General features: G+C 39.0%; 2 protein-coding genes across 6 annotated transcripts; both read right to left on the reverse strand.

The window, feature by feature from the left end:
• Nucleotides 1–7,480: 7,480 nt before the first annotated feature.
• MMEL1 (membrane metalloendopeptidase like 1) lies at nt 7,481–39,265 on the reverse strand. Of its 5 annotated transcripts, XM_085307166.1 has the most exons (23): nt 38,785–39,265; nt 38,484–38,647; nt 30,275–30,334; nt 29,261–29,422; nt 28,844–28,924; nt 28,248–28,343; nt 27,487–27,605; nt 26,738–26,803; nt 24,812–24,946; nt 24,105–24,194; nt 23,373–23,509; nt 22,731–22,824; nt 22,356–22,484; nt 21,297–21,395; nt 20,685–20,768; nt 20,305–20,408; nt 17,336–17,394; nt 15,546–15,665; nt 14,266–14,399; nt 12,729–12,794; nt 11,109–11,204; nt 10,075–10,151; nt 7,481–9,633 (listed from the first exon to the last, which is right to left on the reverse strand). In XM_085307166.1, exons 1-23 carry the CDS (start codon nt 38,832–38,834, stop codon nt 9,534–9,536), a joined length of 2,322 nt encoding a protein of 773 aa, XP_085163292.1. In that variant the 5' UTR covers nt 38,835–39,265; the 3' UTR covers nt 7,481–9,533. The 5 variants fall into 5 exon arrangements, with proteins under 5 accessions (XP_085163292.1, XP_085163291.1, XP_085163290.1 ...); XM_085307165.1 differs by lacking the exon at nt 7,481–9,633 and having other exon boundaries at nt 9,669–10,151; nt 38,848–39,265; XM_085307164.1 differs by lacking the exon at nt 7,481–9,633 and having other exon boundaries at nt 9,669–10,151.
• A 12,031-nt stretch (nt 39,266–51,296) lies between these two features.
• Nucleotides 51,297–71,947, reverse strand: TTC34 (tetratricopeptide repeat domain 34). Its single transcript, XM_085307171.1, has 7 exons — nt 70,369–71,947; nt 69,207–69,432; nt 65,783–65,975; nt 60,152–60,318; nt 57,669–57,936; nt 57,096–57,310; nt 51,297–52,120 (listed from the first exon to the last, which is right to left on the reverse strand). The coding sequence occupies exons 1-7, from the start codon at nt 71,898–71,900 to the stop codon at nt 51,599–51,601; spliced, it is 3,123 nt and encodes a 1,040-aa protein (XP_085163297.1). The 5' UTR covers nt 71,901–71,947; the 3' UTR covers nt 51,297–51,598.
• Nucleotides 71,948–72,089: the final 142 nt, after the last annotated feature.

Below are 72,089 nucleotides of genomic sequence, written 5' to 3' on the forward strand. Positions count from 1 at the left end.
GCAGTCCCTGTCCATTCATTACCCTCTTCACTAATGAGGTGTTTTTGCCGTCTTCCTCACTGCTTTTTATCTCATGACTGAAGTCCCACTGCTGGGATGCTGCAGGCAACTTCAGCTGATTGTTCATCAGCTGCTCCTGCTTATCTGATGTTGTCCTTCGGATATTGCWTGCGCCCCGCGTACTTGTAGCCTGCCCTAACTCCTGCAATCTGTTACCTCGCTCTGCCCGCTGCCCTCACTGGAGGGAGGCTTGCTCCTGTTTGAAGTGGCGGCTAACATTTACCTCGTACAGATGGCTAAGGAGGTGCATCCTGGTTTCTTGACTCGTGCCGGTCCCGAGAGYGCGGGTGATGGCCCTAGCAACCTCTGTGGAAATCCGGAGGGGAAAGGAAAGCGAGTGCCTTCGAGCTGGTGTGGCTGTACCTGGGCATAGCTGCTGTGGATATAGCTGAAGTGGCAACTAATAAGCTGAAGCATCAGGACCATTGGGTGAAAACAGCTGASAAGAAGGCAGGGCCCTTGGGTCTCCATTCAGTAGAGGGGCCAGGCTTCTCTCTACGGAGGTGAGCAGAGCTCTGGGACAAAAGCCCCTCTTGGAGYTGTTTTGGGGGTGTTATTGAAGCACTCACAGGTGTGACTGTTGGGCATATAGCAGCCTTCTTCAGAACAGGGTTTCTGTGATCTTTCTGCTACCTCTTCTCTATCCACAGAACAGAGCTTATCGTAGTCCACAGTGATTTTTCTGGTCCGTTGAAGTATGGGTATGTAGTGTCTTTAAGTTGTGATGTGAGAGGTGTCCTCAGCTTACTGAGTATACCTCTGGATCACCATTAGATGCCATCTTTAAAACAGCCTGGAAACATTACGGCTTCATTACTCCTGAAACTGGAGAGACAAGACTTGTAGGGAAAAGTAACCTATGATTATAGATTTCTGAGACTACCACCACAAAGAACATTTCTGCTTGTATCTTCTGCTGACTTGAGAAAATAAGTTAGTCCTGCTGACCACTAGAAAGAGCCTTTAAGAGAYACTGTCAGACAGCTGGGCCTGGGTTGGACCTCTTTGATTTCTATGACTGCAGCGGAGACAAGACAGTGCAGATAAGCAGGGAGCTTTGCACCGGTAACAGCAGAAGGGATGCAGCATCAGATGAGCATCAGCAAATAATCAAGCTACARAAAGCATGTTGGTGCCTGCCAGAGCAGCAGCGTGCGTAGTATCTGAAGCAAATGTGTGTTTGATGCACTTTGAGTCTGAAAAACTTGCTTGCGTCTTTTCACGTGTTTTAGAAGTTGCAGCCTGACATGCCAGCAGGTGGCGGCATGGGAGAAGGCAATTTCCTCTCATTTTGGGAAATCTGTTATCAGTCTGTCTTTCTCCTAAGCGTGTAGCAAAGCTTCTATAAGGCTTAAAGGTTGTCCAGGCATCTAGAATGGAATGAGATCTGTAGCCAGACATCTCTGGGTACAGAATTTTTCCCCTGGGGTAAAATACTTTCTGTGGGAGTTTGAGATTTCTGTTTAATTGCATGTATTCGTCCACCACTTCAGTTGCTTGAGGTGCTATGTTGTGGCTGGGGGTGAAGGGTTGTTAGAAAGGGCTAAAATGCAGGCTATTCCTCAAATTCTCTGACTGAGGACAGATACAAATGTATGTTAGGTGTAGCTTAGCTGGAATTAACTTCTAGGAAGAGGCTGTAAATGACCAAGAAAGTACTTTGTGTGTAACTCAGGCTTGCTGGCTGTCAGATTTTTTGGTTTGGGAAGGGCACAGAACATAGTTGGCGAACACTGTGTCTAAAAGCTCTGCAGATTATGAATATGCATCTTGWTACTTCATGGAGTGCATAAGCTCCGTTTCAGTAGTGGGAGTTCTGGATTATTGGGTATTCATTTTGAAATTATTACAGACCTTGTTTTGATGACAAATAATTGCATTTTTAGCTAAGACTACATACATTATTTCCTTTGCAAGTGGTGAAAAGACGGTCTTGTAAGGGACGCCTCAAGTGACTATGTTCCTTGGAAAACAACTATAGAAAGTCATGATAAATCTACAACAGCTGAAAAAAGCATGAAACCTCAGGTCGGAGCAGTTGTTGCTTGTAGCTGAAACTGGTGTCTGGATTTAAAATGGGGAAACCAGTTGTAGCCCAAACTTTACCTGATTACAGGATAAATGATGATTAATGTCCTATGAGCATAGCAAGTGGTCCCTGTACCACCAGAACTGCGATTCAAACGTTAGCGTTTCTCCCCCCTCACCCTTTAATCTCTCCCGGGAGCGTACGCTCCARCAAGGCTTCTGAGCCTTTCAGTTGCTCGACAGAGGCCGAAGAGGAAATCGTAGAAATCATAGAAATGCGTCAGGGACTCTGCAGGTCTTCACTGGACCTTGTACTGTCTCCTTGCTTTCTCTGACTTGTGCTCTGCCACCTGTGCTGTGTAAAAACACGTGAATGATGAGCATTCTTTTATTACAGCATCCTTACAAGCTGCCAGTCAGACACTGTCTCAGGCTTGTGTTCAGTCGTCTCTGTCCAGAATACTGCGGTATGCCAGACCGTGGACTAGAAGAAGTTGTTGCAACTGCTGAAGCAATGCTCTCCAAACTTAAGAGAGGAAAGACAGCCGCTTTTGGACTTTGTATGTAAGTTCTTTATTGCTCCTCTTAAAGAGTAAGGTATGGGTAAACAGCTCTTCATGAATCACTTGAACAACAGCTTTCTGAACTAATAAAATTATCTGCAAATGTCCTTAGCTGCTCACTTACACATGAACTGATATTAAATTAATTGCATACAGCTCTGAGACTGGGGGATGTGGGAACAGGGCAGTAGTTACTGATGTAGCCTTGTCTTTATTTGTCATTAAATTTAATGAAAGTCACTGATGTTTTGCTTATAGATTAACTAACATTCTTAACTCCAGAGGTAGAGGAGGAAAATCCATTTCTTAGTATCAGAACTAACTCTTTGCAAATGCCTGTGAGGAAATGGGGTAACTTGAAAAGAAATTCAGCGGGGAAGGGGAGGAGGCTTTTTTTTTTTTTTTTTTTTTTTTTTTTCCCTGGCTTCTTCTCTTCTCTTGCATTTAGATGTAATTTGAAATAGCAGAACTTCTGCTTAAATAATGTCTGCTTTGCCTTGTAGAATTAATAACACCTCTGCTTGACCTTGTTGACTCTGGACACTCCACACAGTGTTTAAGAGAAGAGTGTGGATGTCACAGCTTGAAATCAGTTGGACTGTTCCCCTCTGTAGACGGCGATTCTTCTCCTTGCTAAATTCTCAGATAATTACACAATTGTACCAGTTTCAATGGGGTACACTGCACAGAGGGTAGTAAGGGGTGAGACTATGCCGTGACTACTGGTGCCCCAGAGAAGTGCAAACAGAGGTGTTTTTTCAGTTGCTCMGTCTATAAGAATGGGGCTAAGCTTCTGGAAAGAAACATGAAGAGTCTCTCTCTTAYCTGTAATATCTTTTTGGTCAGTTATTTTCTGCCACAAAGAGGTACAGGAGTTTACCCTCTAGCTGTTTAAATCCTTCTGCATATAAGAATTGTATAATTGCACTGAAGGAAATGCTTTTTTTCTTCTCTTCAGCCTGTTGTGTCATTGGCTTTTTGTGCCCTTCTCAAAATTTTGGGAAACCTCAAATCATTGATCATCATCTTAAGAGTGGTAGCACCCTACCAGCTTGTGCATAATGCTGTGGGGCAGTAGGACTAGCATCAGACCCATTTCTGGGTGGTATCTAATAGCAGAGTGCACTGAGGACAGCAAGATGCCCACCTTACTGATTTCTAGACAAGTTTCTCTGTGATTCATTAAGGATCAAAATCTTATCAGGCTTTGCAAAGGCAGCCTGCTGCAATGCAGCTGATGACAGTGGATCTCTAGAGCTGTCATAGCATCAGTACCTTGCTATAGAGCTGTTTCAGTGTCAAAGATACCTGCTTGCAAGCTCAAACTGAAAGTTTCCCTCCATTTGAGCCCAAAGGGACTGCATATAGCAATACAGTGCTTGATTTCATTTAATATGTGTGTTGCAGGAGGACAAGACTGAAGGCATGAAATGTCATTAGCGTACTTGGCTTACAAGCTTGCGTAAGTCCTGTTTTGCTAGTCACTGCCTACATCTGATTATATGCCATGAAAAAGTAACACAGTTGTCAGTAGGGAGTGCCATTTCCCAGTTTATTTAAACTGACTGTGAGCTTATCTCTGTTCACGTTTCATCAAGGTCACTGGCAGCTAGTGTGATATAGGGGCTTTTACTGCGGAGGGGAGGTGTGACTGTGGAGCCAGCAATAGAGATAAAGTAGAAGGGCATGTGTAGGATGTTAAAGGGAGGTTTTAACTTACGCACTTGGGTTGTGCTGGCACAGACACAAAGTGACAGATGGAAAGATTCTTCTGCGGGCGGGAGGCTTAATAAACCTGCATAAAAAAAAAAGTAACTTCCATGTGCTGTAAAAATAACTTGGAACAAAACCTCCTAAGTACGTTTTAATTATTTCTTTAGCAGTTGCATGTGCCAGAACTTCTAATGACACATCTTCAGAGCTTAGTGATTTTGCAGTGTAATTAACTTATCAGCCATGTGAACTTCCTCCACCTGACCTCTGCATAGTTGTATGCTCTTTCCCTTGCTTGGCATATATGCAGTGTTGTCGCTTTCCTGAGTTTCCTTGCAGCAGGCAGCTACTGCCTAGCAATCTAGTATYAGAGAGTTTTATTGTCCCTCTGCTAAGACTTAAGTGAATGAATACAAAATATGTGATTCTCAAGGACAAAACTGTTCCATGAATATGGTAACAAATAACAATAGTTTCTACTTTCAGGTAAGGATTATGTGCACATCCTACTGGCCCTAGGAGCATTTCTGATAACTACATAATAAATGCTAGGTTAATATAACTGTAATAGTTATAGTATTGTTATAGCTGTTACAGTGTTGTAGTAAGTGTTAACAGTACTGTGCTATTAGTCACAACTTTGGTAGACTCTTCCTTGTAATCTCATGGTTTTGCTCTTGTGCATAACTCTGACCTGCATCATGAGCAAGAGACCCTTTCCAGCATGTTGGGGACATACTGGGCTATATTACCTGTTCTCCAAACATAATCACTTCTGTATCTCTTGCAGTGTGATGAAGAGGTCTACATCAGATGATGAAAAACAACAGCATAAAATACCTAAGCAAAAATGAAGCCACAAGGATGCTTTTTGTTCTGTTACTCTCTATTTAYGGTAAATTTGCCTTCTTGCGTTATCAGTCTTGCATCATAGCTGAACCACTGTAAATAGGAATAAGTATTATATATAACAAGATATTGTGCCAGATCCTATCCGTGAATTTTTGATACTGTTTATATTGGCAATCAACAGTACATATTGATTTTTGGGGGTTTCATTTGTATGTTGTCTCTTGGATTTTATATTAAAAAATTCCTCCTCAAATTTTGTTTACTTTTCAGATCTTCTGCTGCCAAAAGATATAGGCTACCTGATTTTTCTGCCCATAAAGAAGAATTCTAACTACAGTTTCAGGTGCTGGTGACTTACTAAACATGTTTCACTACTGACTGGTCTAGTACTTAAAATGTCACTCTTATTAATAACCTTAGACTAAAAGCCCATTGTTATGAGGGCAGGCAAACTGCTGAACCTGTTACAAAAATCTGTGTTTKTCAGGCTAATCCAGACCTGATTATTACGGTGAATCTCTAAGCAGAAACTGGCAAAAGGAGTTGCCAGTTGTTCACAGCATAGCATGACTCCCTTGAGGAAAACTGTACAGTACCTTTTGCTTCAACTAGAAATGATGCCCACAGGGTTTGTGGTTTAGACACAATCTGTTAGGGTAGATGTAATCAACATCATTTWAACTTCACATAGACTACACACTAGGGGAAACAATCCTAGGATAACTTTCCCCCTCCCCCCCAACAAGCTGAGAGCATAGATGTCTATTACTGTGATAACTAGGGGACAAAGATTAAGGACCTCTCAAAGCCAGGACGCTTCCCTGAGAGTCCTCTTGTGCTGTGAACACCTGGCTCTTAAAAGGTAAAGGCAGAGGAAAGAAAGGCACTTTGGCCWACTTTTAGTTTACTAGAAGAGCCACATGAAAATACCAGATACACAAGGGAAATGATCTTTAATTACCTGAATATGGAATTTACTTATATAGTGTGCACAAATAATACAGCATGGAAAATCTGGGTAAGTGAGAAYAGTGAAGTGAAGCAAAACTCGCGAAGTTAAACAAAATGCAGTTAAAGACACTTTATTTTGCCTGCCACCATACACAAATAATTAAATAATAAAAGCTGATTTATCAGAGCACTTCACATTCTTGTAACCAGTCATTTAATGCTGAAAAAAAATTAAACTCCTTCAAACAGGAAACAGTAGTCAAGTGATCTTTCTGTGAGCAACAGTTTCAGATATGAGGAAAAAGATGTACCTAACTTAATAGCCAGAATAAAATCTGGACAGCATTTCATTCAAACAAGGGGTTGTAGGTCACATTGAGTGTTGTAGAGACACAGAACACTTCTGAAATATAAAGTTCCTACCTTAATACATGTATAATCCAATCCAGGAGCAAATGCAAACCTAGTCTGTATGACAATCAGTTTTACAACACATGGAACACGCACAGTGGGTTAATTAAAGACTAAAAACACTTTTAAAGTGAATAAAAACRAAAATGGAATGTAATTAGACTTGCCTTGAACATCCAGGTGCTAACATTTTATAGCATAGGACTTATTCTTCATAATTCTATCCAGATCCTTGATATGTTGGTGTCTTTTCTCTAACGGTTGTACATAGACAATAACATGACTGGCATGAGGCCTTATAGCACATCAGAATCTCACCAGTGCACTGCTATAGCTGTAATCTCCTTACATGGTTCTAGTTCTGGACTGAGTCAAAAGCTGGTAGTTAGTCATAGTTTGAGTTAAACATGGATTAATATCTAAATAAGTTACTGTCCATYTGTGTTTTACAGAGCCTGTGTTATCTCCTAAACTAGCCTTTTCACTTGTATCAGTTTCCTAAAACTTTAAGTAGATGATTTACTATGGTAATGCATGAAACTGTTTCATCTCCTGTTGTGTTTTGCTAGCCTCCTTAAAGAATCTGACTTCAAATGACTTTGAAGGTCATTATTAGAGAGAACTGGAACTTAATAAAACTGACTAGTAGTAAATGTAGTGCAGCTGCTGTGAATTTCGGGGGTTTTGTATCCCAGGCTAATCTAGCACTGAGTGAAAGTACCAAGAATGCACAGTACTTATCCAACAGGAAATAAACGTTATCATCTTATGCATCTCACTAGAACCACAAGTTTTAACATATGAAACCCTTGAAACTGTACGGAGGCACGAGCAGGACACCCATGTGCCAGGTTCTGTTAAAGTCATTTAGAGTAAGCTTAATCCTAGCATAGGAAAATATGTGTTTTTTTGTTTGTTTTTTGTTTTTTAAGAAGGCTCTTGGAGCTTCTTAGTGCACTTTCCTAGTCATTTCTTTCTTGTTTTCAGTGCAGATTGCTTCTTCTAAGGTCATCAGGCACTTACAGCCATATGAAAAATTATCCTTTTCTCCCACTTATCTGCCTTGAATCTGGATCTTTGTTCAAATTAAYGTGGTCAAGTGCAATTCTCCTCAGTTAATAGACCTAGCTAAAATTAACAAAAACCCAAAGCATAATTCAGGTAGTGTTCCCCTGAGGAGGTCGATGTACATAGTCRTTTGAGGTGCACCACAGAAACAAAGTAGTTTTGAAGCAGTTTTTTTTATTAGTTAACTGAGGTGAAGGCCAAATTATGTCTATGCTTTGTGTAATTTTTTTTTGCAATAGATAGTTCTGTTGGTGGGTGCTGAACAGTCTGTTCTGAACCTTTTGGGGAGATATTAAATGAGCATTCAATAAACTTGCAAATAAACCCTATGTTACTAYGTAGTCTCTCTTCTATATATCACTCAGACTTTGAAGGGCATAGATGAGAGGTTAATCCCTGAGGTAGTGCTGATTCCTTGAGAAAATAATCCTCTAAGATTACTTTGAAAATAGAAATTAAATGTAAATGAACTATATGTTCTCACCTGCAGTAAAAACTGTAATTAATTTATATATTGATTTCACTTTAGCTGGTAAAAGTAACATTCTAGTTACTAGAATTTTGGTCTAGCCAGCTTTTATTGTCAAATGGCCAAAATGCTTCAGTAGGTTCTCTCTTATGGGCCAAGCTGTTACCATTAAATGATTTTCATTTCTTTCCATGGTATTTAGATAATCAAACATTTTGCTAGTGGTGCACTAACTAAAAACTTTAAGCAATTGAATAATRATGTGATTTGGCACTTCATAAGCTAAAAATTAGTAGGAATCATCTTGCTTTCCAGTGATGTGTGTGCTAGAAAGAAAAGCATTTGCAAGAAGAATATTTAAAATCCACTACTAAGGACTAACAGTTTAACATAATGTCATTATATTAGGTCACTTACAGAAGAAAGCCACCCAAGATCTTCTACAGTAAAATACTTGCTAAATTGGTGACTGTTATTTTTTTATTAATTAAAAATTAGTACTTGTTGCATTTTCAAGTGTAAATATTGAAAAATAGCCTATGGCCAAATGAAAAGGCACAAGTTTWAAAATAGTGTAGTTGTTTCCATGGATACATTTGCTCTTTGGCAAAAAGTATATTATATATTTCTATAAGAATAAGCATCATCTTAAATATATCTCTGAAGGGAGGGACCCTGTAATTTTAACCATAACAATAGAATTTGTACTTTTAAAAATGTGATCCTTTTAACTTCACTTCTAGGTCATGTTAGAGTTGCTCTTTGGAGCAGAAGAACTCAGTGCAGAAGAGTGCAGCTTTGTGTTAAGTCAGCAGTCGGCAGGTATTTTAACATATAGCTCACTTTGTAAAATAAAGACAAATAGCAATCTCTTAAAACAAAGCAGTAATCAAAGCGTAAGTGGACAGTGCTACACAGACAGCACAAGAATTTAAATTACCTCTAGCCTGAATTTGGGAAAAAGCACCAGAAACTGAACCAGACTACTGAAAAACAGCTTGGTGAGACACCTCAAACAGGTTTGCTGAGTCTCAGAAGGTATAGCTGAAAGACACATTAAAATTATTATTTCTTGTTGAAAAATAGATGTATAGTTATTTGTTGGTTTGTTTTTCTAAGAACTAGTCTTTGTAAACCTGATGCGGTAACTTAGTAACAGTCAGGATGTCATCTGAAACAGTCGTATTTATTCTGGAGCATACTGTGGCTTTCAGCACAGCCCATCAGTCACCGAGATACTTGCATACTTCCCAATGGAACTTCAAGAACTTCGAGCTTCAGTGCTGTAGTTTCTTTGATTCTCACTACAGTAGCTGCACCAGTAGCCTTGGCTGTGACTGAACAGGAGCACATCAGGCACGTCATTGGCATATTTTATCGACAGAGTATTTGTCATTCTTGCCAGTTTTCTCTTTTGGCTACCACACTCTACATTTCTCTGCAGGATGCATGGCTGTACCCTTTTTACAATGGAATGCCTCCGAGAAGGCCTCAAAGTTCTGCAAAGATCCCATCACCCTAAACAAAGAGAAGGAACTTATTTACACGGACGCAGTGCATAGAGACCATCGCTCTGGAAAACAGTAAGCCATATCCATGAAKTGAATTAGAATCAGACACTTCAATTACAGTCTCAAGAGTATGGGACATTCTACCTCTGTGCAAGCAGAACATAGCTAATTAATACCACTAACGAAATTCTAGAACAAACAGAGCCTATTCAGTGGATTCTGGTGCATTCTCTGTAGTCTGGCAAATTCACTAGGCCAAGTAAAGGAATGTACCCTTCAGCAGTTTCCTGGAAGGTATCGGAGAAATTCTGAAAGTTCGTCTAGTTTTGTCTTGCCTGTTAGAATATAGCTGCTAGCAGATGAGCCACTCACTTCTTTTGCAGTATTTTGGTGCAATGGGTCAAACCAAATAATGTCACCAGTTTGTAAACCAGTTGGTAAAACCCACCTGTATTTCAGAGGGCTGTGAACATCTGTCTTTATTGACTGGCTAGCATATTCTGGTCTGTAGGAACCACACCAAACCTAGACAAAGAAAATTAATATTTTGTGGGTCAGTATTAAAGGCAATTCAATTTGGGGATTGTCTCCCTGTTTTTCAAAGTTTTTTCCTAAGAGCCATCCTAATTTGTTACAAGATAGCTGGAGTTATGTTTTATAGAGGAGGCAGACAAAAATACAATTAGTTACTAGTTAGTTTAGCTTTTTGAAGTTCTTGGAYCAGGATTTGTGCTTTGGGACAGATATATTAGCTCTTGGTTAATGTCACCCATGTGCATCCTGAAAGACAGAAGCTCGGATTAGACAGTCCACAAGCTGCAACGCTAAGACCCCTGTTGATAAATACTTGCTACTCCTAAGAGTGTAAACATACAGGTGTTTCTTGTCCAGGCCAGAGGGTGAAATTCAACTCTGCAAATTCATTGTTTCTGCATTGGAATAGAATGGCATAGAGGAACATAAGCGGAAACAGTGGCAACATCTGCTAGYAGAATATGAATTCAGATCCTAGGGTTGCTGACCTGGTATTTCTCAAGCATTGTATCTACTCCAGCACATATACATAACACATATGACAATAGCAATTGCAGAGAATGAATGAAAYCCGGCCTGTGTTGAAAGCAAAAGCATTTTTTTCATCAGCATTAGTGAAACCAAGGCTTTACATGAAATGACAAGCCACTGAAAGGTGATGTCCCCCATATGTTGTTGTTTGACAGTCCTTTTGTTTGCTAGGTGCCCTATGTTCCTGTGTCCTCGCTCCAGCAGGTTTCAGTAATGGCCTCAGACAAGTTACTGAAAAATATTTCCTCTGATCGTTAAACTATCTATCACATCTGTCTTGCAGGCCTTTTGATGAGTACTGCCGATGGTGAATCCCTTACCAAGTGGAGCTCAAGATTATGATTTTTCTCCCTAATGGTTAGGATAATCTAATTTATACTCTCATGCAGCATGTGGCAGGTATCCGTGTGTTCTCACCTGGGCAAAGTTGAGGAAGAAAAGCTGTTTGTGGGATAGATTCAGTCCAGGCAACTTTGGCTCCATCCCTTCCTGTTCAAGCCATTTCAAATAGGCCTAGATATGATTAGAGAGTCAATTCAGAAGAGCAGCAGGTCTGCTGGTTTAGATAAGATGGGTTTTTGAATGTTATTTTTTGGGGTGAGAAATTCCAGTCACAAGRTATGTGAACCCAACATGTTTTCTCTTCAGTATTTTTATATTTTTTTTATCTGTAAAATATAACTGAATGGCTATTTTTTTTAAGAACTTGTCATCATAAATATTTTGTTGACTTTTCCATAAAAAAATTAAATACAGAAGTATAATTTGCATTCATCTTCTGAAGTACAGCACTCTGAACAAAAAACTGTTCAGAAATTAGCAACCCCCTCTCCTCCATAATCTAAAATGAAAGTGGAATTTCAGATTAGTAGTTGTTATTGGCCAGTGGATCCCCATTGCAAGTATCTCCTTGCATTCTTTAAGGAGTCACTTGGAGATCTATTCTGAAATTTTTTAAGAAGGTGGCATACACTGTTTTTCCAAAATATAAGATACTAGCACTCTGATKAACCACTGGTTTGCTACTGTATCTCAGCAAGCAGGCATGACAAAGCATGATAGCTATTGACAATTACTATCTTATTGAAGTATTAGATAAATACAACAATAACTGAGATTGAATGCCTGTGATTGCAGTCTGAAGTAAAATCATCAGCTTGGATATGACTTTTTCTGAAATAATTTGTAGCTGGTAATAAAGTGTTAAGTCTTCTCCACACTTTTATGATGTTCTATCTCTTCAGGTAATTGCTCATAAAATAGCTGATAATAACCTCACTCAAAGTTAAAAACCATTACCTGTTATCGTTAGACATTAATTGGCCAATTTTCTTTTTTTTCTTTCTTTCTTTCTTTCTTTTTTTTTTTTAAGGAATATTGGCAAGTTAATGTGTCCTCATGCTCGTTAATTTCAAATGTTTTATTACTTATCTTCTTAGTTGCTGAGATAGTCCCAAAGCACACGAAACATAGGAAAGGTAGAGGTAAAGGTAAAAATACATTCAACATCACAGAGCCTCAGAGGATTATGTATTCAGGCTATTTATGTCATATTACACTGCTTCTCCACATTTGTAATACATTCTAGAACCAAGCAAGTATTCACTTGAAAAAAGTAATTAATTTTAATGGTATCCATCAGAGTTGGAATTGTCATTTTAGATTTCTGAAAATTAAGGATGTTCTTCTATAAACACTCTTAGCTGTTACCACATTCAAAACACTAGAAGTAAAAAGTTTTACCATGACAACTAGCAGAATTATTCAGAGAAAAGAACATTCCATGCTCACACCTTAACTCCACATGGAAAGAACCTTCCTGCTAGGAGAATCAGGTGGTCTTCTCCTAAGTGTGAGAATGCAACAATTCTGCTCTGTGATTGGATGCATGGGTACATAAGCTTTCAGATGAGGCTATAAGTTTTCAAATATGGTAATAAAATATTAATTGTGACTTTTTTTATGATCTATGATGAACATGTAAACCCACTGCTGTATCCCAGGGAAACGTTAACTCATAATATATTGGAAAATTACCTTATAAGCCTGACGGACTCCTCCATTATCTGCAATATTTTCTCCTAATGTGCTTATTCCACTGACCTGTAACAGAATAATCATTCATTTAGTCTATAATCAGTAACTTCGGTCACCCTAAGAATCACAAGTTGAACCACAATCATAAATCACAGATAGACAGTCATATCTGGAACAGAAGGCAACAGTGACTTTCTGCTAGAACAAAGAAAACAAAGAATTTAAGTAAATAATAATTAATAGCTTTAAAGTTGTAGATTAGAATAGAAATTTGCCTAAGAATGTAGTATCAACAGACTGTGGGCTGCAAGGAAAAACATATGCTAGCAGGACTGAGGATAGTATTTCCTACTACAAAATACAAAAAGAAACACCAGTTTTTCTCCTCTGCCCTCCCCAACCTAACAGGGTCTTTCAGCAAAAGCACACATGGGCCCAATTTACCATTAACCCAACTGCATACATATATTACTGTTTTTTCTAGGCTATATTAGCATCACTGATTTAAGATGAATAACCTTTGTATTGCATTTCCAGAATGCTTATCATTTTAGTCTTTGGGGTTTTATGCTTACTGCCTGTAGAGATTGTCCATTTTCATTCCCCCCCTTTTTTTTTTTTTTTTTTTTGTATTAAATTCCAGTGGTTTGGAAGCAGTTGCTTTTAAAGGCTGCAGCCAGATGAGGCTGGAAAGGATGTTGATGCAGCAGGGCAGGGAGATGCCCTGATTCAACTTTTACTTTGTTGTCTTTTTCGGAGTCTGAAGAGGCAATATGGAGAACATTACAAAGCAAAATCCTGCTTTTAAAAACATAATTTGATGTTCTACTATTCTAGTTTGTTTTTTCAGTAAAGCATTCTGGAAAAAGTAGACCTATAAATATTTCTGCTCAAAGCCAGCTGAGGTAATTGAGGTTGAGGGTATGGTTAGGGAATGCTAGACTGATCCAATATGGGATTTTAGCATTAGGATTTGACCTCAACTTAAATTTATAGCTTCTATCTGTGAAAACCTTTGGCGTCTCTCTTCAGAAAATCTGTTTTGGCCTTGTTTTCATATCGTATCAATGAAATTTTTTCAAATCAGCCTTTTTCAAAATACATCATTTTTTCCAAAAAATGAAGCTTTTACTGTCTATTTCACTCAGCAGCTAGCACTCAGATGATTCTTTCTGGCTTCCTCTTTCATCTCTCAGTAACTTTTTCAGAAACTATTATTTTAAATCCTGGAGAAATAGGAATCTGTCCCTTACTACCAAATTGAACACTTTGTCTTTCTCTTATTTTTTTTAGACAAATCTATTTAATTGCTTTATTGAAGATTGTTTTTATAAAGGAAGTAAATGTAAAATTAGATGTTTTTACTTCAAATTATAGTGGGAACTACTGAATTACCTTCTTATCGCTAGAGATTAGTTTAAACCCCGTATTACAGAATTTGAACCAAGYGTTTGAAGCTCTGTTGTTTTCAAACCAGCAGCAGCTTCTGCCCCCTCTGAATGTTCTAAGCAGTACTGTTCCTGGGGRCTATACTTACATTTTGTCCTCCAGCCAGCTCCCATGTGTAGTTGCCATACTGATAAACCATGCAACGAGACTGCTCCTTGAAATGCATAGCTGAGAAGTTGCTCCACCAGTCAAACATATTTCCATCTTTATCAAAATTTCGACCTGTATGTAAAGCCAAGAGACATGGAAAGCTTTCAATGACAGCATCTCTCTAAATTAATCTGAGCAACCACTCTTCTACATTAGCACTCATTTCCTTTTAATGTTAGAGCTGCACATCCTCCCAAGCTCTCTTCCTTGATTTAGTTGATTTAATACACCTTATTTAATTGCCTGTGCTTCAGAGAGTTACCAGAAATGTTTCTGGCAAAGTTGATATTGCCACAGGACAAGGGAATGGACACTATCGCTTGTGATCCTTTCATTGCTACTCTCTATTTTTCTATCATTTTCTATTCAGTCAGCAGTCTTGACTTCAGTTATAGCACGAAGGCCTAGTTGTAGTTTCAGTTAGATTATGCAAATATCATATAATAATATTCACCATCTCCTTTTAAGTGTCTAAGGTGCTTATTCTGAGTGTCCATGTGAGAACACTGAGGATCATAKAGAATTAATGATGTTGCTACAAGAGGAGAAAGCTGGAAGTACAGTTCTGGTGTTGCTTGCTCAGGCATGTGGCTAAAGCATACTTCTTATTTGCTATGGATCTAGATTCCTGAGGCTATACTGTGTGCTTATATATAAGCTGCACAGGTTTACTTAACGTAAAAACATTCAACAAAACCCRTGTATAAGAAATTACTGAGTTAAGGGACCAAAAGTGAGTTTTTGCCCAAAACTATTTTAGATAGTGTTCTAGAGAAATGATGAAGTCAATTTATTTTGAAAGTTTAGGTTTAAAAAAAGTCTCTTGTGATTTTAAGACACTACTGACAGCTCTTTTATCACAAGAATGTAGTTCACACATTTCATTTTATTTTAGGAGCTAGCATATCTGCTTGCACTAACAGTATTTCTGATCTAATGATGCTGAAAAAGTAACAGGTTTTCCTAAGAAGAGTCATTAACTCAATTTATTTTAAAAATCTGGTTACTTCTTGTGTGACCTGCTAAGTTCATGAAAGATTCACTGCAAATTGTACAAAAGAATGTTAATACAGTGGGATTGCATTGTTCCCCRATAGCGACTTATTGAGCATGTATACATGTATGCATGCATACTTCCATACAGCAGTGTGTAAATTTAATTTCCTACAGAATACTGAGTGCAGCTGTAAAAAAGAATATCCTCAGATATCTTCTCACCATTGTCATCAAAGCCATGAGTAATTTCATGCCCAATAACCATCCCTATCCCCCCAAAGTTTAGTGCTTGTGGTTGATGCTTGCTGAAGAAGGGGGGCTGTAGAATCGCAGCAGGAAAAACTGCAAAAAAAGAGAGAGAGAGTGCATGAGACAGCTTTATTTTTGCATGGTGGCAGACAGGTTGGTTGTTTAGTTTAAGGGTCAGGTGATTCCTCCTTATTCCACCATCATGCATCCTTACGTGAAATTGTTTCTCTCTTGATAAACAATGACAAGTTATTAATGGTTTAGTTCAGCACATCTTGAACTACAGTATCTGCCAGTTTGAGAACCAAGCATCATTTACATTTCAGCTTTAGCCTAATTAGGTATGTAATGTATGCTGAAGAGCACAAGTAAAGAGCAAAATGTTTAGTAACTGTCCTCTGGAGGTATGTACAGTTTGTGTTTTAGAGACATTTTATAGTAGAGCTAATGGATATTTTATTGCTTTATTTTGTTTATGTTAAATAAAGCTTACGAATCATATGCAGGTTACCAGCAATATTCAGTGTGTAAAATATGCTCAGCAGTAATGTCTAAAGACTACCAACTGCACTTGGATGCCACTCTTGGSAAGGGAGAAGAGGGAAAGAAATCTTTATTACTTCAGTGTACTGAAAAAAAAGTCTCAGAGTCAATAGGATTAACACAAATAAACTTCTAGAGAAGTTAAGATGTAAACACTTCATGCTAACAGGACATTCTCTAAAAAGTGAAATAGTGAAATTATATAGCAAGCATTCCATTCAAAGACACAAAGTTTTTGACCATATAACAGATTTTATACATGCCGTTTTAGGGAGTAACATGACAGACTGCAGTAAGACGAAAGCAGGGTACTGAAAGTAGTGTGGAAAATCAGTTTCTTCAGACTGGAAATAAGAAGAAATAGGATTTAGCCCACATCTACACTACCATGGGTAGCCATACTTGGATTTTTGGCTTGTATATTCAGATCCAAGTAGCTTCAGCCACATACTTCTGTACTTCCTACTGTTTGTAGGGGCAAAGCTCTAGAGGGAACCAGTCTTCAGGGCTCGAGTTTTCCACCTGGAAAGCTGACTCACAGCTTATTACAGTCAGCACAAAAGCAGCATGGATAAAATAGGTCCAAAATGACATGTGATAGCATTAGCAAGCCACAGGAGCCTCCCCATTAAGGCTGAAGAACTGGGTGTAGCTTTTACTACTAATTCTGGCTACCTGCACCAGCTCAGAGCTCAGTGAGCATGGGGAGTATAAAGCCAGACAGGTTCATCATGTCTTACCACGTCTGAAGATCTTTTTGCACGCTAAGAACAATAGAGGTCAAGCTAGCAGTTCTGCAAAATCTCACGTATCTGACATCTTGTCTGACATCCTGCAGGTTTCTTTAGTCTGGTGTGCCTCTTACCAAAATAATTTCAGTTCTGTCTGTACAAATGGCAAACTGGAGAGCTCTCATATGACTTCCACAACTATGGAAACATGAGTATATGCAGCCCAGTGAGTGCACACTAGTCTCTGAAGCTGGCACTCATAACAGCAGTTAGCGTCACAGATTTTCAAATATAAGTGTGCCTGCCAGGTTGAAAAAAATTGAATATTCATCAACAAAGCAACAGCTCAAACAGAACAGCCTGTCTACCTTACTCAGAATTTCCATAAGGGCAGAGGATAGACTGCCTCTGGATAGCAGATTCAAGCCCTTGTGGTACAACAAATGATTAATTACTTCCATGTAGCTGTTAAAATGATTGTAAACCTACCTATCTGGTTCCGATTGGGTGAATAGAATGCATTGACCACTGCAGCTCCAATGATCCATCTAAAAGTAAATATTGAATGCAAGTTAACCATGAATTTTTATAAACATTCTTTTCGATGAGTTATTCTTATTCAAAATTGCAGGTTGTACATAAGGAAAGGATTGGGGTCAGGAAGAAGGATGCTACTGGACACAGTCATAAGGAGATACTCATACCAGGAAATAACTGATCTCTCATTTATTGGCATCTTTCATGCAAGAGAAATCCAAGTTAAAGCAAGATATATTTTTGTGCTTCAATGTTGAATAGTCACATTAGGGTGAAATGTGGTAGCTGTTTACCAGGTCATCTAAATTCTAGGGAGAAAGGAAATGAATAATATTACATTCAAAACAAAAATTGGCATTTAGAGGACATTGAGGAGCAGAAGGCAATTGCTCAAATTGGAAAATAGGATCAAACTTTTCTGTTGAAAAAATATTAATTAAAACCAAAAAATCATAATTATTGCAAATCTGCAGTCAGAAATATGCAAGTGCAAATATGCAAGTCTACATTTGGAATCTAGGTATTTCATAGATAATGAGTATTAACTCAATACATGGTTTTTGTTTGAAGTAAGCCACTTTGGGAAAATTTATTGGTTTCAAACAACTCTTTATTCTTGGTCTTTCTCTTCCATTCCTTCTCTATTTGCCTCAAACACTCACAGTCAGCCTGCTTTACGAAACAGTTCAATAAYAGTCTGAAGTCATAAACTCAGGTTACATGTTCAACAGCATTAATGCAAGATAGTCCTCTTCCCATACCTCTCGTCTTAACAGCATCTTGTGGTGCTCTGGTTGCTGTATCCACCATTAGCCTGACATGACTGCTTGTGCATTGCTCTGGAATTAAATCCTGTTCCCTGCTTAATAAATACATAACATTTCTTTCAGGATTTTTTGAAAAGCTGTTTAAAGCCTAGACTGTCTAGCAGAATAGAGAGGATGGCTTAGCACAGTCTGGGAACAGGAAAAAGTGGCAGGAATAAGTCATTCTGATACTGCCACTAACCTCTCTGACTCACGCACAGAGAGGCAGCAGGAGCAGAACCTAAGTTTGGAAGAGGCCTTTGGAAATTTTCAAGACGATTTTGATCTGAAAGCCGGTCTGTTGTCAGAATACATTCTGTCTTGGTCCATAAGCTTGCCCTTGGCATGCTTGATATGAAATGTTTGTAGCTGACTGGGTAGCTTGCAATAATTAACCCTTCCTCTTCTCCCTATGAAAGAAGGGTCTATGACTGTGAATAATGGCTTCTTTTTCTTAATTGTAATAATTAGCTAGTAGTATCAACAATATCAGTTGTATACTCTCCTTCAATTTAATTAAAAACTGATTTGGAGTGATTAATGTTTTTATGTCTCCTTGTGCAAGCCTTTCAAGCCTCTGGGTAGACATCTCGTATAATTTGCAGATTATACRAGAAATTGCAAATTACTGGTATTTGACATATCACCATACTATCAGGCAAAGAAGGCGCAATTCAGAGCTTAGAGAAATCCATTAAAAGAATCCCACAAACGTTTTCAACCACATCAGACTGTAAAAGGCAGTGCTGATACAGAACAATGTTCATGGATGAATAAAAGCAATGTTAAGGAAGAACTTTTGCCATGAAGAGCCTCAGTATTGGTTCAGTAAAGTAATGAGGAAGCATAAAAAAATACTCTTGTTTAGCTGACTGATCAGAAAACACAAAATGTGAGCACACAGTAGAGAYGCTTAAAAACTTCCAGTTAATTACTGATGAATTATTCACCAAGAGAGTTATAGCCACCATCACAGGAAGAGAAACAGAAAAGACAAACAGGCTTTGCAACCRTTAACTTGACCACTGCTTCTCAGAAGCTGGGAGCATACTAGTGAGCAACATATCTAGTTGATGTTAGCTCTCTTGCTCTGCCTCTCATCACAAGGGTCTCTGTCACTAATGCATTCAGCAATAGCTTTCCCAGATAGCTGTGTTGGAGGTATTCAAGTTGGGATACCARCTAAACTAATAAAAATTCAGACTGGCTAGCTCATGGCTCAGAAATCAGGTCAGATTGCAAGGCATTTTTTGGTTGAACACCAAGTCAGGGCTTCCTGATATATTCCTGCCATGGAGTTGGCAGGAATTCATCTACATTTGAAGGACTGGAGGGGTGGTCCTGGTGAAGCTTTGCAGTAACGTTTCTTACCCACTAGCAGTGCTTACTGCTCACTTTGGAGCCGTTTGTTATAAATTATAAACATGCTACTTTTATTTAATTGTTTTAAAACAASTGCTAGTCTCAGGCTCTCTCAAAGAGTAGTGAACTGTGAGGCAAGAGCCAGGCACATACAGGCACAAGACCTAAGCTTCACTCAGGATGCATTCAGGGAGTAAAAGAAGGGATCAAGAAGCAGCCAGAACTGCACCTACGACAATTCCTGAAAAATACGTTTACACTTTACTATGTGCAGGCTGTGAAGAGATTGGCTGAAAAGTAGCTATTTAACTTCAAGTATGGTATCACTGAATGCTGCAAACTGAAGATGGTACTGAACTGGATTCAGTGCTCAACTTCAAGATATTTCCATATTTCCAATAGAATTTTGGCCAGAGTATTTTAAGCTTTATTTTTTGCTCCTGGTTATTAACTTCAGGTTCTCACCTCCTCCTTGCTGAGTTGCTGGAAAGATGTGTCACTGATTTTATTTAAGTAGCTTCCATGCAATATTTGAATGTGAAGCAGCTTGATGAAGGATTAGAGAGAGTGCAAGAACTGGATGAACCTTCACTGCTACAGGCTAGTGAAGAAATGTTCAATTTTAGGGAAAAATTTATAATTAAAAGATCACAAACATAAGCATTCTCAGTTATCCATAGCATATTACTTAAACATATTAACCATTATTTCAGAACTTAGGATGTGTATGTAGTGTGCAGTCTGGACACTCACATATCTTGGTCAACTCTCTCTCGAAGTTTCTTTAGGCTCTTTTGGGCTCCAGCTCTCAGGTTTTCCAGGATGTTTTCAAAGTAGTTGTGCTCACTGAAGTTTAACTGGAGAAAAAGATAGCCCTGTAGATTAGTAAGTTGTGTTGAAAGAGGAATCCCTTGTGCCACTGAATGCATCTTCTAAAAATGTTTTGATTGGAATGTATCACTTAACAGTCAGCATTTTGCAGGCATTAATTTTTAAAATACTCAACACAATCAAGTTTRTATGTTGTCCATCCATTTGGAACTGACAGCTGCATAGGTAAAATTAGTTGAAGTAGCAAGGCAGTACGTTTAGGTTATTATATGCACTTATTGAGCTGCATATAGCATACTTACATTAGCATATTCCTGATCTAATTTTTCATTGTGATCTTCCAAAATATAATCTGGATAGCCAATTTGTTCTTTAATTGCCATTGCCTACAAGAAAAGAGTTTATTATTTCCTCTTAATTGTAATTTTTTAAAGTTTCAGTGCATACAGTGGTTCAAATTCCTTTTTCAATGACCACCCACCTGTTAGTGAGAATTTAGAATCAAATGTCTGATGTGCTCAGATCTTGATAAAATGCACCTTACTGTCTAGTGATAGTGCCTTTTTTAAAGAAGAGAGCATACAGTCTTCCTCCCATCTCCAAGTGAGTCCAGCCACTATGGCAGTTTTGTAGAGGCTAAAGCACCATATGTCAGGACTTGGGCTTAATCCTCATGTAATACCTCATTTCTAATTTGGCTCARAAGACGCATTAAAGGAAATAAAAATGTTTGCAAGCTAATAAAAGATTAAGAAAAACAACGATTGAATAGGATAATGGATAACAAAGGATCATGTCCATAGGATGCTGGTGCTTTTTCTCTCATTTGAAGAGGAACTGGGAACAGTGATACTACAAAATTCCAAAGATTTCATATTTACAACAGAATACTGAAATTTCCCGGTATCTCTGACCTTTTCACGAGCTTTTTCTTTAGATGTCTCATCCATCCACTGTAACTCCTCTAGAGTCTCAATGAACGCTTCACGGATTTTGTCTATTAAATCTCTGACCTAAAAGAGAGGCAGTAAGAACTTAATCATCTACATGCTATTTTCTCCAGACACAGCTAAAGGGGTGAAAGGCTTCCTACTGAAAGCTGATGTCCCTTATTTTTTGTTCTAAAATATAGTACTCAGCATTTAAAAGAGCATCCCAAATATGTTCTTTTGCCTTATAATGCCTGGTTGATGGACACTCTTTATTTGTGAGATGTTAACTGGAGGTACTAATGTGGAAGCAAGGGAAATATTGATTGAAATAGAGAAAACTAATTWTTATACATTAATTTTGTTATTTTTTTCCTGGGAATTTGACCAAAGTTACATCATCATATGGCTGCCCATATTTTTTTTGTTCTTGATGGAATACATTGTGCTTGCAAAAAGCAGAGGAGTACTTTTCGTAAGTGGAAAACATCCTGCTAATGCTGATCAGAATATTGAACAAYAGGAACAAAATATTTGCCTCCAGCCCCGAGGAACAATAGCTTCTCTGGAAAATATAATAGGACAACACATTGTTGGTACACATGCAAGGAGAAGTGGTGAATAACTGCCATAAATATTTCTTACGAGTTTTTATACAGAGGTTCCCATGAAACAAGAAGAGGTAGTTCCAGAAACATTGGCTCTGTAATGTYCAATTTTTTTTGCCATTCATTCATTGTTGCCTTTTCTCTTATGAACTGTCCCAACAGCAAACTTTTAGAAATGAAGAACCCTGTGAGGAAGCAGCTAAATGGACTGTGCACCCCACAGCCTGAGCTCATGGTTCTTGCCCTTCAGGATGACTTTGATTAAAGATGTCTTTGGAAACTATACTCCATCTTCATTGCATATAAAGAAATAATAGAAATGCATCCTTGAAGATATGGACAAAGTCCTGGGCAACTTGCTCTAGGTGACCCTACTTGAGCAGGGGGATTGGGTAAGATGAACAGCATACAATAGCATTAAGGGTAAACTACATACCATCCTCTTACTCTCACCAGCAAATGTCTCCCTGACATACAATGCTCCCACTGCATTCTCCATGTTGTTGTTGACATAACTCACACACTCCCTCCAGCGGGCTTCTTCCACTGTTGTCCCATAAAGTGCCTGGAGTATATAACATCACAGTATTAATTCTGCCTATACAACTTTCTTCCAGATCCTCTGCCAAGTGGCCTAAATAGGAGGCTAACCTAAGACAAAGGTTTCCATTCTTGTGATTGCCGTTTTCTTAGATTTATGTTTTGGGATTCCATGACATAACGATGTCATTGTATTGACAAGAACTGGATTTGATGACAGAGTCTCCTTCAGTACTACTCTATAGTCTCTCTAGCAAGAGGAAAAACATACCTTCCGGTAGCTGGCCCGAGCATCCTTGAAACGCTGACTCAGGCTGCTGACTCGATCAATTACCAGTCGCCAAATGAGGTAGTTCTGGATGGTGCTGTGTGGAAAAGCAAAGCTGAGTTTAACTCCCTTTAAAAATCAACTCTAGTGCAGTCAGTTGGAGAGGAATATTAATTCCGAATGGAGATGACAAAGCAAGCAATTGCTGCCAGTCATCAGTTTCATAGCATCTACAGGTGTCTGCTATTATTTAGCACAGGCTGGTTAATCGTAAAGGCATCCAGAGTGAGGACCATGTTTCCTGGTTTGTTTAGGGACTAAATTTCTTATTTATTTTCCTATTTTTTCCCTTCTAGAATGTAAAAAGAGTTAAACCCTATGCCCTATTTTCTATTTCAGGGTAACCTTTTCTAAGCATTCAACAACTAGATGAGATGCTTATTACGAGATCTTAGGAGAAATGAATGGAATTTTTCTTCCAGTGCTCTTCAGAGAAAGGGAAGCATTACCCCTGTTTTACAATGAAGTGGTAAGATCTCTTCTCAGAAACTAGTATAAACTGGAGAACTAGAAGGTGGGCCCAKTAATTCACATTTTCACAATACTTCTGTGACTCTTGCCCTAGATCTTCCCCAGTTTCTTTACCTTGCTGAGTACTTTGAGATAATTGCTTTGAGCTCTTGCAGGTAGGGCATGCCATATACAACCACCTCCTCTTCTGGGTAGACCTGAACACTTACTGAAGACATTACACCTTGGATGAAGAAGGTCCAGTTAAACTCCTAGGCAGAGGAAGAGACAGATACATRGATGCCAGGTATTTCAGTGCCTCGTAATTGTCATGCCTTTCTACAATCTCTAGGATTATACTTTCTACTGTTAGCAGTAGAACCCAAATGTGAGTAGAGCAAGYCTACTGCATATACACATCTTTCTTTGCTTATTATTCTAGAAGCACTGAGGTCCAGCTGCTCTCAGAGTATCACGTTGGAAGAATTTACTGTGTTCTGATTTATGTTAACTGATTATTTGGAAGCTCGGCCATGTTATTTCCAGAATTTGGTTTGGAGCTCCTATGAACCAAAGATGTGATTCACTTATTTCTTCTATGCATAGGACTTTCAAGCATTTCTTTTTCCTTGGGATTCATGGATTTCATTTCCTACATGGTGTAAAGAAAGAAAAAATACAGCAAATGCTGTAGCTTCATTGTTTTTTTAGTAAAAAAAATGCTTTTAAAAAGATGGTTAAGATTAAAAATTGAAATGATTTTTGTATCCATTTTTGTTGCATCACTGATGAATTCACAAAGCCATTTCCAATTGACATGATACTAAGAGAAGGATGAGAATAGTGGACTGCTCATTAAACACTTACATTCAATGCAAACTTTTCCTGTAGCTCTTTTAGAGTCATTTTGTTGTATAACAAGGTCACATCATGCCTTTCTTCTGCAGGGGTAGTTGCCTGAAGACATTCACAAGGTTATTACTAGAATCAACTGACACAAGTGTCAATGGCATGAATCACATGAATGCACATGCACATATACACACTTCAACAATACTGAGAGTAAACCAGTTTCTTTTGGAAAGAAAGCTCATTTAATTGTACCCTGTACTGCTTTCTACATTTCAGTATATCAATTCATGCCCCACTGATCAAGAATTTTCAGGAGTACGTTGAGCCAAGAGATTCCCTCCAMCTTCTTCAGGATGGAAGACAATGCTTTTAGAAGTCTACAGCACCTTAAATTACCGAGGATGTAAGGAAGTTAGCTCTGGTGTTACCATAATGCATGCTAGAGCAGAAGGTAGGTTATCCAGCTTTAGCAAGTTCCCAAGAATAAGCATGGCTGGAACTAGAAGAGACACAGTAAAAGTGTATACGGTAGGAATAATTATAGACATAATTATAGACATACAGAAGCTCTGACTGCTGCGCTACTCAAGCCATAGCAAGTCTCCTTCCTCCTGCTCTGTTCTAAGCTGCAAGTTTTGTGCTGTGTTGAAAAGTTCTGCACAAAAGAGCACAAGAGACTTTTTCCCCATGCATTCCCTCAAGTTCTTAATTTCTGTACTCACATTTGCAATCTCAGTTTCAAGCTGCATAACTTTTGCCATTTCCTCTTGGACAAAAGAATCATCTTTAGACATATTCTTGTCTTCTCGGATCATTTTGGCAAYGGTGATCATGAACTGCAGGTAAGCTTCTCTGACCTGCACACACAGGAAATAAAGCCTGTGCATCTAGCATCACGAGGAAAAAGTATCCTGTCTCTCACGCTTCATTCAGCAGTCAATTCATGTTACTAACTTTTACAGGGCCCTGTGGAAAAGTTCGGTCAGTGCCAATGACATGGCACAGCCTTTGTCCTTATCTCCAATGCAACCCTCTCCACTCCATTTTCCTGCCTTTTTTCTACTATACTGGATACTACTGCAATACCTAGGACCTCAGTTTATCCTCATCACAGTGTCATTGCCAGTTTCTAAATATGTAGTGAAAGTGACACTGTTTCCCTGTGCAATCCAGCTCTCTGGAGTTCTGCATTAAAATTATTACTCAAGCAAGTACAAAAGCTCTGTGCTTTGAAACACACTGTGGGAGCAGTGATACCTCCTAGCTAAAATATCAGGGTAAAAAACCCAAAGTTTAAAGTTCTGATAGTAAAAATAGAAATCCTCCAAATCCTTTGTTTTCAGTGGCTGAAAGAAAAAGCTCTGTCTCATGGTTCCCAGTGATGCCTTTGCTTTATTTCTATTAGGAAGGCAGAGCTGTGAGTTATGCCTCAAGATGGGCCTTGAAAAGATATTTGTCTGCTGAGGGAGTACAGTTTTTTGATACAGGAAGGTTTAATATTATCGATTATTCTTTCCTCCTCCATAGGCCTTGGAACCCAGATAAACGCAGTAACTGTTGTGAAATGGAGTCTCGACAGTTACATGATAATGATTTATGTTTTTAGGCTGAATGCTGAGGCCGTAATCAGGCCAGACTCCCACAGGCCTCCGTAGGAGTTTTGCCAAAAGATGCTGGACTAAGCACAGGGGGAGTATAGGTCATCAGTTTGGTTCATTATTTATGGGAAGTGAGCTGTTAAATAGCAAATAAAAGGGGGTTGTGTCTCCTCTTTATTCATTAGGATTAAAAACAAATCCTTAGCKCTCCCCCTCCCCCTTTTTATAGCTTCAACTTTAAACTACATTAAATACTATTTGTTTGCTTGCACAAGTACTTGTAAATCTGACTTGCATCCATGGATGCATAAATATCTCTGCTTTCTAATATAACTGTTACTATAAAAGTGAAACTTGCAGAACAGAATCCTACTTCCAGCAGCTACTAGCAGACTTCAGAGCAGCTCTCTGCTGTTCCCAATGCAACTATATGTGGAGATTGTTAATCTGTCTCATAATGTAAAATACACAAAAAATGACAGTTTACAAAGGTAGTCAAGAGGAAGATGTTAAAACACAATCCCATTAAAATTTCATAGCATTATATTTTAGACTATATTTGGAAAAATATTCAAATACATTGAAGTCAGTGGAAAGACTCCCACCAGTCTCACTGAATTTTAGATCTATCTTTACAACCACTAGACAAAACAGTCTGAAATGCTGACTGCTGTTTCTCTGTTTTCCTTTCTATTCACGTTAGGAAAATTAGTTTAATGCTAGATTTCAAATTTTCTCTGTTAGCAAGACATAACTGAGAAAATAAAAGTACTAAAGCAGTATTTTCAGTTTGGAAACTGATAAATTTTCTAGCTATGTTTGCAACAGTTTACTATTTACAACCTTCCCTTTCCCCCTAGTAGTTTTGCTGGCAGAGATAAGCAACATGAACATAGACTCTCACAACTTCCATGTAATTGTGAATGTCACAGTCTAATTTTGATTGTTACATAACATGAAGGTTCATATATTTGAGTTTTCTAAAACACAGAGATAATTAATAAAAGCTGTTTCAGTAGCATTCTGGAAAAAAATACATGGAATACTTACCTTTTGATAGTTGCCCCCATTAAAGTAGTAGTCTCTGGATGGCATTCCTAAACTAGGTTGGTCAATCTGAAGGAAATCACATACATTTGGTCAGGAACTGGTGTTGTCAAGGGGTCCTTGAAAGGCATCATAAAATGCTGCACATGCCACCCTTTCAGCGTCAGAACGACCAAGAGTACACTCTCACCAAACAGTGAAGGAGAATTTTAGCCTTCTAGAAACTGGAGTGAGATAGAATCTGCATCATCTTTCTCTGAATTTATAGATAAGAACAGAATGGCTACTTAGCATGAGTTAGTAAGCAAATCTTCCAGTAATCACTGAGGTTTCAGAATAAATTTGAGCATTTTAGAAAAGAAGCTGCTTCTCTCCAGGGCTAGATTTCATGCCTAAGAATACATGAATGAGCTCTTAAATATTATTTATTTACCTATTTTAGAAACATACGATGTCCTGCTATATATTACACTGCACCAGCATTTTGCAAGTCACAAGAATTTACAACCCTTAAATGTAAATCAACAAAGGTCAATTGATTTAATTGACACTAAAACAAATTACGCTACCATGAGATGTCTCCCAATGTGAATTTGGGACAGATCTGCAGCTAGAGGTAGAAATTGTTGTATACGTTTTGCTTGTATTGTGCATACACACTGATTTACGGAAAACTAATCTATGTGCAGTGCAAATAATGACCCAATATGATTTTAGGATACATAAGTAATTCTCTGCAACTTTTTTCTTACATAAATGATATGTCTGTTGGAATCTCGGTCATCATTCCATACAAACATATCAATCAGGACACGTTTGTTAAATCTGGAGTTCATTATGGAGAGTTTTTCTTCCATGCTCCAATTTGGCTCTGGGAGACAAAAGAGAAAACGTACATTATACAACAATCTACAATCTATCTATCTGCATGTATAGATAGAGATATCAGTATCTATATCAGGACTGATTAAGCTGTATAGCCTTCAAACCTACCGCTGAAATCATTTAAAAACAAATCGGGCATCATGTGAAGATATTTGATTCGTAGAGGACATTCCTGGAGTGGCTAGAAATGGCTAGACAGTGTTCTCACAGGCATTATCTATTTCAATGATATATAATCATTTACTGATTACTTTACGAATGCCTATGCATAGCATAAATCACCCAGACCTTGCCTAGTTAGGCAACGATGTTGCAAACATATACAAGTATTAGAACATAGTTATATTGGTTATATTCCTTTTCTTTTCCTTTTTCATATTCATCCTTCAGTTTTACTAAAGCGTCTTAAAATGTCCAGTGCTCATGAATGAGATCTTCTAATAAAGGTATTAAGTTTACAGTATCTTACTTACACAGATCACTGCATGCTAAATGTGTCCAATATCCTGAATTTTTGTTTATCAAACAAAAAGATAAAACTGAGGATGTAATATAATGTCATTATCTTAGTTAGCCCAATAAATAATTCTGATTAAACACTACTGAACTCTTTTGGGCACAGCATTACCTTTTGTGCTATTCCAGTCTGCAGAAGCCACCGGCCAATCTCCAACCATCGTTAAGACCTCTAGTAGGGGCAATGAATCTCGCTGCTCTATAAGACCTGACAGAAGAAAAACAAATATTGAATTCTTTTTCATTCAAAAAAAAATGAAGAAAAATAAGTCATGTCCTTAACATATTAAATCCGCAACTGAATCTGTTATAGAGAGAATAATCTGCATACCATGAAATCATCTGTCTACCTCTGAAGAGGACTAGTCTTAAGAAAAGCAATGAAAATACTTCTGTTCATTTCAGTAGGGATTTTGACTGAAAGCCTTTGGAAACAATGAAATGGGGCACATTTCTTCATTCAGAAGAGAAGGCTTTGCATTGTTAACAGAGGTAGATAACCACCATCCATTCTTTTGGTGTTCCAGAATGCATATACTAAGCCTTATAGATGTACCAACGCATCTTCATTCACTTGAATGAGGATTAGCTTTCCAGGTATGGCCATGTGGGTTATATAGATATTGACTGGACTTTTGTTTGAGCTGTAGGTTTGATATTGAAACCAGTGGAGTTTCAATGGAACCAATGGAACAAGAAGAGACTCACTCTCATTCATGCATGACTTGTAAAGTATTTTAGCTTTCTGAAATGCTTCTCTGTCCCCTTGATCTGAAGTCTCCAACACACCTGGGGAAGGAACCATTGCAGTGAGATTTTGCCTTGGAGAGCTTTGATCTTTTACTGTAAAACTAGAGTGCTCTTTAAAGGTGCTATTAACAGAAAAAAGTTTCAAGAAGAAGGACATGCACACAGCTTGTCTTGCTCTCTCTGAAATCAGTACCAAATCACCTATGGCTAATATTTTAGTGGGAACAGGATGTTACTACAAAATTGATGTAGTAAGAGATGGAGAGATTAAAGGACTAGAAAATTTCTCTCTATAATGTGCAGTAAATAACATCTGAAACTAAACACAAGTGCATAATCAAGGAGAGAGAAAAAACAGTGCAATCTCATTCTTACCTTTCAGGATGATCTCCAGCTCATCTCTCAGGATGTCAAAAATGCTGTACCTGGAGCTAGTTTCTGGGATAACATGCCTGTTGAGCCAGCCTCCACAAGCATACTGGTAGAAATCTTTGCACGGTTCAGTTGTTGGGTCCATGTTCTGAATTATTCTAGCAGCTATATATCAAAATCAGAGAGCTGAGTTCCACAGACTGCCCAATAACCTCTGAAATTACCAAAAACTGCCAAGAAGGTGCTTAGCAAGAAGGCATCTTGCATATACTGCTCATCCTGGATAAGACACATTCTCATTGTGAAAACTCCAAGAATCCTATTCTCCATTTATAGATGCAGGGAAGTGTCTGATGCCAGACTTTTGCAGTGGATCTGGCAGTTTGCTTGCATAGGGAGCTTCTTGATGGGGGAGTAGAAGTTCTCCCACGGAACAGTGCCTTATAAGCATGCTGACTGGGCAAGGCACCCTTCTCAGCCTGAGCTCCTAGTTTAGGTACCTACCTGTGAAGTCAGTGTTTCCAGGGGGCAACTGAGAACACCTCTGTTGCAGTCTTACCTCTCTTGATTGCATGGGAGTGCACAATTTAGATGCCAAAAATTAGAAGGTGAATAGCCCTATGTGTACAATGCATTCTCTTTGAGAGAAAACTATGTCTAAGGGGATTTTTGTGCTACTTTATGGATGACTTATGTTGGTTATCCACATCTTTATAGCTCAGGCTAAAGCCAGAGGACTGTTGACCGCACTGAAAATTTAATGTACTACTTCTTTAGTGTATGATATTCCTGGCAACAAAGGAAGTATACAATGGAGAAGAAAAGAGGACAGCTAAACTTGCTGCCTAAGACAATAATAACAATGTGTATCTAACCCAAGTGAAAGTTTCATTCCTCAAGAAAATTCCTCAGTATATGCAGTCTTAGAGCCTGATCTATTGTTCATTCAAGTTGGGTAGCACTAACAGCATGTAAAGCATCACCTCTGCAGTAATCATTCATAGTAAGACTCATTACCTGCTGTAACACATCCAGGTGTGCTGCATATGTTGGCTGAACTGGTGCCATAGTGAGTTTCTGCAGGGAGAGGAATAAGAAAGCAGATAAAATTAATTGTTCATGAAAGAAATTACTGCCAACGCCATTCACCAACAGCCATTCACCAGCCTTAGGGACAGATTTGTTTAATTTTAGAGCAAATGAATGTTACTGCCAGTAAAAGATCCAGTGACAACTGTGAAGACATTTCTTAGTAATTTTTCAGATTTATGAGGAAAATTTCTGTGAAAGTAGTACTACAGTAGTCCTGACAGTGAGTTTCAGTTCACCTGGAAGGAGGATAAGAACAGAATGGTTTCCTGCTAACTGTCTTCACAGTATCTCTGACACATAAGGGAAGTATGATGTAAACTTCTATACGATATACTAGATTGCTTTGAACATCTGAGCTATTTCTTGACCATAGCGACTGAGAGATTTAAACAGAGTAGAAAAGCTCATAGCTGAATTACTGATTTCATACTGCTGAGTCACAAAAATCAAACTGAAGCAAAGTGAAAAAAACCAGACCTGCAGCATGGCCAAAATTTCAGGTTTGCCCTGTAAAGATACTCCTTTGCTGTTCAGCAGGAAGGCTGTTCCCTATTCAGTAATGCTTAAGGCTAGTGAAGTAGTGTGTACCAGAGCTCTCCCTTAGGAGACTGTGGACCCATGTTCAAGACTGTGTTGTGCCTCTTGTGAGATGAACTGAAAAGCCAATTTTCAGTGATTCCAATGCAACTCAGGACTCCAGGAAGCATATCTGACTAAGCGTAGAACAAATTGTGCTAAGAGCTATGATCATACTGGTATTGCAACTGCAGCTGTGACTTAAGCAAACCTTTTTGATAAAATAGGAATTTTGTTCCATTAAGAACTAGGATGAGCCCGATTTATCACTTTCCTCAATAGCCTGAAAGCAATCAAACTTAGGAATTCCAGAGACCTTTATGATTTGCCAGTTTCTGCCCACACAGAGGGAGTGATAGAAGGAGAGTAAGTGGGAGCTTGAGAAATAGCACAGTCAATGAAACCTCAGTAGAAACATTTTGCTGTAACTTCTGAAAACGAAATATGTGTGCCTGTATTACACAGGGAAATGAATCTGTCTGTCTCTTCTTTCCAGCAGAAGCTGAGAGGTGTAACTTGTAGGTGTCCTTTTCTCTTTTTGACCATTCAGTCTTGTCTGTGAAATTCTTTCAGTAAAGAAGCTAAACAAAAAGCCTGTGGGCTGCGAATACATCTTTGGTGAGCTGAAACTGGAACCGGAGAAGTGCCTAGCTCTTAACGCTTGGTCCTTTATACTAAAGGTACTATTATGAGTTTGAACGTAGTGATACATACGGTCTTGCTGTGAATTCAGAGCCATGAGTTCTGCTGTGAACTGCTGCTGAGGCCTTGGTACATGAATGCATATTTTTTTTAGGCAGATTACTCAACTGAATGTATTTGTGATGCTCGTCATGTCATTTCTTTTTGTATCTTTAGCTATAGAACCGGGATGGATAGAATCTAGGAATCCCAGCATGATAAGTGGCCTTGGACCTGAGCACAAGAAAATTAATTTTGCTGTCTTAATTTCCCATCTGTGAAAATGGAATAGTTCAATATCTACTTTGTTATGATAGATAGAGCACTACTTCCGTCCACACTGGAAAAGAAAAAACGTGCCACCACCACCTGCCAATAGGATCACCATGTTTTTAAACTTTTTTTTAAATACCCTTGCACTAGAGTGCATCCAGAAAAGTTACTCAAAAAAATCCTTCCAGTGAAAACAAGTGTTTTACATGACAGCAAACAAGATTACAGTAATTCAGAGACAAAAAAAAAAAAAAAAAAAAAAAAGTAGGAAAGAAAAGAGGGCTTTGAAGTTCTTCAGTGGAAACAACATAAAAAGCCCCCACTGTGATTGGGAATGTAACATTCAGGGTTTAATTCAGTGCTGTTTTGTTGTGTGAGGGTAGATCTGAATTAGAATAACTGCATGCCTTATTATGGTTTAATGGCTAGCAATCTCAGCTTAGGGTGAGCAAAATATCTGTAATAATTCAAAGCTTCACATACAGAAGTTTTACGTTTTTCTACAGGATGAAACTAAGCCCAGTTTTTGGAGAACTTTCCTAAACTGTAATAATTCCCCCCCCACCCCAAAAAAAGCAGCCCACAGCCTTTCCAATGAAGAAAAAAAACTCCTTTTAGAGATTTCACAGCCATACTGAATTTTTCCATAAAAGGGAAATAGTAGAGGGCAAGGCTAAAGGGAGTTAGCTGCACTACAAGTATGCCGCATTTCTTCCATCATTTCTCAGGCACCAGACAGAACCTATCTGTCTGAAGCTTTTTTAATCAAAGCTTCGCCCTTTAATATACCCTGAAAATGTACAACTTCAGTTTCTGTTACCAAAGTGCTGTCAACAAGATTCTAACTGCCCTCATTCAAAAAGCCTTTGTGATCAGGAAAATGTAACTGAGCTGTATACGCAGGGAAGCCAAATCTGTTTTGAAACTTTGGTCGCACATACAGAGCTCTGAAACTATGCCACAAAAACAGATAATTAAAAATGGCTGGTGAGAGGCTCAGTTTACTTTGAAAAGTGGCTCCTTTGTTTTTCTATCAATTATCTCTTTTATGCCTCAGTACCATTCCTGACAAAGATCCAAGCCAACCTGACTCTGTATGAGATATGACCACCGCTGCCCTGTTTTACTTCACAATGTATTTATTGGGTCTTTGCTCACTTGACTGAGGCTTTGTCAGTGCACCACTTGAACCTCAAATAACTAGAAACAGAAATGTAAAATGCACCCTTTGAATGTCTTGCCTGGACTACTCTCTGAACTTCACATTCTCAACTTGCTTTGCTAGAGAACAACCCCTTGGTTTTCAGTATAAACATACGCACTTATTTTTATATTTGTTTTTCTTGCTGGTTAAATTTTGGTGACAGGTTCAGCCATAACGACATAAATAGAGACTCCTGCTTTGATATTCACAGAAAAAAGCTGCTGCAAGTACAGAGTTGAGGAGGATAACTTACGGGTTAAACAATGTTGCATAAAACCTAAGAACTGAAACAAAGTAAATATTTAGCAGGATTTAGGTGGATGTAATATGAAATTTCTGAGCATAAACTCTTAACAGTGAGGCATGAGCTCATGTTTGACACTGAGGTAAGGCATAAAGATAGCAATCTATAGCAGGGGAAAATCAGTACAATTTGTTCAGTCCTGAATTCCATGTTCCCCCTGATGCACAGAAAGTAAACATTTCGGTGGAAGAGTTTGTGGGGAATCAAAACTTGTCCCCTCTCATATCAAACTTGAGATTCTCTGGAAGGCATTTCTCCATTTTTTTCAGTCCATCTTGGAGGGAGGATAAGTGAGTATTGGAAAGAAGTGCAAGGACAGTATGCAGTTGTCTGAGAGTTAAAGTTAAGCTGTCTTCCAGAGAATCTCATTTGGCAGTCTCAGTAAGTATTAAGTTTACCCACAGATGCCTGTATGCAGTAGGGGCTTTATTTCTAGGTTTATGGTCCAAGATGAAGCATATACACTCTGAGCACAGACTGTTGCTGTGCCATTTCAAAATCCAACCTCTTACAATATTTTTCTTCTGTCTTAAAATTAGTCATTCAACTTTCCCACCTCTCTCTTCACAGATACCCTTTATTGGACACACTTTTTAAAGTGATCAAGGACAGAAGTCGGAAGAACAGAAATGGGCCAGAAAGATATCATCACTGGAACTACTTGTAGAGTACTAGGTTCTTCTGTGGCTAAGAAAATTCAGGAGCTCAGCTTTGTTGACCTTGTGTTTACACCATCAAGCAAGCCATACTACTTTCTGCAGTCTTGCAAGGAGAAAAGAGCCAATGAACCCTCTGCAGCCTGAAGACTATATCCTCATCTGACAGAGCACCTGACAGAGCACCATCTGAGGACTGACAACAGAGGGTAAGCTTTAATCTAGCTAAATAAAAGGAGTGGCCAACTGCTCTCCAGCAAAATAGCAGAATTCAGCTGGGACCTGCTTCAGACCCCAACAGATTCACTGYAGGAAATCCCACCGCTTTAACTTGGCTTTAGAGGAAGCTATAGGACAGTATTACATTTACTGGTCAGCAGGAGATTACAGGAATAATTTCCTGAACACTCTAAGCACTGTAACTCCTTTTAGCAGTTCATCTTTTGAATGCCCCCTTTTTTTAACATGCAAGTCCTTCATTGCTTTTCTCAGCCTTAGTGAAGTTTCTTTTTAGACAACAAAACACAAGCAAATCACACTATAAAGTCTCTGAAGTACACTGTGTTTAGTATTTTGCCACTGTGTTTTTTAAGGATTACAGATGGCTTGGGTCGGCACACATCGAAACAATTAGATCCACAGTTGTCATCAAGCAGTCAAGTGTGAGCTTCACCTTTCAGCACTCTATCAACTTCTCACACAGTTCTCATMTGCAGAAGTGCTGTCAACATTGCAGACTGCCTTTGCTGCTATTACAGCAGAGAACTGCTTGCAACTAATAATGTAACTGCTGAATTTAGCTTCTTTTTCTCTGAGAGGATTGTCTTTACCAGATACCAGTATCTTCAAACTGACTCATTAACAAAATGCTTTCTTTTTTCTTCAACCTTTCTAAKGAATTATTATCTACAGTCTATGTGTAAGTATGGCTAACAGAGACGGAATTAGAATTTCAGGCAAGGATCAGCAGACTTTGAATATCTACCCACTCTGAGGTCCTGTGTTTCCTCTCATTCCCATTGGTTTTATATTCACATAGCTACACCCAAGTAAAACTGAAGAGTCTTGTCACCCAACGTAATTTCATTGTGAGTTTTGTGTTGGCCACCACTTCCTTAAATTCTCCATCTCTGTTGCAGAGATGCCTTACTAATAAACATTTACAGAGCCAAAGAATCACAAGGCACCAGTCTAGGAAACAAGTCAGAGCTTAGCCCCAGCCTCTTCTTAGTGTGCTACTGCCCAGTTTAGGTTTTGCCCTCAGCATGCTCCTGTGAACCCATTCTTCAGTGTACATTTATTCCATTCAAAGCACAGGAAATACAMGGGCATAATGTGACTTTGTGAAATCCACTCCCAGAACAAGATGTTCCCCAGGGGTATAGGCTCCCTCAAGTAGGGGTTGTATTTCTATTCTTTGTCTGTTTATTGCTTAACAGGACAGGGTCTAGGTGCATGAGCAGGCCCTCTAGCTCTATGACAGCTTCAATAATAGATGAGAACAGTGACAACCTGTGGAGTGCAAACAAAATATCTACTATCTGTGAGAAATTCTACAGCCTTGGAAGCCAGAAAGTGAATAAAAAAATCAACTAAATAAATAATCTGACTTTCAAGTAGACAAGACTGGCAATTAGGTGGGAATGTAAACCTTTTTATTGAGCTGTAAATGCTTTGGAATAGAGAGCGCTGTAAAAAGGCTGCCAAGATATATGTGTGGGTGATGATGGAAAGAGAGATTGTGGTGTATTTAGATTGAAAAATGAATGACTGCCTCCCTTTCTGTGTTCACCCAAATACTGTTCTGCTGTTGTTACTGCGCTTCCTTTTAGCTTATTTAGCCATGTCTTTTGGGGTATGAAAACTTCTTTGGAGGGCCCAAATTCCCTTGTTCTAGAACTGCTTCTAGAACAGTATAATTGCATTGCTGTGTGAGCTGCAGTGTTTTTGCTATCTGGGTATATATATAAAACCATGCTCATTATTAACGTATATTACATGTATTATTGCTGTAACCAGAGGGCCAGGCTGTGCATCACGACACTCTTCTGCAAGCTATTATGCAATCAGAACAAAAAATATACTCCCTGAAACACAAACTCTATATATACATTCATAAAAAAAAAAAAAAAAAAAAAAAAAAAGAGAGAGAGAGAGAGAGAGAGAGAGAGAGAACATAAGGCAGGAGAGCTAATCCTTTTAATTTTCCATTAGCTAAATAGCTTTAGTTTTTAGGAGCCTGTATGGTTAGTACCATTCTGATAAAGGATGTATGAAGATGGAGCGGAGAGCTCTGTGAGCTGAATCAGCCTTTAATAAGCAATCCAATGTCCCATTTACATTTCCAACACTAACATTTGAGTGAAATTAGAAATAGAAAAATCCTGAAGGTAACATTCTTAGTCACAAGAATGCTGCTTAGCTGCATTTTCTATTGCTATGTGGGACTTACATTTATGCTGCCAAGCTTTGAGCAAAAATCACTTATCTTTTGGTAAGTTTAGGAGAGATTTCAGCCTTTCAACCGAGTGCTGAGTATGGGCCTAAATGTAGCTTCAAAACAGAAAAGAGTGGAGACTTTGACAAAACTTCTCAGGGTAGAAAAATTGTTCCTGTTCTGCATTTGAACATCCACAGGATGCACCGAAGAGCTCCTGCTTTCTCAGTTTCTTAGACTAGAATATGTATATAGGCACTATATTCATCTAAAAGATGGTGTAGACTAAAGCTCCTGCTGCCTGACTCCTACCTGTGAATTATGTAAAGCTAGTGGCTGTTCCGGGGTATGACTACATCTCAGTGTCTCCTGTTGTAGCAGTTCAACTGTGTATACCTAAATATGAATTGAAAGAGGGAGAAACTGACTCTAGGGCAGTGTTGAAGTCCTTTATGTAAGGCATGAGAAAACAGCCAGGAGGAGCTGTACACTGAACAGGACAAGCAGGTTATCAGTTACACTATCATTTTGCACGTACTTACATTGTGCTAAGGAATGTCCGTCTGTCATTTCCCAAGGAAATTTTAACAGCAGCTCATACAAGCCTACAAAATGTTTACATTTTGGAAATGCTTTTTCTCAGATACACCTTTCAGGAAAAAAAAAAGAAGAAAAAGAAAAAGCACTTGCAGTGGCTTTATTTTTTGAGGGAGAACAGACTTTTCCCATGGATTTTGGATGAAACCCACATTTGGGTTACATTTGGGTAAATTTTAATAATCTTGTCTGAATTTTGATTTGCCTGAATCCAAGGAGCAAGATGTAGAGCAGATTTCTCTAATCCTTCATGGATCCATGCAACAGAAGTCAGCGTAGCTCAGTATTTTGGTAAAGGAATTCCTACTCTAGGACCTAGCTCCAGGGATTTTTTTTCCCTTCTGTCTCCTAGGGTAATAGAATAAATATGAGGAACTTTCTGCAGAGTATTATAAATACCTGAATTATTATGAATATCTGAATACTAAAAGATTTGTTCTAGTATTGGAACAAATGCTTATAACATTCAATTGCTGGTAGCACAGGAATGAAAACAATAAAAATGGCTTTTCTCATGAATTGATACTTGGAAATGTGCAGTGCTGGTGCACTTACAAGTGCTGAAGAAAACAGTTCACTGCAGGCAGGAGATGCAGAGACAATGTAAAGAGAAAACAGTGCCTTGCTTTAGTTTTGCTATTCAAATACATTGATTTTATTCTCTAGTATTTCAACAAAGCTCTGAAACCAAGAGGCATTCATGGAAATCACAAACATCAGGCAGGTGCTGCTACCAATCCTGTTTATCGCTTCAAAGATTTTTTAAAAGGGACTTTGCATTTGATGTGCTAGTGAAAAACTTAGTTTGGGAAGTAAGCATACTCTCCAGATAACATATTTAGGCAAACACCTGGAAGAAATATGCCTTGTTGTTGGGTTCCAGGCAAAACATTCGCTTGAAAATCACTGAACTATATGTCACTAGAACTGAAATAGTCCAATGTAATATAAAGTAAGGTATCTCTCTGTCCAGGAGCTCGCTGACATTTAAGAAAAAGCTTTCACATTGTAATAAGCAATCTCCCATGTAGATCTGCTAAGCAATTATTGCTTTATAACTTCTGGCTATAATAAATCTAGACTCAGGCTTCTACAAAATAYGGACATCTTAAACCTTACACACACACACATACACATACACTTTGCCACGTTAGTGCAACATGGTTTTTATCTTTGTCAAAGCAGTGTTGGATTCAATAAAATGCACAGAAATCCTAAAACACCTGACTCTYGCATCACACAAATCCAACATAATCATCTCTGTGCATGAACTTGAACCAGKCAGAGATAGTAAAGTCCCTCACATAAGTGAGGTCACCTTCTTCCTGTTGTTTTCATTTAGCTCTGCAGAAAGCCTTACATGTTGTTTGCAAGGGGAGGAGGGGAATTATTCACAGGTTCCTTACCTCTGCTGTTGGCATACAGGATCACCAGGGTGACTGCTGCACAAGTCATAATGAGCAGCAAGACAGCCAGACCGATTGCCACAAAGCTCCAGGATTGCCTTCCAGATTTTGTTGATTTTTCCACAATATCCATTTGACTTTCTGATTTCCCCATTATTGTAACTCTAAAATGAGGAGGGGAGGGTAAGAAATCATTAACAGCGCAGGTAAATCAATATAGGGGTAAAAGCATGACAAATCAGGGAGAAAAAGGAAGCAGAATAAAAGCAAAGACAGACAAAGAAAATTTCCAGATTATTACATGTATTTGTCCATTTGATTGTCCACAGATTTGCCAACCTCATTCTCCATCTCCTGTGCCTACCGGATTGATTGCACTCAGGATATGTTGCTAGGGGTGATGCTCTGGGTTACACTATCCTAGGCTCTCTGTGGTGCAGTGTCATAACCTGAAGAGCTTTCTTTGGGAAGTGTGAAAAAGTCTCATGACCAGGTTGGGCAGCTCCTTTCCCAAAAGCCAGTCCCCTAAGGGGAAGGAGGAGAAAGACTGCCTTCTTCCAGTATCGATTTCCAGTATCTTGCTCTTTCAAAAAACTTTCCTCTTTTCCTCTGTGGATGTGAGTAGCTCTGCTGGGCTCTGTTAACAGTAATAGAATCCAAAAAGAGCTGTCAGTGTCTTCAAGCTGTGTCTGCTCTGCCCTTAGCCGAGATGAAGGGTTTGGAATGCAGAAGACTCCCAGAATATGTTTCAGCTTCTGACCTCCAGCTTCTCGGTCTTCTGAGAGCCATGCCCAAACTTCTGAGCTCAGCTCTGTGCAATTCCTAGCTTCAAGCAACTGCTCCTGAGCAGCAGGGGGAGGAGAGGTTGCATCACCGAGGCAGACTGAAGGCTATGTACTCTGAGTCTGCAAGCAGCACAAGCTACACTGCTGTAGCTTCTGCTAAGTTTCCTCTAGCTTCTGAAATCTATTTCATTTTAGCCACCAGATTATTTGGCTGTTGTGCTCACAGAAGGAATGTGAAGTCAGAGAGGCACAAAACTATTGAAATCCTCTCACTCTGGCTGTGCTGGAAGGTTTTGGGTGAAATACATGCAAATAGCTTCTTGTTTGAAAAAATACTGACATATGGATTTTTGCACAGAATTCTTGTGTACAGCTACTTGGAAAATTATTAGGTAACAGCTGTGAAGGGCAGTAAAAGCAAGGGCAGAATGGGCATATGATTTCTTCTGGATTTTATTTTAATTTATAGTCATATCCAGAATTAACTTTGGAATGAAGGGAGTAGGAGGTTGTTTTTCCCTTGTAGGTTGCTTTATTGAGCCAGTGTAATTCACTGCCAAAGTTAACACTATATAAATCTTAAGGTTGATACCTCTCTTGACCTGAGCACTTCACCAACACTGAGTTCTGTGTGTGTTCAGGAGGAAATGCTGAGGACAGAGTAGGGATTTCTTTGCAGCAATCCTGTTTACTGGGAATGTACACATAGAATGTTCCAAGAATAAGAGCACAGACCTGCTTCCCTGAATGGGGTAGGAAAAAAACAATGAATGCCAGTCTCTTCTGCCTGGATTCTGAGCCCCCTCCTCTAGTCAGCACTCCGCCTCAAAATCTCTCTGAGTGTTTGCCTTTGTTTCAGGGTCATGTTACATTTTAGCCGTCTGTCAAATATGAAGGCAGCTATTCTGATTCCTGCATCTGAAGAGAAGTGTAAGAAGACAATAGTCTGAAAAAGTGGATGCACAAGACTATATTCTCACACTTGAATGCTATATTCTCATTGTGCTTGCGGATGCTGGGTGTCCATGTGTGAAAAATAACCACAGAAGGGAAGGTTATCTAGGACAGAGTTACACAATTAATTAGAGTTAAATGATCTCTCATATTTTTTTTCAGGGAGTTCCACCTCTAGCACAAGGTTATTTTCCTATGCAKGTGAATCTTCCTGACTGGTGAACAGATTAATTAATACTATACAATGTATTTTTTGAGGCTTTGAGGAAGGTCTATCTAATTTAGTTCCATAATGCTGCAGTAGATGAGCACCTCACAGGATTTAACATAGTTATCTTACAACACATCTGTTGGACACTGAAGGGTGTTATTCTTCCGTCGGTATTAGCCATTTCACAGATGGAGAGTCAAGATCCTGAGAATCTAGGAGCTTTATTCCTACTTCTTTCTATGGATGCCTGTTGTAGGCACTGTGACTAACGTGGTCCCTGCAGCTAAGAATGCTAGGAGTGATTTGACTGCTCACTACTCTGTACACAGACCCTAGCTCCCCAGGTAATCAAGAGATAGAGTTATTATGAACCTCTAACTAGGCACCTATAATAAGTAATTTGAATGCAGCCAAAGTGCCTTAATCAAGGTCATACACGTGCACCAAAGACATAGATCTCTCTCACATCCTCAGAAAACTCACAGATTCCTACAAAAAGCATCGCCCTAATCATAAAGAAASTCCTGCAGAACTTTTAAAAGGTGGGAGAGGAAATGGGAACCATATCACAAACCTTTCCTGCACCTCTAATGGCTTTGCTTCCTGCAGAGCTGAGGAAAAGGTGTACCATTTCCAATAGGAAATGTAGGGAACTTTGGGTGTAGCAATGACATTGGCTTGCATTTAATAAAGGTTATCTTAGGTCAATCTGAACTTTAGATGGGGAAGTCAGTGATGACAGATATTTTGTATTTCTTTTAATCTTGCACTTTAGGTCTGAAATAAATTGCTGAGTATTTCTAAATGTAAATGCTTCCATTCTCAGTGATCAGACAGGTACCAGTGAGGAATGGTTTAAGCAGTCTGAGTGTGTTTTGGGTTAAAGAATGGGGGGAAAAGGAGAAAATGGATTAGTGAGTTTATCATGTTCCTTCAGGTCCTATTTTAGATTATTTTTTGACATTTTTTTCTACAGTAGTATCTGGGTAAGCAATAGCAGTGGACTACTCAGAGCAATCATCTCAAAAAGTCTGCAGTTGTTGCAGAGAGGTAAAGGAGGTACCTGACTATTGATACTATACTTCATTGGGAATAGTTGCTTCTGTCTTTTTAAGCTTCAAATCTGGACTGACTGGCACATTCAGGATATGGTTTAAGTGTCTTAGGTATATTTACATTGTGTTTTCCAGGCAAATACAACCAAGTCAATTGGAAGCTGTAGGACTATKGTTAGCAGTAAGCTTGAGCCAATACAGGCTTCTAGTACAACTAGAAAGGTCTATGGACTTAGTAGCATTTGTAGCAGCTAATGAACATCCACCCAATCAGTGTGAGCTTTCAGATGCTTATATTATACAGAATATACAGAAAGCAGATAATGAAATCAAATGTGCTGGACCTAAAAAAGCTGCGACTGAGAGTTGTTTCTCAGGTATTAGTGAAATAATCCACTAAGCAGTTTGAATGATGAAACACACATTCCAAATCTGTAAAATGTTGGTAAATGTGCTTATTAACCTCACAGTCTCCTCAGTCTATGCATTTGCTTTCTGAAGAGTGCAAGCAGTATTTAAGACACTATTACAGAAATGAGTCTACATGCACATGCTTCTAGTCTRAAGAGGTAGAAAGTACTGTTAAATACAGAAGATGATCTGAATCTATACAATAACATTAAAAAGCCCAACATAGCTCTTAGGAAATTAGCAGTAATATAACGAATGGCCCCAGGACGATGGCTGGATGCTGCCCATTGCTTCACTGTAGGGGAGATGCAGACTGCAGATCATAACTCACTGCTCAAAATAATGGATTTGTCTTTGAAAGTCAGTGTAATCTATAACTGTCAATTAGTATACAAAAAAAAAAATCAATACTCAAATATTTTCTGCTGGTTGGCTACCAAATGTGTGTAATGCAAATAACCCGCAGAAGATGCACTACCAAAACAGATTAGAAAACTTCAAAGTTCAGATGCTGTTTCAAAATTCTTCCTTAACTTCCCTGTAGAGATAATGATCTTTTGAACATCATGAGGGTAACAAATATCAGATGTTAGYGGTAGGAAGCGCAGAAGGTATGCAATGATTTCTGCTGTGAATTTCTAAATGCATTCACTTTGTACAGAGAAGCAGGTGAAAATGAGAAGTTGTCTTACCTCTGTCTTGTGGTTTTCAATGATTTTCAGCTGYAGAAGACAGGTGGCCTATGTAGTTTCTGGGATGTGATTGGAATGTTTATATTTTCTGGCAATGGGAAACAAATGGATTATTATCAATACTGTTCTCTTTAACATGCTTTCCCCAAGAAATGGTTTTGAGAAGTACTGTGCCTACATCTCCCTCTCTCTTTCTCTTGTACATTCACTCACACACAGGGGGCTTGGAATGTCCAATGAATTAAATGCTCTGTTTGGTGACTTATTAGGGAGCATTAGAAAGAAGTTTTAACCCTTTCCAATATATCTGAGATCAGCTGATTTTATATCTAGACTGGAAAAAAGACTGTGCAGCAGGCATGACCAGTGATGTACAAGATGATTTCCTAGCCTTTTAGCATTCAGAAATGTCTCTCCTATTACAGCAATTCATTCTTAAGAAAGCTGAGTTTAACAATAACATGTTTTAATTCTTTCACAAGAGATTTTCAAGTGCCTTCACCAAGAAGACTTCTGGAAGGCAATGTTTCATTTTCCGTACATTTAATTTCAGTACAGTGCTGAATATTTCAATTATATTTGTAAGGATACAACATTCTCAAAATATATGTACTTGACATATAGTTTTTGCATTATATTGTCATATGGGAAGACAGATTACAAACAAAAAAATAAAATTTCATTTTAATTTATTTTCATCTACAGGATATATATTTACATGAGAAATTTCAATGGTATTATCCATGAAATGTACAATTTTTAGCTTTCATATGAAAGACGTGTTTCCTTTTAGAAAGGAAAGATATTCAGACCAGTCAAAAACATTAGAGGATATAATCATAGCCATATGCATCTAAACAACATACRTATGTCATTTAATTAAAATACAAGATCAAACTCTTAAGATCTTTCCCCAAAAAATCATTACAGTCTCAGCAAGACTGTACATGGTGTGAGGTCCTGGTTTATCAAAATGCTTACACCTATGCTTAACGTTTAGCAAACTTCCCCTTTTCACCCCTACCTTACCTCTTCCTGCATGCCCACGGTTGTGGAAGCGGGAAGGTTGGCATCATTCAGGCTGAAGATATATGGAACTCACAACCTGAATGAACAATTGGTTCATTGTGGTGGTTTTGTGAAAGGGGTTGTGGCAGTATAGGAAGCTGCAGGATAAAAGAAGATGGAGAAATCTGGTCAGTTCTTTCACAGGAACTGCTGGAGATGTCAGACATCAGGAATGTACCCTAGCTATGGAAGCCAGATGGAAAGAGGTGTCTGCTGTCCAACAACGCCAACACTGACAGTCCAGAAAAGGATTTGGATTCTAGATGCATCGCTGAGGTAGTTTCCTCTTAAGTACGATTTGGCTAGCATATGGCTCACTCTCTGAAGTAACCAATGCTGCATATGGTATAGGATTTCTAACTGGCATGCAGATTCCAATCCACAGCGAGGAATTTGGGGCTAAAACCTAGGCACTTTCATGCCTAATAAGAAGGTATCTAAATGCTTTTATAGTTTCTCACCCCTTGTCATTATCAACAAAATAAGCGCAAGATCTGAATCAGTGGGCAAAGTGGCCATCTTGCAGAGCTGATATCCTGCTTTGTTATCATGTTTGGTCCTCTGAAAAATAATTTTATATGATATTCTGTAAAATTCCCCTTACAGCATCTTACTTCTTATATGAAGGGTCTGGTTTATAGAAGTTGCCGTATACTGTGGGGTGCCTAGGACACCTCATTGTTCCCACTATGCAGTGAGGCTCTGACTTTACTTGCACAAGAGAGAGTTCAGATAAACAAGTGGAGGTGCAGTATCAGTGACAGAACGAAGTGAGGATTCCCACGAGCATTGCTGTTTGGGGAATGGGTTTGATGAGAATCCATAGCTCTTTTACAGTAACATACCATCTTCAAAGCACTTTGCACTCAGAACTAAGAGATACTGACAAGCGTCCAAAATATATTATCCCCACTTTACAGATGAAACAAGTCATGCAGAGAATCAAAATCAAGATTAGATTAGATTAATGGACATYGATGCCAGAGCAGCTATTATGTTTTGCCTAGCATCTTGCAAAACAGAGCAGAAAACTTCAAGCTGATTACTCCATTAAATCGGTAACTTTTGCTTGAGCTTAGAAAAAGACTTCCAGAGCCGACATCAGGAAACCATGTCATCTTTAGATAAATGCTTCCAGGTCACTACTGAAGTGTGCCTCCTATTTCACTTCTAGCTGCCTCATCTAGTTTTGTTTGACATCTTTTTTAAGAGGCCCCCATATTGTCTAAAATTTCCTTTGTCTTTCTGTTTCCTAGAGATTATTATTTCTTAACCTTCTCCTGGAGACACTACTGAATTTCTTTATTCTTTTACTCATAGGAGTGGTGTCAACTTATCCAGGAGAAGTTTTTTTTTTTTTTTTTTTTTTTTTTTTTTTTGTATGTGTTTTTTTTTTTTTTTTTTTTTTTTTTTTTTTTTAGTATCTGTTGCTCATTGCTCTTATGAGGATCCTCAGTCATCAAGAAGCAGAAATGTTTCGGGTATCAGAGTAGACTTAACATGGGCTTTAAAGGTATGTTGAATCAGGACTGGGATACCAGATCCACTGCTAGTTATAGTCAGTTGGAAGCTTTCCTGTCGAGAAGTGATTTGGGTTCTTCAAAATGACACAGTCTATTCTGACCTGTCARTTCTTTGGCATTTCCATCTACATCTCTCCTTGATATGTGATCAGAGWGCAGTTCATCAGTCAGGTTTATTAGCAGATTTAATTGGATTGCATTAGCTGGCTTTCAAGCTATACAAAACAGTCAAGAATGCAATCAACTAAAACATCCAAACACATTAATGATGTGGACATAGCATAATGTACATAGATGGCTGTTTTCTTCAGTTAGTAGATTTTATTGCCCAAGAATGGACAAAAGATGGAGAAGAAACAACAGAGCAAAAATACAGTTGGCAAAATTGCAAAAAACAGCAAATGGCAAGGTATAAATGTCTATATTGTTAAAACTCTATATTAAAAGAACTAACCCTGCACTGTTACCAGTRCTCAGAAGTGTTCCTAATATTGTAAAATTTTAATGTAATTTTTAGAAAAAAGTAYTGGGAATATTAACAGTGCTTGAACRTCTCAWAATATGACATCTGAGGTTTCTAAGCAATCAAGATGCTCCTTGAGATGGTCATTTCAAGCAGGAAAAAAATAATTGCTGGCTGTTTCTCATTTTATCCACTACTGATTTGGATCTAAAAATGTGGCTCCCTTGTGACTTCAGATCGTCATACATTATGCTGTGTGACACTCATGGAGCCTATTTGCTAGTTTGCATTAGGCAGACACAACACTTACCTGGAGATGAAAGTACAACTAAGGGGCATAATAAAATGCAGAAYTGGAACAGAATGGAATCATTAACATCTTCATGTGTTTCCTGCTTCTTCCTAGAATCCCCTTCTGGTTCTACTGCAAAATTTTCTCTTTRCTTACTGTGATGTAGTTCAAAAATGAGGTGTGTAGACTCACTATCAGATACTGTTCTTAATTTCCTCTATGCTCTGTGGAGAAATATTAGTTTATTCTCTCTAACTGTTGACTTTTTAGAGTCACACAGGGAGCATATGAATACAGAAATTATCAGGCTGGATCKTCTATGATTTAAATCTTTAAGATGCTAAAGGTAAGATGCCTAATCACATAGTTAAGCCGGCAGGCTGAACTCTTTCTTGCATAGTATGCAGCGAGTCTTCCACTCTCTGCTGACAAAACTTTGGGATTGACTCATGTTCTCTAAACTTGCCATTTAGGATGGCAATTTGTTCACCAGTTGTCCTCATCCCTTCTCAGCTACTGAACACTACAGATGATGATASCATCCTGCGTTGGTCTCCTACCCTCCAAGCACTTGAGTGGTAAAATAAATCACTGGTCCCATGCTTGGGATGTCAAGGATGTTCACATCTATGAGGCAAGCGCAGATTGGCAGCATTCATTGGCATCCTACAAAACAGACACACATGAAAAAGCTGTTTCTGGAAGCGACAGCAGGAGCAGGACAAGCGAGGAAGAGCTTTCTGAATCTCATAGCTTTGGAAGACTATGCCTTCTAAGCAATGGTCATTTTTCTTAAGAAGTCATTGAGTAATGGCTGACTGAACCAACAGATTCCAACATAGTCAGGTTTAGCAGAAATGTGATTAAAATAGATCAAGAATCCAAAGGCAGACTATAATGCCAAGGATAATTTCATGTAACACACTAAATTGTTGATGACAGTGACTCCTTGGAGCCCTGGCAAATTGGAAACTGCTTGATGCAGAAGCAGTACAAAGATAACATAGTTAATCTTGCCCAGAAAGATGATAGTAAAACAAATGGCTTTTAGATTAGCTGTCATTAAAGCGAAACATCTGCCTCTGCAAGTCAGACGGAGTGTCCTCACTTAGATACACAGAAACTCATCGAAGTTACTGTGTCTGTAAGCTTGTAAGTAAGTCAGACCCAAATTTCTACTGTGATCTAAATCTGAAAAGCACAGTGGATTAGACTGAAAATCAGGAAGATGACTTCTGAAGGAATATGTCAACTTCAAAAATGCATTCGGTCAGAAGCTAAAGTTGGCTGATGTATTTATATTCTCTCAAGACCTGGAAGCACATAAGTAACTGAAATGAGAAAAATAATAGAATTTATATGGGTTCAGAAGAAATAAAATCTTATTTTTAAATCACAGAAGTTCAAAGTTTAGTTTTGTCTCAGTTCTGAGAAAGGTTTCCAGTTGAATATTTAATCCCAATCAATTTGCCATCATTTCAAAACCGTTCTTTGCCTGCTGGGCTGCAGAACATAAGGTCAGAGAATTTGCTTTTGTAACTGTTTTTYGTTCCATAAAAATTCTCACATCTGCTTTTCCTTTTATATTCTTGTAAAGAATATTGAGTATTTTATAAAGCCAAGATGGTTTCTACACAAATGATTGCTTGCCAATCTCAATCACGATTTCAAAGCTCTCTTTCATTATTCATTATCTGGTGACAATGTGCAACAAGGCAGTCTTTCCCCTGCTTCTCTACCTCAATATGCAGATGAACTGCAATTACTACACCCTGACCAGTGAATTACTCAGATTGCAGAACACTTTAAAAGGAACAAAATTCAGAAGGAGAGGGAGCATATTTGGTAATGTCTGCACATAGCTCAGAGCTGAATAAACTACAGACACTTAATCTTTCCTGGGGCTGAATGTAGATTGAGGCTAGTTTCAAAGTAAATTGGTACCCAGTTCCACTAGTTGCACCTGTTCACTAGGCCATATTTTCTTCTTGATTACACTATGTTGACTCAGATTAATACAATTGAATTCTTCACAGTTGTCCTACATTTATACTACCATGTTATAGGAATATGACCTAAAGGTGTGTTACGCGAGAGACTTCCAAGCAGCAGGTGCTACAATGGAGTTCCTGTTCTAAACATCTTCAACCATCAACCACATGTACAGTCGCGCTTCTCAAAGCAGTTGGAAACAGCTCCATAATCTTGATAATTTGCAGCTCATCCTTTAAAAAACTTATAGAAGTGACCACTGTAGTTTTTCTATCAAAATTCCTCAGTCTGGAAGGCATTGAAATGGCATGTGGAAATGTTATAAAACGGCATGGCATGGCATAATGAAATAATTYGTGATTCAGCCAAATGTTCCCAGTCCCAGCTATGGGTACAGCATGACAGACAAGAAGGAGATTTATTATACTCTGGAGAAGGAGGAAGATGCTTGTTAATAAATTGATGGATTTTTGGTATATAACCATTACTGGTGGGGGAAATTGGCCTGAAAGGAAAATAGCCAAAACTATCTTTCTAGTGAGAACAATGCCCTCTCTGAAGACTGCTGTGATAGCTTATTTAACAGAGCAGCAGTCTGGCTAGAGCCAAACTCAAGTGCAGCAGTACTACTAATGCATCTGGAACAGTTTTCATGGTCTCTCTAGAATGAATGGAAGACCACAATTAGCTTCAGAGTTATAACCAAAGCCAGTGATGGAAATTTTCTGTTAAAAAATGCTGGGTACTCAGGACAGAATTTCTTCCTAACAAACTGCAGTATACTATTTTTGAAAGACATCATCTTCCGGCAAATTCTAGTTATAGAGCAGTGCTGGAAAGTGAATGTGAAGGTATGGGAATGCTTTTGGTCTGTAGGGGCATTGGCTGGACAGCAGCTGACATGAATGGGTCACAGTCAATCCTTCTTGCTCCCCAGGATTCCAGAAAATCGGTGTCAGAACGAGTAAGTGTGAAATTCTGCTGGCATGCATAATGCAGTGACACTGCCACTCAAAGCCCTCTGACTGTGACTAACCAAAAAATCCAATTTGATATTCCAATAAATTAGTTAGATGTGCAAACCGTAACAGAGGAATAAAGAACAAATCAGAAGCTTAGGCAGAGGAAGAGATAAGGGTTTTGATCGTAGTGGTTTAATGGGCACAGAAAGAGGACAGAGCAGATAAAAGAAACAAAAGTATTGATGAGAATAGTTAGAACCTACTGAGAGACGCAGTCATTAATCTACACCATGACTAATAGTTAAGACGTTCTTATGTGACTACCTCGTGCTTAAAGAAACAGCTGCTGGAGGCACCTGAAAACAAACCTGTCCTCAGCGTAACTCCACAACAATTTTCAAGGATGAATATATTTAAAGAAAAAATTCTTTTGAGACAATAAATACTGTCTAATTAGAGCAGCTATGAAGAATGTATTACTTWAAACAAAATACGTGAAAAAAACCCTGACTTCCTAAGAGGCAGCTTGGGTCACTGGATGGAGCATTAGCTTGGGAGACAGGAAAACCAGATTATCTTCTCAGGTCTTCCCATGACAATTAGGTGACCTGAGGAAAGCTTTTCCTCAATTCWGGTTTCTCTACCAAAAGAAGCTGAATTAAACTTTGAATATAAAAGGAAGGAGAAGAAAACATGACGTAAAGACATGGGCCTTTAAGAAAACTGCAGTTCACTAGGAATTACACACTAAAATTCAGAAATTTGGTYCTGCTTCTCTCAGCAGGGAGGCTATTAATCCCGTAGGCTATGGGGACTAATTTCTTCTCTTYGTGATTTGAGACCTGATTCTTCATATAGATTTTGTACTGATATTAGTCCTATCTCTCAGCATTGATAAATGGCATGAGAACTAGATTCATGATCTCTCTGTAATGAAGTTAATTCACTTGTGTGCAACTTCAGAGTATCTGTGCTTCTCTCCTTTTTGTGTCTAGATTTCTAGGCTTCCTGGTTTACTTATACAACACCTTCACCAACATTACATTGTAGCAAATAAGAGACTGTATACTGTGAGTACATTATATAAACATTGTAAATGCTACAGAAGGATCAAATTGCTAAAGAGAGACACTAACAACTGACCAGTATTGCACCAAATTGGCAATTAAAGGAGGAAATGCTAACAGAAATATAGACGTGAATCTGTAAAGAGATTTATTATTCTAGTCAAGCAAAAAACCCCAAACAAAAATTAAGAATCCAAAGCCCTAAAAAAGTACTTCTCAAGAATTCCAGCACAAGACACAGAAAAATTCCTACGAGTTGATTACTATTGAACAAAAATCACTATTCTTACCAAGGTTATTTCTTTCAGCTTGCAAGTGCAGCCAACATTAGTTTAAGGATATAATTTCCTGCTTGGAAAGAAATTGTTCTATAGCAATTTGATGCCAATTGGAAAAAAAAAGCACTCTTCAGTGTTCCTAGGATTAAAATCATAGTAACTTTTCTTGGCTTTGAAAGGGAAAGAATCTCACTTTTACTTGTGTTCCTAGGGCAGAAAAGAAGAAGTATGTGGAGAAAAAGATGTAAGGTTACAGATGTGATCATTGTCTATTGGGTTGATTGCATAGATGCTGAATGAAATTTCATTCTGGAACCCTGTCTTTCAGAAAATAGCATAACAAAGAAGGAAAATTTCCATTTCTCTTTCATCCTAATCAAAGTAGGAGAGCATTCTTCAGTGTTGCTTTAATCTTTGTTTTCAATAGYAGTTTTTATTTTTCTCCATAATTGTTTTACAACACTCCAAAAACATCGGGAATAATTCACTTGAGGCTTCCATTTCAGTCAAAACAAACATTCATGCTTGCTGTTTTGGGTCCTGGTTCACTGTTTCCTTTTCACAGAACATATACATACTGCTTCCAGATCAAACTGAGACACACAGATCTTGAAGTCAGATGTAAAGTCTGGAGTATAGCTGCCTATGGGTCCTGGATAACAGTTACAAAACTAGACGTTTCATCTCTGTCGGATCTCATCCTTCATATTGCCTATGTTCCTTGGGACAGACCAATAATTTGCTTTGCATTTGTACTGACCACTCTCCTGTATTGGTGCTGAGCATTTCAWATCCAATAGACCATGACAAGGGTGGTTCTTTCCACTCCGAAGGGAGATATTTGAGTGGTGTAACACTGATGACCATAAAACACATTAAAAATGCTATATGCTAATGCTTCAGACTGATCTTTTTGCCTACCTCAAAAAAAGAAGGTAGTTCTAATTATGCAGTATGTATTAAAGGAAAACAAATGAATAATAGGAGATACGTGATTATTATTAATAAACTGTAAACTGTCTGAATGTTTCCCTTCACTGTGTCTGGAATCAGTTTTAGAATTAGTTCAGATTAGCCAGACAAAATAGTTATTTCATAAGGAAGGGTTTAGGTAAACCAACAGTAATTTAAAAAAATATTGAATAAAACAGTTTGCCATTCTTRGTCTGTCTTCTTCACATGGCTCTTTTGGTCAGTTTTGTTTTACTATCTGAACCTTTCTACTTCTGGTCTTGCTGTGCCATATTCAATGACACGTAATCCACTGTATACTTATCATGAGCTTCTCATCCTTTCCTTACTGTTGTAGCCTTAAGTGAACAAGTAAGTAATCGGACACTGGAAAAGTCAAAACCACATAAATTAATGTATGCTACAGCCTGATGCCTCTCGCTTAAGTCTTGATTTCAGCTTCCTAAGTTCAGTACTGTTTTTATCAACTATGAGACCATAATCTGTGATTTTCCAGGCCTCCTCATAACGATGCATTTCAAAATAATATTGTGCAATCTTAAGAAATGTTTTGGCTAAAATTTCCCTACCAGGGTCTTTCATGATGCTGCATAATGCCATAGATTCTTCCAGCTGCAGTGCCTCAATATACTCTTTAACTGCTGCTTCTTCCTCTGACGCTGATAATAGSAGGTGTCCTTTTGAGCAGTGGTCATCAACACGCATTTTAAGGCTGTTACAGCCATGCTTCTGGATCACTTTCTCCATGTCTTTTAAAGCTCTGCCATATTTTTTCAGGTGCATAAGGCAAACAGCTCTCTGTCGGAGATATCTTGGATTATCTTTGCTTGACAAGATAGCCAGGGTGTAATAGCCAACAGCCTTCTCGTAGTGATATTCTTTAATCAGCAAATTTCCTTCTTGGGCTGCTACCTACAGACAGAAAGTTAGCTAACATTAGTGACTAGAAGTAAAAGAAAAGCAAAATATCTAGTCTGGACTGACCACAGACACAGATAATAATCTARGAAGTCTTAGATACTTTTTCAGATGTTAAAATTGCACTTAGTTGAAAAATGAATAATAAACATAATTTTGACATGCAGATAAAAAAATCCTGGACTTGTTGATCTTGACAGTTTCTGAATCAGACTCTCTTTTGCTCCTGCCTATTTTGCCAAAATTTGAACAAGTTTACATCCTTTAAAAATGATATGTTAACTGAAAATTGAATGATCAAATTAAAAGCAGACRGTGTTCATCCCATGAAAGCAAGCCTCTGCCATTGTCTGCTCTAACAAGTGATTATATAGAAATGGCATCTTCTGGTTAATAGATACAGTTAACTCCATGTAATAATAACACAAGATACTGAGATTGTAACTGAAAGCAAAAAAATCCTCAGTTTCTTTGTCACTGGTGAGGGTGTAGGAGACAGAAAAATTCTTGTGTGCTTAGAATCACAGCTGTATAGAAAAATTCTTGTGTGCTTAGAGTCACAGCTGCATTTGAGACTTGGCTATGAAAATTCTCAGCCTCTCACACTGCAGTAAGCAAGAGATGGTTAGCATGGAACCTTACCACTGAGTACTAGTTACCTCTAAGAGCATTTTTGAGATACCACTGTTAAAAACACAATCATGATTATGTTTTGTATTGTGCTGTTTGGATTGTCCATTTTTATCTATTTTCAAGTGTCTTGCCTAAAAGCAAATTAATTAGTTTCCTTTGCGGACGTRCAATTCATAACTAAATTTTCATTAGGTCCCCATTCTGATAGTTCCTTTTTCTCAATTCTCTTTAGCTAGCAGCAGTGTTATATCTTGTTCAAAACCAGCTGATCCTGAGATGAACATGATCAGATCCAAAAGGAGAACTGCCCCACAAATATTGCATGTGCTAATAATGAAGGTCAGTCTCTACCAAAAAGTGTTTCCAGGCTACAGGACAATCTAGCCAACTGATGACTTTGCTAACCATTAATCTTGAGTGCAAATGAACGATCTGCCCTTATCTGAAGGGAAAAACAACAACAAGAAGAACATAAAGAAGGTTGAAAGAGCCATATATTTAGGTTTATAAAGGTCAATTAAAAAAACCCTCCATTAGAACTATTTTCCTCTAATGGATTTCTCATTATTTCCCTTTATTGCAAATAAATGAAGCTTTTACATGCTGCAGCACAGTGAACATTCAAGTTATAAAGAAGACTGTCACCAGCAGTCTGGGCCTTGCAGAAGGCTGAGCCAAACAAGCTGAGATGTCAAGTACATGATAGATTTTTTTTTGTCAGTCTCATCCCATGGGATATCACACATTGTCCTCATATGCTTATGCTACCCACAACTCAGTTAGCCCAGCCWCTCTGCATTTCTTCTTCTGAACAAAGACAAATATGAAATGAAGACCTGTGGACAGGAAGTGCTCAGAAAGCCAGAAGACTATTGCACTATTGAGCTCAACCTCTGGGCTCTGCAAACGGCTTGGTACTAAGCCTTTTTTTTACCGTCAGCTTCATCACAGGTGACATTAAAAGGCTAAGAGCAGGCTATAAATTTCGTTTTCAGATAAACTGACATTCATCTTCAAACTCATCACTAAAGATGTAATTATGATTTCCAGACTCTGAGATACTTGTAGYATTTCATCTGGAAGGGGCTTAGCAGGCCACAGCTAAGAGGTGGTGATTGGACCACTTGCTGGATAGGTTTCTGTGTCCCTTTCTACCATCTAGTTTTCTCACTGTGCTAAAGGGCTGAAAATGCACATGTATTTTTGATACTCTTTTAATTCTAGTGTCTACTGATTAATCTTATGTTGAAATTGATTGACCAAGGTTCAATTCCTTAGAGAGAAAACAGGAGTGAGGAGTTTAATGGACATGGAATTGCAGGGAAGGGTTAGTCTGGGATCAGTAATACTGCAAGATGGAGTGACAAGCCTACAGCTTTGAAAGAGGGATGGATGTTTTCAGAACAATTTGGAAAAAGTCTTTCCCTTCTTTACTTGCAGACCCTATTTTGACCAGAAAACCCTTCTGTATTCTCTGAGCAGCTATAGGGTGAGGSCCAGGACACAGGTACAAGGCATAAGAAATATGCCTAGTGATATTTATGCAACTATAAAGGAAATCATAGCTTGTTTTAATCTGTATGTCCTAGCAAAATCTCATCYTTTATGGATTTCAACAAAATAAACATTTTAAATTCTCTAGTTTGCAAATTTCAATCTCTCCTTTTCCCATGTCASGCAGTTCTGTAACTGCCACACGAAAGGCAGTGGAACGGCGAACTCTACCACTTTGGGCTGAGGGCCAAATGCAGACACAGTCCACATAGCTTGCGAGACCATTTCTGCAGGACRCAGCTCTGGATAACCTGTGGCATGTCAACAGCCAACAGAAACTGCAGCTCTGAGGAGCTGGGCAAGGAGYTGGCAATCAGTCATACATTTAACCTCTGACATCGGAAACTGAAGGGTTGAAGCTGCACTAGAGACAAGCAAACTCCCTTCCTCTGACCTTTTGCAGTTTAATAAATCTCTCAGATTCCTATTCCCATGTGGCTCTCAGAGCTGTTTACAGATTCCTTAGCATGGACCTCTTAGACTATAAATAATGGAAKAATTTTACCTTGTTTTTCATGGAAAAAAAAATGCATCAAGGAGCTCTCCTTCCTCCACCCTTTCCTATGCAGCTGACTGTAGAACTATTTTTAGCTTTTAGACCAGACTCCAGGATAATGATGATGCATTTCTACAATACCTTTAATCTCCAAGCACTCTAAAAACAAAGTGACAGTAATACTTTTGTGTGTGGAGTGCTGAGTGAGGGCTGACAGTCAGCTACAGGTCTGCTAGAAACACTCTGGGACACTGGACAAACCACTAACGTTTTCAAGGCTTCAGCCTCCTTATTTCCGAAATAGAGATAAAAAAACCACTAACCCCCAGGAGTGTAATTAGGAGCCATGGCACAGTAGGGCCATCTTTGTTTTTTTGGCACAAATTCTGTCTGTAAGCTTTTTTGCTTTTAGAGATCTGCCTTTCACACAYGAACTGGAATAACCTTGTTGGCAAAAGAAAGTGCTACAGGAAATCCTTTGAGACACCATGCAGGTGAATTAACCCATATCTCCCCCACCTCAGCAAAATACATATTTGTACCCCTTGTGACAAAATACATATACAAAAATCGGTGATTCTGGGCTAATCAGTGATAAAAGTAATCGCACCCAGTAAATCTTTGCAGATAAAATGCGGAAAGACCCAAGGTGCTTGAGTCTAAATGCTTACTCAGTTGCACAAAAGCCCAAGCTTAAACCTAAAATAATTAAGTCTTATTTTATTTTCAACACTGGTATTGAGTTCCAGTCTTGAAATCAGACCAGCCTCCCCTATTCTCTCAAGCRGCAGAGAAACTTTTCATGCTAAATAAGTTACCAGTAAGCAGTTTTATTCCAGACCCACTTCCACAGTTGCTAACAAAAGACAGAAATAAAATGCCTCTCCCCCTTTTTAAAGGTTTTGCTAGTCTGCGGCACCAGTGAGTTCCTAAAACAACAGTGCAGTTTAAGCTATACAACAATTGCAATTTTTTCTTATTGACAACATAAAAATCCCTCCTGCATTTTCTCAGGAAGCAGTATGAAGAGTTTTAGGTGTGAGACACCCAGACAGTTAGAGAGATGTGGCAGCAGGGGAAACTCGGCTATAAAAGTCTTCTTCATTTATAGATACCTCCTTAGGGTCTTTAGAGAGAAATTCCTGATTGTATCTTTATCATCTTTATATAGTAAAATATTGCAAAATGGCTCTAAAATCTCCTAACTCTTCAATAGAAGACTGAACCTTCTACAGTATCTGGAAGAGAGGGGCTCTTTTCACTGTAATGGGGTTTATCTAGAGACTAGTAAATTAATACTTGTTTACTTATGTTCCCCTGCTGTTTCACCAAAATATATACAAAGAACTCCTCTCAAGATGCATTTAGTAAATCAGCATGTTGTTTGTTTGATAACCCAGGAGAAAGCATAATAATATAGCTTCCTACCAGGGCACATACAATCTACAAATTGAATAAAAGGAACCAAACCGACTTTCAGAACATGAAGCTTCTAGGTAATCAGAATTGCAGATGCTTGAGTGAGTGTTAAAACTGCTCACCGCCAACTGACCTTGTCCTAACTTCTTATTGGAAATGCTGTTTTAGAGCTGAGTGCAATTTTGGGGAGAAACTTTAAAAAATTTCTGAAAAGTACACACCCATGGGGACTAGAAGAATATGCCATTTTTGTGTCAAACAGTTTTAACTAAGGAAACCAATATCAAACTTCCCCAACCTCAAAAGAAAGTCATTTTATAAAAATGTGAGTATGTTTAGATTCCTAAAGGTTATACATCTAATAAAGGGATTGAAGCATCTTATGAGTCAGAACCTTCCGTTTCATTTCAGCAGGAAAATGAACAAAACACGAATTCCCTTTCCCCAGGGGTCAGCTATGTGCACCATGTAACTCATGCAGTGTATAATACTAGCAATGATCTTATTAAATCTGCAGCTATCCTTCGCCTCCCCTGCATCTTAGTCTTGGGACTAAACAGGCTTTATGCTAGGGAGACCAAGAAGAAATTCCCCTAAGTGGTAAGAAGTGGATGTTGATGAATTATGAGAGATAGAAACAAAGTCACTGCAATGAAAGAAGTCTGGATTCAACTCTATTCAACTTCTACTCTGACTGTCTGCACTCAGGGTTGGAGGAAGAAGCTAGTTTGTTCCTCATTCTGCTGAGCAATGATATTCTCACAAACTTCTGTTCAAGACAAGGCAAGGAGCAGCCATACAGCCTAATTTTGCTTCCCATTTCTTTCCCCATTGAATCCACAGATGTAGCATCAAAAAGGGTCGTACCTGAGAGAGATGCTGCTGTTGCTTATGGTCTAAGAAGTTCAGGAGAAACCCCAGCTCCCTTTCATCTTTCTCAGCTAGGTTGCTGAATGAGTGAGCTGCCACTGTCATGTTCCTCTTCTTCAGCTCAAGCACAGCTAGTCTTGCATTGGCAAATTCATCAGCAGGAGAGTGACCAAATGTCTCCTGAAGGTGAGTAAGGGCCTCTTCATACCTTCCTGTTGGTTAACACCAGTAAAAGCTWTATAACCCATTCCATGTGGAGAAAGAGACATCAACAAAACTTACTAGGATTTAGGTAGCTTCAGTGTTTAGGCAAATTCTTGGGGTATTAATTACTTTACACCTTTTCCCCAAACACTTGCAAACTTCTCTTGAAAACTGCTAGACATCAATACAGTTATTCCATTGTTGCTAGTTAATGTTTACTGTCTATAAACCTAGAAATCTCATTACCTTTGCAGCTTGTGGAATGATTCCTGCAGACAGAATTTGAAAAGCACTTCCAGGTATCTACACTAATAATTATGCCCATTCACTTAGTCTGATCAACTGTATAAAAGGATGGGAGCTTACCATTTGCAATCAAAACATCTATATAGAAGATGTGATACTGTGCATCCTTGCAAATTTTAATTAGTGCTCCTGCAATCATGAGGAGGTCCCTAAGAGTCTCTTCTTCTGAAAGTTCTTCAKTAGCAACAAGCTGAGTTAACACAGTCCTGCCATGTTGAAAAAGCCATTGTGCAATCAACCCTTGGGCTTCATGCTTTAAGGATAGGATTGCTGGCATCACCACTTCTGCCTCCAGCTTCAGCGCCAAGGTCAGATCTTGCACTGCCTCCTAAATAAAGACAGGAGACTATGATGAAATGGCAACAATAACAATGTATTGATAATCTGCTCTTTTCTCATGCTTTCAGTTCTCAGCTATCCCACAGGTCAGCTGTGCACCTTTGGAAGCTCCTTGCTCTCCCCTCTCCCTATACTGTGGGATTCCGTTTGCAAAGCTGATGTAAGAGTGTGTTCCTGTGTTCCTAAGTAGGTCACTTATAGGAGATTCTTTTTCTCATCTGGACATTTACAAAGCTGTGCAAACATATGAAATCTGTTTATAGAGCTATCTACAAGAGAATAAAATTAGGCCCTGTCTTTGCAAGCTGTTCTCCATGAAACAGCTGCGACAGACCTAGGATTTTCAGTTTGGAAGGGTATGAAATGGGAAAATTCTTTTCTAGTTATAAAACACTGAACATACTCTGAGTTTCAAGAATTAATTATACATAGTATTTCTTCAGGAATCCTGATATTGACTCCATTTGGGTCACTTTTTTCCAAGCTTTTACGTAAAGTTTTGCTAATTGTATTTGACATTCATTTGCTTGTTTGCATGTTTGAAAAGCTGAAGGTTATTAATGATAGCTCAGGTGGATCCACCTAATGGGCCACAAAGCTGCACAAGAAACACCTTACTGAAATTGAAAGCAGACTTTTCATGGAATTTGAAGGGTAAAAGCAGTCAGCTTGTGGAAAATCAGAACTGTCAGAGCTCAAAGAGGTGCTGCTAGTGGTACTGCAAGTTCAAGGGTTTGTTTTTCAAACTTCCGTATCTTAATAGTATCTTTTACTTTCTCTTTCCCAGATCTCAAGGCCTAGTCAAACTATGCACGTGCTGCATCAGTTCTAAACTTTAATTCCAGCAAAAAGTCAGATTAAGTAGTATTTATTTCCTCCAAGGTTTCCTTTAAATTGAAAATCACATTCACTGGAACAAACAATACAATAATACAATAATACTTACAACAGTGACATGTGCTGTAAGAAGAGTCTGAGACAGGGCTATCACTTTGTAAAATGATTAATTTTACCTGCTCCRTGGGACTGGCTGGTTGAAGAAAAGGCTACTGTCTGGACTTCAGTATAATACACTGATGTGAGAATAATCTATTTTAATTCCCCAAATACCAGCCATTCCCATAGACTCACTAAGAACTGGCAGCTGTCCTTTTTCAAGAAAGTCTAGCAGAGCAATCCATCCAATGGTCTGACAGGGTTTGGGAATCAGATCTGAGAGTATATCATTGCTCAGATACAATAAGTTATTTATATAYCGTTTCCCTACTGGGCAAGTCTGAGCACTACAAAAGAGCAGTAGCAAACATTCCAGAAGTTATTAAAAGCACAATAAAACATCGTAGGAAAATGAGGTAACTCCCACAGAGAGCAGGTGTCTGAGAAATATTCTGCAAATACTAAAATAAATTTACGTATAATAAACTGGTAAAGGAAAGTATTCCTGAAATAGTCAGGAAAACAAATGAAAACAAATTGTGAGCTTGTACTCCTAAATATCGAGTTTCAGAAAAGGTCAAGAGCAAGAAAAGAATGGATCTGTTCTCTTCACGTGTTATAGAATACAATTGTTTAGACCAGTAGAGCTGGTCTTAAAAAGACTAAGCGCAACGAGGATAAACTAGCACAAATCCACACACTTGGCTGGAGTTACACCATTTCACATCTGCAGGGGAACTGATGTAGTATGCAGATAAAATGTACAGTTATCAGCCATATTATAAACAGATGAATTATGCAAACTTCTGACATGATTTCCAGGTGATCCATTGCAATCTCCAAAGTGCGTCGTAACACTAATTGCACACATATAAGCTTTTCATAGATGATGAAGAGGGACTCATTAAACCTTGGAACAAACTGTTCCTTGCCCCCCCCCCTTTTTTAAAGCATTTCATCTAACATAATATCATGTCATGAAAATGTGAAATCAAATACAGGGAAGACTGCAGCATTGCAGGTCACTGCATGGTACTGACAGCAAGAACTATGACTAAAGTTTAGCCTTCCTCCCTCTATGCGTGGGAAAACAACTCAGTAATGTCAAGTAGGCTGTCATATACCCAGCCAAAGCAAGACCATCACTGAGCAAATTCTAYACAAAATTCTTTTCATTTCAGTAGGTCTGTAATCAAGCCTGTGGCACTTTACACTTACACTGCTAATATAACTAGAAAAATCTCCAGCAAATCATACAGTGGTAATACCTTCTGCTGCTTCAGAGCAAGGTAAATGAATCCTCGTCCACTCAGAGCTTGCACATTCCTAGGGTCCCGCTTTAGGATGGCATTAAAATCAAAAATAGCAGTTTTCTTCTGGCCAAGGTGCCCGTAACATTCAGCCCTAACGAGGAGGGAGTCTTCAGCATAGCCACCTGGAGGAGAGAAATGCAGCTATCCTTATTTGAAAAGTCTGTAGTACTACTGCTCTACAAGGTGTAGTAAAATCCCACTACGCTTAAATCATTGATCAGAGGTTTTGGGTTTTTTCATGGTTTCAGAAGGGCTGATGTGGCAAACCTGCATGTTACGGACTGGTAATTGCAAGGATGAAAAATAAGCACCATTTTATTCAGAGCTGTGGCAAGGGTGGAATAAGAGAAATGTGCTGGTTGGAAGTAAATACGCTAGGGCAAAGAATGACAATCCATGATGTGACTGCAAGGAGGATAATGAGGGTGCTGGAGAGGATATCCCGGGGGGRAAAGTCCTTGGAATGATGATATGTTTCCTGATCTGCAACTGCAAGACTATAAGCACCTGTGGGTGTTCTTGCAGTTTGCAATGTAGTCAACATTTGTATCCTTGTATTCCTGCTTGCATTATCATGTTCTGAAATATTGTTCTGTCATCCACATATCCACTTAGCCATGTTTGGTGCTTGTAAAAAGGCATTGAGCATCCAAAACAAGGCTCTAAATGAGCACAGTGAGCAAAATCTACTCCTGTAGTCCAGTGTAAATTTACTCTTCAGTTTTCCAGTGATTGTTATGCTTCAGGGTGTTTATCAATCAAATGATCAAGCTCTACTGTATCTTTCCTCTGAAAGCATAATTGGCTGTTAATGCGTATTTTTAATAGTGTAATTTGTATTAATACTCCATTCTCCTTCTATTATAAGCTAATGTGCTCTCCCCTCAAAAGAAAACCCAAAACGGAAACAGTTAAATACTGTGCTAAACCGAGAATGAAGAATACAGAATGTATATAGTAGGCTGAGTTTAGTATGTGGGGCATCTGGTTAAACATGCAATAGATGAGTAATACACCTTTCCTTCTGAAAGTATGTAACTAATGCTCAAGTTCCAGGCTGCACAGGCTTGCTGCAATTCCAAGCAAAAATCCTACTTCAAATGCAGCTATTTTGGAGCTAGATCTGTTTCTGAGATTAGCGGCAGGAGCAGGAATAAGCTGGCAGATGGTATTTTCTACAACAAGTCAGCCTCACGGTTGAATGTTTTTACAACAAGCGCATGAAACTACAGAATAATTCTACTTTGCTAGAGAATATCTGATGAAGTGCAGCAATACTTAAGCATGAGTTTCCCGTGTTTTTGTTGCCAGTGGAATGCCTATTACATACTATCGATTCTGAGTTGAAAGGAACAGAAATCTATGTCAAGTTGGTTTCCAAGAGACAGTTCTGCAACTGTGTCAGTTAAATACCCTACTGAGACTACCAGAATTCTGTCAAAGAATAATTTTTCACTGATGAAGTCTTGGAAAATATTTTCTGGACTGTGTTACAAAGACAACTGTGCTCTGACGTTCTGCTGTCTAGTGGTGTACGTGTCAACTGCATTCTGCAGGGAAATGGTGAGTTGTGGTTTCACATTGCTCCTCAGTACAGGAGTTCAGTATATCTCAACATCTAACYTGGGAAACACATCTTTCATGGCCTGCTGGAATAATTTGAATGTGTTTGATACAGGCCACAGACAAAGCAGTTTGGGTGTTGTGCTAGCCTAATACCAAAGTCAACCTAAAAGCTTTCCTGCATGGCCAGCAGACTCACCCACTGATGTGAACCTAGTTATTCTCTCTGTGACATGAATCTAGCCAGGTTTCTCCCTTATGTATGGCTGACAGCAGAAACCAGTGTACTTTACACTTACTCTATAGGCCACCAAGGAAAAGGTAAACCCGGAACAATAAAAAAGCCTGGGCTACAGTATGTGCAGAAAACCCAGTCAGGGCATGTATTTTGCCACTAGGGTGAATTTTAATGCAAGAAAATTTGTTGCAGATTATAAAAAGAAAAATAATCAGTTCTGGAAATGGCTAAAATAATGTGTACATACATATTTATATACACACAAACAAAAAAATCAAATCTAGCAGTGATTTACAGAAAGAAAGTAAAGACTCTTTGCTGAGAGTAGAGGTATGGCTGTAATTTGATTTATAAACTGTAACTGCCCTACTGTGACTGAATTCTTAACTTTACAAATGGGAACAGGAACCACACTGTGCCAGGCACACAAAAAACACAGGCCCCACTTCAAAGAGTCTTCAGTCTGGTTAAAGATGCCAAAAGAAAGTTGTAATAAAAAATGGAATGAGTGGAAAAGGTAACAGAATGAAAATCATAAAACCATTGCTCAAAAATCTCAAAAACTTCCTGGCTTCTAATAAAAACAAATACACACATCAATAAACATTGTTTCTCCCCAAATAGCCATGATGGCATTTCTGATTGCCTCAAGGTTTCAGCAAGAGAGGGTCTCATCAGGAAGGGCCAAAGGAAGCAAAAGGAGTGGCGTGTAATTATTAAGCACTGAATCTTCCAATGCAGGCAATACTTTTTCTCCCTTCTCTGGGATACCTAGAGTCAGAGGKCTGACACTACAGAGGAATTCCATGTTTGCCAGCTCTCATGAAACTACTTTTATGAATTTTTGGAGTGATCTGGAAAGTTTCACTCTTGGTTATTGTTCCCTACGGTCTTCCATGCATATTCATGGTACCTCTAAAAGGCAGCATTGTGATTCTGCTCTGGAAAGCAGGATAAGAAAGATGAGGCTGCTGTAACAGGGAACGCATTCATACCTCCACATCTATCCCTCCACCACCCCTTTCTCCAAAGACATCACTAATGTGCAACAAATGGAGACAAGCTACTAATGACACGACTATCAGTTCAAGATGTGAGCTGGTTTAGGATCCAGCTGATTAGAAAGGATCGCTGGAGGTTTAAGTATGTCAGTGCAGGAGCAGCACAAAGGAGAGAACAAAGCTTTACAGGGCAGATACGTGAAGGTGAAGGTACAAGGCCATTTAGCTGTTTTCATCAGGTGAAGTCAAAAGATATATATTTTTTTGGATAAGACAGAAGCACAGACAAGGCTGTCTCATTTACTGCCACACTTATATGCACTGGAATTTGTGATGTTAAGATTCTTTTTTCTCTGCTTTCAAATAAATACTGCCCAAATCAACATAAGCAGTTGAGTATAAAAAGTCTGGTCCATTCATCCACTGGATGCAGAACCTGTATCTCTCTGACATCCACATGCCCCTTCCTTTCAAGGCAATTTTGATAAAGATCTTAACTTGCCCTGGGCTGCAACCAATAACTGTGGCAGCCCTATATTGCATGATAAGTCATAAATGCCACTGTAAATATTTTTTCACAGGGAGGTCTGCAAATGCAGCCTCTTGCACAGCTGCCTGCAGAGATGAGCCATCAGACAGGCTCCTAGCAATTCTTTTTCAGTAATGAGGTTTTTTCTCCCTCCTGATATGCTCCAAAACTTCTGTACCAAAGGTTATTAAGGCTCTGGGGCTCTATCAATTGGCTCCCGTGAGCCAATGTCTGTTTCTTAACAAGTACCTGCTCTAAAGGGGGGATGTTGATAAGCTGGAATGCATTGGCTGGAATGGAACCATCTCAAAGCAATTAAGAGTTTTCTTTTCCATTTTCATAAACCAAACTCTCTTCTCCTCAATGCTGCTGTCATAACGTGCTCAGAGTGATAGGCAGATTTCCACACAAATAYGGTTTTACCTGGAACATGCCAGAAGTGTTTCAAATTAGCCTAATCTCTCTCCTTAGGAAAATCTGGGCTAATGATACCTGTAACTGGGTGCATTCATTCTTTTGCACTAGGTTGGAACCATACAGTCATTGCTGTGTTGGTACAAGAGGGCTTGTTTGCTGCAATGACTGTATTTACAGCAGGTTATTTCTGACAAAACAGGAGGTATCAAGTAAATTTAATTGGTGGGGAGGTTTTCAGGATACTAATTGATGTAACAAACTGAGGCTGGAACAGATGGACCTTCTATCTCTACATCACTAGCCTAAAATCAGCCCAGGCTGGCAGTCTTTCAATAGCCTTTCCAAATCACTTAGCAGCTAGCACCTCCTCTAAAAGTTATATAAAACAAATGGAATTATGGCTTCCTCTTTCTTCTGAGAGGGGTATTTCCTTCATTTACATGAGATTGTGAAGTGACTCCTCATTCACAGCCTTTCAAGGACTAATTGCTCACAGAGACCAAATTCCTCTCTCTCTTATCACAAATTTGGCCTTAGCCTCTTTAAGAAAAAACTATATTGTATTTTAGAGGAATTCCTTATCATTCTCTAGATCAAGATTAATTTTCTGGGAAAACTTTTCCTAAAATTGTTGTAGTTGGATAACAACAGTGTCAAAAAGCCCTGGCTTCTCTTCCTGACATTACCAGTCTTCAAATCTTACTTCACTCGTTTGAGTCCACGCAGAGTTACTTACTGAAAACCAAGTTTTGTGGAAAGGAAAGTCATCCTGGAAGATTTCCTTGTTATGTTTCCTCATATTCTCAGCGTGTACCTGTTCCTGTAGTAAACCAGCCTCCCCGCATGAAGTACAGGAAAATGCCCTACCATCCTGGTTTTCCTTTACCATCAAAGAATAGCACTACATCATTTAGTTTAAAAGGGTMTTTTTTTTCCCCTACAGTAAAGAAGGAAAGTATGGCAAATAAATAGGAGAAGAATGATCTAATCTCTCTAAGAAGGTACCTCTGCTAACATTAAAACATGTAGTTTATTCAACAACATAGTTGTACTTGTGAGAAACCCTCTAATCATACTCATCAAAAAAAATTATGGTAACAGATCAACTTGTCCAGGCCTATTACTCAGAAGCAACCTATAACAACAGAACTGTAATTGCAGTCTCATGTTCAGCAACAGCTCTACTGTAACACAAGAGTATAAAGAAGGAATACGCATTTCCTGTGTACCCTGCATACTGCATTTCTGGAGCAGGAGAAACAGGGAAATATTTATATAGGAAATTTCAAACCACCAGGTGGAAACAGATGGGTTATGAATATTAATAATCTTTTCCAAGTTACATTGGAGTTGTGGATTCTCTGTTTATGGTTCTCTGTGCATTCTCTGTACTGATGGGACCGAGTAGAGGGGAGTTGTGCCTGAACTTAACTTTTAGCATGTGAACAGTGCAATTTAAGGTTATTCTCAACCTCAGGAGGATTTCATGTGCTAAACGACAGAGCAAAATCACTTGCTGGGTCTTCCCCTAAACAGGTGAAGAAAAGGGGTTAATGCCCCCAGAGAAGTGAACTGAGCCCTGGCAATCCATTTCAAGGAGTTCACAGGCTACTTATCAGGCATTAAGAATTGCAGTCACTGCTTAACTGCATTATTTCAGGGTCTAAATGAGCTGATACTCTAAGCAGATTTTAGCCTGTTATTCACCTACGTTTCTAAATGTACTGTTTTTGTCTTCTCATTGGGGGAATGATGGATGAGAATCAGATATGCTTGCCCATCCATTGATCTGATTTTCCAAAGAATTAAATCTCCTGTTGATATGTTGATAAACCTACCTGATGCAATGATGGCAAAGGAAAGGTAGGCAACAGCCTCTTTGATGTCAGCATCGTCCTGTTTGTTTGTCAAGATGGTTAACGCTCTGAAATGGCAATGAGTTTGCATCAACTTCCGGTCTTTGTCTTTGAAAATGTCCATGATTGGCAGGAGGCAGGAGGTATCTCCAGTTTTGATCACTTTCTTTAGCAGCTTAACAATGTGAGAGAAAAAGGGAGGATAGTTAAATTGATGTGAAAAGTCAAATGAAGTCAGGAGCTGCTAAAATCATGAACATTGCTGCCAGATGAAACAAATATGGTCTTTCTCAGTGCTTCCCACTTTCATTGGGGCTTCAGCCAGCCAAGGGCTAATTTTTGCTTCATATGCATACGAATGCGAATCTGTTCTAGTTAATTCCTCAGCTGGCCCTAGAGTGAAAACATGCTGGAGATAACATTACATCTTATCTTTTCTTACCACTTCTGCAGCTGTGGAAGATATTCTGGGAAAATATTTGTGCTGCTTTGCTTTGGGCAAGATCAGCGCTTCCAGCCTGGAAGTTAAGGACTTCAGTGACCCTTTTTGCTTGTAAAACTGAAACCAGTGAATTTATGGAAAATGAGCGAAGTGCTGGGCCTTTCTTTTAGTATTGCTACTGGAAATCCGAGAAAAGTATGGATTCAAATCCACAAACTGCTGTCTACCTGGAAGAGAATTCTTGCTTGATACATGGTTTCCATTCACTACAGTGCTAATCACTAAGCAACTTTTTTCCTAAGGAAGAGAATCAAAAGACTCAAAATCTCCCATTAAATCAAAGATGTACAGCAGGTACTAAGCATTCAACTCCAAGCCAGAAAAGCCAGAAAGGCAAGAACAAAGTCATCTTGATACAACAGACACATCCATTCAACTTATCCCTTTCAATGATTTTCCTAAGAGACACAAGTATCTGGGTGCTGATAGGCAGCAGGTAGGACAAAAAGATTTTGAAGAAAAATTTTCAGTCACATCTATGTTCCATCTATACTTCGGCCTGAAGCTACAGGCAGAAATCCAGCTTCCAAGGACAACTTACAGATTTTGCTAAGTCATGTTATTCATTACTTGTCCTTATAAGGAAAACAAATTATATAAAAACTTTATTTTTCACAGTGAGTAGTGAAGTGGTGACAATAAAACCCTTCTCTTATTGGCTAATAGAATTTATCATGGCATTTTAAAAAATGCAATAGTTCCCTCTGATGGCAAAAGCTGGTAATTCAACTTTGTAATCTGGCAGGAAAATCAACATTTTGACATCTCCTCCATAAGTCATTTGCCACTAAAGAAAGAGAACTTCTGTCCTTTTCTCTCCACCATGGTTGATTAAGGTAATCAGTAAGGCTCATGGTTCTATTTTTTTAATTTCCTCCACTATTATGTCCATTTTTTTCTAACTATTTCACGAGCAGCCTCTACTAGTATTTTTTCATAAAAATTATACAGTGAACGCAAGCAATTTTTGTACCAAGACTGTACTGAATGTATTATTTTTCTTAGCCTATATATGTAATATATGGTCAAGCTCTCTTCATTCACAGGAATGTATTTCCCTTTGAGACAGCTCATACTACAAAGCACTTGAGTAAATGCTAGACTGTCATTAATAAAAAATCATTGTTTTTGATTAAATGAATACTAAAGGTTAAAGAATTAGTCAAATTTAAGTTGGCAGTTTGTCTAAGTCAGGAGTGAATTCCTGTTAGGAATAAATAGATATTTTGCCTCTTAGGCCTTTGCCAGACCAAGTGCCCTTTGTATCATTCCTGTCGGGGATTTCTGGTTCCTGATYTTTTTTTTTTTTAAGTATACACCACTGCTGCTCTATCCCACCAATACCAGATGTTTTCAGTGAGCTATTTTGCATGTTGTGGTTTTACAGTGACAACGTGCACCTTGTTAAATTCCCGGCTTGGTTATAGCAGAGGCTGTGTTCATTCAGTAGACAGGATAACTCAATAATTCCTCAAGTGCCAAAAGGAAAACTTTGTACTTAATTTAAAATGCTGTATGTCAATAGGTTCTCTCAAAAATGCTGGGAGAAAGCAGTAACTGGTTCTATAATGCTATATCTTTGACCCACACCAAATCTAAGCCACTTACTTACTCTAGTTGCTCATCTTTCAGTTTTTGGTTACCTGATGGGTCATTATTTGATGGGGGAATACGGTTACAGATTTTATATTTGATCATGAGATTTCCACCAATCAGCTGCTGGAGATGGAGGGTGGTGGCGGTAGCAGATACTTAATGACAYTCAGTAACCTTGTATGCGTTTACTGGAGAATACACTTCAGATCTGCACCACTTTAATTTCAGGGTCACAACTTCAAATCCAGACAGACTTTCTGCTTCCACGAGACAGGGTCTTGCTAGCTTGTGAAACACTTAAGACAGGCAATTGCTTATTAATTTCCCTGTTGCCTCATACAGGCATGAGAATTCCAGAGGCCTGTAAGGCTGTATCTCTGTAAAAGAAAGGTAGTGGTTCCTCCCTTCCTTCTCTAGGGCAAAAGTACCAATCCCCTCAACATTGTCACCAAAGGCAGGATGCTCAGTCATGCTCTGCTTAGCTAAAGTCTTTGACAGAAAGTGTCGTTAAGTATAATGTAATGAAYAGGCTGTATTTAGTTAAGTGTCCTTATGTAGCCTGTGCTACAGACAGCAAGTGCCACTTATAAGACCTGCATTTGGATCATAGAATCAGTAAGGTTGTAAGGGACCTCTGGAGATCATCTAGTCCAACCTCCCCGCTCAGCAGGGTCACCTACAGCATGTTAGACAGGGTTGCATCCAGGCGGGCCTTGAATATCTCCAGAGAAGGAGACTCCACAACCTCTCTGGGCAACCTGTTTCAGTGCTCTGTCACTCTCACAGTGAAGGAATTCCCACAGTGGAGAAATTCATAAAAGKTCTGCTGGAGGTTGAATGACCTAAACCATATTTGAGCTCCGAGTTTCACTGTGCCAGCAGTCCTCAGTATTGCTGTTCAGGGAACTTCCCCAAACAGCAAACTATTTAGTTTAAAATTGGAGATGCATGAGCATGACAGTATAATTTCTAGTTATACTGCAGTATTCAAGATTCTGGAAAAAGCAGTATTAAGTCAGGTCAGACACAGCTATTCAGAAGGGAATAACCCTGAAGATGAAAACTTGCACTGTCCTGAATCATAGCTGCTTAGAAAGTTGTTTGAATTTTTAAATTGCCCAGTAAGAAGGGAGGTTAATTTTTCATGAAAGTCATCAAGGAAGTTTTCCCAGCTTTTCCTATCTTTCTCAAAGATCCTTCCTGAGTTCTAGCACGCATTTTCCATACAGCCAAAAGGGTTGTTAGCCCCTTTCACCATACTGTCACTGATCACTCTCTCATTCTCACTGCTAGGCAGGTGGTCTTTACCTGGTTACCATCATACAGGAAACCCTTCTTCAACTGTAGAAGCGCAAGTCTAGCCAGGATGGGAGACCTTTGTGGATTTTTGGAGAGAGCTACCAAGAGGAGCTTGTGAGCGTCTTCTACCGAGCCCATTTGGTACAGAGCATCAGCACAGAGGATCCGTGATGCCTCATCAGAAGTATCCAGCTCCACCAAGAGAGAGGCCAGCTGGTACACCCCAGGGGCATCTCTAAGGAAAAAGAAGAAGAAAAAAGACCAACTTCAGTGAAAATATGCTAATAACAGCAACAGAGTGTTTTTGTCTCACCTGCCAGTTAAGGAACAGGAATCAGTCCAGTATCAAAATGGATGATATATTTTGCCATATCCGGCATCACAGAAGTCTCTGCAACTTAAATGCATAATGATCATCTGTCTTTATAAAAAAATGTTTTTAAGCAGTTGTGGCTCTAAACAAAGGTCAGTAAACACTGAATCACATCGGCCATTGCAGCTGGTAACACAATGGGAAAAATAGAAAGTAACGGAGATAGTGAAAATAAATCTGCTGTCTGCTGAAGAAATGTGTGTTAAAATTTGCATGGTCTAGAGAGAATTGTTTTATTAGGCAGCTTGTTTCAGAAGCACTGGCCTCTGTGTAAGGAAGCTTGTATTTGTGCCCTGTGTTATACTGGACAAGTTATCACATTTTTCTTCGCCTCACTTATACCATTCACGAAATTGGAGTACAGATCCCAAGTGCTGGGTGTGAAATACTCACTATGTATCTGAATAAATTTAGAGAAATGAGGCAGAAATCTCTATCTCATTCCATCAAGTATATTGAACAACTATCAATCAAAACCAGCTTTTGCTGACTCCTGTCTTAGGCCAGTTGGTATCTCATGGCTTAATCTCGACGGAAAGATTGAGCTGATTTGGCTACATGGATCATATCAGACTACGACATACCACCAAAACAATATTTTCCTCGAATTAACATACCTATGAAGTTTTATTTCAACAAATTATGTCAGTTAGGAACGCTTTAAAAGGGTCTATATCCTATTCTCAGCTATCTGAAGCAAGTACTCTCCCTATTACTCAAGCTACATTTTCTTTTTGTTAGGAATCTAATCAGCTCTGTTCCTTTTTCTGTCCATCGGYAGAACTGTCTCCTTAGTACCTCTTCTTCTGGAGCATCTTTTGTCCTTCTTCTTGGAGGACCTTTACCAGCAGTCCTCTTTGGTTCCATGGCACGTAGGACTTGACTGTGAAGATAGTTTCTTCCAACTTCAGCTGGCAAGCTGTGATATAATCCAGGGCTGTCAAGTAATGGCTATGACCAGAAATCCGGATAAGTCCACGCCCACATAAGGCTTTAATACAACTGTTAGGATGTGGGGAATCATGCTCAATAACCTTTTGGAAGTCCTCCAAGGCTTGCTGATGGTTGTGAGTGTGGAGGGAGCAGAATCCTCGCAATACTAGAAGAGTATTGTAGTAAGTTTTCTTCTCTGCTGCCAAGAGGTGGTCACAGATATCCAGGGCATTTCTGATGCATCCGCACAGCAGCTGACAGTCTGCCAGCCGGACGCTGAGCTCACGCTTGGACCCTGGGGAGATCTGAAGGAGGAACTGGACTATCTGGATGACTGGAAGGAGCAATTCAGTGCCATCATTGCCTCGGAGTTCAGCCCGAGCACGCACAGCCTCCCTGTATGCTGCGAACTTCACCTCCAGGATGGTTCTAGCCTGTTCTTCTATCCTCTTGGTGTCATGAGATGAGAAAAGCTCCTCAAAGTGCTTCTTTGCCTGAGCAGGGGTTTCTGTGAAGGCTTGCACTAAATCCTGCATCATTTCCTCTATCCGTCCACCCAAGAAGAAATACGCAGCTGCCCGTTCCAAGAGCAGACCTAAAGTGTCTTCATCTCTGAGATTTTTATCAGCTGTCAAACCCTTGAGGGACTTACTACAAACTGCCACACACTCCTCAAATTTGCTTTTCTTAAAGAGATAAGCTGCCTGCATCTTGCAAACCCAGATATCATCCGGTGCCACTGTAGAGAGGAAGTCATAGCACTTGTCCAGCCATTGGTCCAAGGCGCTGCTATCTGTGCTTTCTTTCTGATATGTTGAGAAATAATTACGGAAAGCCTGGATGACCAGTGGCAGGTGTTCCCTTTGTTTGGTACACACATAGGCTACTGCCTCAGCTTGATGCATCACATAAGCTTGGATATAGTCTGCAACTCCACTCCTAGCTTGTGTCCCTGAGAGCACCTGTGCCAATGCCCTCAGCAACAGTAGCTCCACTGACTGCTTAGGGTGAGCCCTGAGCAGAGCATTGCATCTACTCAGCACCTCCTCTGAGCGTCCTTGCCTGAGCAGGGCTTCCAGTTTATATACTGAGGATACCACATTGTTGGGACTTAGGATGGAGAGAAAGATGGCAGCTATTCCCACACTGAGGGGCACAAGGGCCAAGTCCTTGCACTGGATCGTGGGAATCTGACTGTTGCCTTTGCACCACGTCTCCAAGGTGGCTATCACTTTCTCCCAGAGCTCTTTGTCTAAGGACTCCACTTTCTGTACTGCCATGGGGCCACTGCAGCTGAAGGCAGTCACGTAGAAAGCGGTGGCTATTGGCAAGTCCTCCTGGGCTAGATGCCAGTCCCCTTCTTTGCAGAGCAGTGCGGCAAGCCCCTGAGGAGACATTTTCAGCACCTACATCTTTACCAAGCGGCATCACAAACGTTACGCTGCTGGTGCCTGTAAAACAGAGAATCAACAACGTGAGGGCCTGTGGAGTGCCTTGTTTGTCCTTGTGGCGAGGGGTGCCTGCTGGCTGACAGACATAAGCAAGCTGAAGTCCTGCAAAAAGGTCAACATTTTGTCATCGACAGA

Source organism: Rhea americana, unplaced genomic scaffold (genome assembly GCF_003343005.1).
Source record: "Rhea americana isolate MKP2758 unplaced genomic scaffold, rheAme1 scaffold_254, whole genome shotgun sequence".
Classification (NCBI taxonomy): Eukaryota; Metazoa; Chordata; class Aves; order Rheiformes; family Rheidae; genus Rhea; species Rhea americana.